At 34.6% G+C, this 72,089-nt stretch overlaps 2 protein-coding genes and 1 pseudogene across 5 annotated transcripts; 1 reads left to right on the top strand and 2 right to left on the bottom strand.

Moving 5' to 3' along the window:
- The first annotated feature begins 22,254 nt into the window (after window positions 1-22,254).
- Window positions 22,255-23,237, top strand: LOC139856910 (protein SRC2-like). Its single transcript, XM_071845624.1, has one exon. The coding sequence runs from the start codon at window positions 22,385-22,387 to the stop codon at window positions 23,039-23,041; it is 657 nt and encodes a 218-aa protein (XP_071701725.1). The 5' UTR covers window positions 22,255-22,384; the 3' UTR covers window positions 23,042-23,237.
- A 1,053-nt stretch (window positions 23,238-24,290) lies between these two features.
- On the bottom strand, window positions 24,291-27,318 carry LOC139858344 (protein trichome berefringence-like 7; annotated as a pseudogene).
- Window positions 27,319-36,688: 9,370 nt separating this feature from the next.
- On the bottom strand, window positions 36,689-39,879 carry LOC139857530 (uncharacterized). 4 transcript variants are annotated; one of them, XM_071846331.1, is made up of 4 exons: window positions 39,733-39,879; window positions 38,996-39,392; window positions 37,283-38,552; window positions 36,689-37,176 (listed from the first exon to the last, which is right to left on the bottom strand). In XM_071846331.1, the coding sequence occupies exons 2-4, from the start codon at window positions 39,298-39,300 to the stop codon at window positions 37,147-37,149; spliced, it is 1,605 nt and encodes a 534-aa protein (XP_071702432.1). In that variant the 5' UTR covers window positions 39,301-39,392; window positions 39,733-39,879; the 3' UTR covers window positions 36,689-37,146. The 4 variants fall into 4 exon arrangements, with proteins under 4 accessions (XP_071702432.1, XP_071702433.1, XP_071702434.1 ...); XM_071846332.1 differs by having other exon boundaries at window positions 38,996-39,387; XM_071846333.1 differs by having other exon boundaries at window positions 38,996-39,371.
- Window positions 39,880-72,089: the final 32,210 nt, after the last annotated feature.

Genomic DNA, 72,089 nt, shown 5'->3' with positions numbered 1-72,089 from the left:
TTGAATAAACAGACGAGCCTTGTAGTTGATCAAATAAGTCGTCGATTCTCGGTAGTGGGTAGCGATTCTTGATGGTAAGTTTGTTCAACTCTCGGTAGTCGATACACAACCTGAATGTACCATCTTTCTTCTTGACAAACAAAATAGGAGCTCCCCACGGTGATGTGCTTGGTCGAATGAAACCACGCTCTAAAAGTTCTTGTAATTGGCTTTGCAGTTCTTTCATCTCGCTGGGTGCGAGTCTGTAAGGAGCACGAGCTATTGGTGCAGCTCCTGGTACAAGATCTATTTGAAATTCAACGGATCGATGTGGGGGTAATCCCGGTAATTCTTTCAGAAATACATCGGGAAATTCTTTTGCAATGGGAACATCATTGATGCTCTTTTCTTCAGTTTGTACTTTCTCGACGTGTGCTAGAACAGCATAGCAACCTTTTCTTATTAGTTTTTGTGCCTTCAAATTACTAATAAGATGTAGCTTCGTGTTGCCCTTTTCTCCGTACACCATTAAGGGTTTTCCTTTTTCTCATATAATGCGAATTGCATTTTTGTAACAAACGATCTCCGCTTTCACTTCTTTCAACCAGTCCATACCGATTATCACATCAAAACTCCCTAACTCTACTGGTATCAAATCAATCTTAAATGTTTCGCTAACCAGTTTAATTTCTCGATTCCGACATATATTATCTGCTGAAATTAATTTACCATTTGCTAATTCGAGTAAAAATTTACTATCCAAAGGCGTCAATGGACAACTTAATTTAGCACAAAAATCTCTACTCATATAGCTTCTATCCGCACCCGAATCAAATAAAACGTAAGCAGATTTATTGTCAATAAGAAACGTACCCGTAACAAGCTCCGGGTCTTCCTGTGCCTCTACCGCATTAATATTGAAAACTCTTCCACGGCCTTGTCCATTCGTGTTCTCCTGGTTCGGGCAATTTCTAATAATGTGGCCTGGTTTTCCACATTTATAACAAACTACATTGGCATAACTTGCTCCGACACTACTTGCTCCGCCATTACTCGTTCCGACACCATTTGTTCCTTTCGTTCTATTAACCCCTGGTCCGTAGACCTCACACTTCGCCGCACTATGACCATTTCTTTTACACTTGTTGCAAAATTTGGTGCAGAACCCCGAGTGATTCTTTTCACACCTTTGGCATAGCTGCTTCTGATTGTTGTTGTTGTTGCGGTTATTATTGTTGTTGGGATGATTGTTGTAGTTGCTGTTGTTGTTGTTGTTGTTGTTGTTGTTGTTGGGCCGTTTGTTGTAGTTGCGATTGATGTTGCGATTGTTGGGATAATTGTTGCGATTATTGTTGTAATTGCTGTTGTTGTTGTATTGGTGATTCTTATCACCGTTTTCCTCCCACTTTCTTTTGACTTGCTTCACATTGGCCTCTTCAGCAGTCTGTTCTTTAATTCTTTCTTCAATCTGGTTCACTAGTTTGTGAGCCATTCTACATGCCTGTTGTATGGAGGCGGGCTCGTGTGAACTTATATCTTCTTGGATTCTTTCCGGTAATCCTTTCACAAACGCGTCGATCTTCTCTTCCTCATCTTCGAATGCTCCCGGACACAATAGGCACAATTCTGTAAATCGTCTTTCGTACGTGGTAATATCAAATCCTTGGGTTCGTAACCCTCTAAGTTCTGTCTTGAGCTTATTGACCTCGGTTCTGGGACGGTACTTCTCGTTCATCAAGTGCTTGAATGCTGACCACGGTAGTGCGTACGCATCATCTTGTCCCACTTGCTCTAGATAGGTATTCCACCATGTTAACGCAGAACCTGTGAAGGTATGCGTAGCGTACTTCACTTTGTCCTCTTCAGTACACTTACTTATGGCAAACACCGATTCAACCTTCTCGGTCCACCGTTTCAATCCGATCGGTCCTTCGGTTCCATCAAATTCCAAAGGTTTGCAGGCAGTGAATTCTTTGTAGGTGCATCCTACACGATTTCCTGTACTGCTAGATCCAAGGTTATTGTTGGTATGTAGCGCAGCCTGTACTGCGGCTATGTTTGAAGCTAGAAAAGTACGGAATTCCTCTTCATTCATATTCACGGTGTGTCGAGTAGTCGGTGCCATTTCCTTCAAAATAGTTAAATGGAACAAGTTAATCATACAGAATATTAAGAGTAGTTAATAGTATTTCGTAGCATAATATGAACTCATTTATAAAAGCTTTTTCTTCATATTAGCGTTTTATAAGTTTAAATTCGGGTAGTACCTACCCGTTAAGTTCATACTTAGTAGCTAATATACAATTCAACTACTACAATTCTATATGAAAAACTGATTATAATAATATTTCGCGTTCAAACTTTTATACAATATTTTACAAACTTACAATACCGCTTATTTTACATAAAGCATGAAATATAGCACACAATAACTTTGATACAAGATAGTTGTGAAGACAATTCTAGCTAGTACACAAGTCGTTCAGCAAAGGCAATAAAGACACGTAATTCATACGTCCAGAAACAAGTCATGCATTCTGGTTTTACTAGGACTACTTCCCATCCTTGGTCTTGTGCAACATAACCGTTATGGCCGTTGATAAGACAGCGTGTTGTAACGTCATCAAAGGGACGAGGGTTACGTAATGTCCAACAGTCCCGTAATAATCTAAAAACCTCATTTCTTACCCCAATTACCGACTCCGTCACTTGTGGAAACGTTTTGTTTAATAGTTGTAGCCCGATGTTCTTGTTCTCACTTTGGTGAGAAGCGAACATTACTAATCCGTAAGCATAACATGCTTCTTTATGTTGCATGTTAGCCGCTTTTTCTAAATCACGAAGTCCAATATTCGGATATATTGAGTCAAAATAATTTCTTAACCCGTTGCGTAAAATAGCATTTGGGTTCCCCGCAATATATGCGTCAAAGTAAACACATCGTAACTTATGGGTTTCCCAATGTGATATCCCCCATCTTTCAAACGAAAGTCTCTTATAAACCAAGACATTCTTGGAACGTTCTTCGAATTTCTTACAAACTGATCTCGCCTTAAATAGTTGTGCCGAAGAATTCTGGCCGACTCTAGACAAGATTTCATCAATCATGTCTCCGGGTAGGTCTCTTAAAATATTGGGTTGTCTATCCATTTTGTGTTTTTAAACTGTAAAATAGACAAGAGTTAGATTCATAAAAAAAATACTTATTAATACAAGCAATTTTTACATATATCATAAAGCATAAGAACACTATATTACATATATTACACCACACGAATACAACTATCTTATTCCGACTCGCTCGTTTCTTCTTCTTCGGTTTTGGTTCGTTTTGCCAAGTTTCTAGGGATATATGATGTTCCCCTAATACGAGCCGTCGTTGTCCACATTGGTTTAGAAAAACCTGGTGGTTTAGAGGTTCCCGGGTCATTGTTACAACTTAAGGACTTCGGGGGTTGACGATACATATAAAGTTCATCGGGGTTGGAATTAGATTTCTCTATTTTTATGCCCTTTCCCTTATTATTTTCTTTTGCCTTTTTAAATTCAGTTGGGGTAATTTCTATAACATCATCGGAATTCTCGTCGGAATCCGATTCATCGGAGAATTGGTAATCCTCCCAATATTTTGCTTCCTTGGCGGAAACACCATTGACCATAATTAACTTTGGTCGGTTGGTTGAGGATTTTCTTTTACTTAACCGTTTTATTATTTCCCCCACCGGTTCTATTTCTTCATCCGGTTCCGATTCTTCTTCCGGTTCCGATTCTTCTTCCGGTTCCGACTCTTCTTCCGGTTCCTCTTCGGAAACTTGTGAATCAGTCCACAAATCATTCCAATTTACATTTGACTCTTCATTATTATTAGGTGAGTCAATGAGACTTGTTCTAGAGGTAGACATCTAATACATAATATCAAACACGTTAAGAGATTAATATATCACATAATATTCATATGTTAAAAATATATAGTTTCCAACAAAAATGTTAAGCAATCATTTTTAAAGAAAACACGGTCGAAGTCCAGACTCACTAATGCATCCTAACAAACTCGATAAGACACACTAATGCAAATTTTCTGGTTCTCTAAGACCAACGCTCTGATACCAACTGAAATGTCCCGTTCTTATTGATTAAAAACGTTCCATATTAATTGATTTCGTTGCGAGGTTTTGACCTCTATATGAGACGTTTTTCAAAGACTGCATTCATTTTTAAAACAAACCATAACCTTTATTTCATAAATAAAGGTTTAAAAAGCTTTACGTAGATTATCAAATAATGATAATCTAAAATATCCTGTTTACACACGACCATTACATAATGGTTTACAATACAAATATGTTACATCGAAATCAGTTTCTTGAATGCAGTTTTTACACAATATCATACAAACATGGACTCCAAATCTTGTCCTTATTTTAGTATGCAACAGCGGAAGCTCTTAATATTCACCTGAGAATAAACATGCTTTAAACGTCAACAAAAATGTTGGTGAGTTATAGGTTTAACCTATATATATCAAATCGTAACAATAGACCACAAGATTTCATATTTCAATACACATCCCATACATAGAGATAAAAATCATTCATATGGTGAACACCTGGTAACCGACAATAACAAGATGCATATATAAGAATATCCCCATCATTCCGGGACACCCTTCGGATATGATATAAATTTCGAAGTACTAAAGCATCCGGTACTTTGGATGGGGTTTGTTAGGCCCAATAGATCTATCTTTAGGATTCGCGTCAATTAGGGTGTCTGTTCCCTAATTCTTAGATTACCAGACTTAATAAAAAGGGGCATATTCGATTTCGATAATTCAACCATAGAATGTAGTTTCACGTACTTGTGTCTATTTTGTAAATCATTTATAAAACCTGCATGTATTCTCATCCCAAAAATTTTAGATTTTAAAAGTGGGACTATAACTCACTTTCACAGATTTTTACTTCGTCGGGAAGTAAGACTTGGCCACTGTTGATTCACGAACCTATAACAATATATACATATATATTAAAGTATGTTCAAAATATATTTACAACACTTTTAATATATTTTGATGTTTTAAGTTTATTAAGTCAGCTGTCCTCGTTAGTAACCTATAACTAGTTGTCCACAGTTAGATGTACAGAAATAAATCGATAAATATTATCTTGAATCAATCCACGACCCAGTGTATACGTATCTCAGTATTGATCACAACTCAAACTATATATATTTTGGAATCAACCTCAACCCTGTATAGCTAACTCCAACATTCACATATAGAGTGTCTATGGTTGTTCCGAAATATATATAGATGTGTCGACATGATAGGTCGAAACATTGTATACGTGTCTATGGTATCTCAAGATTACATAATATACAATACAAGTTGATTAAGTTATGGTTGGAATAGATTTGTTACCAATTTTCACGTAGCTAAAATGAGAAAAATTATCCAATCTTGTTTTACCCATAACTTCTTCATTTTAAATCCGTTTTGAGTGAATCAAATTGCTATGGTTTCATATTGAACTCTATTTTATGAATCTAAACAGAAAAATTATAGGTTTATAGTCGGAAAAATAAGTTACAAGTCGTTTTTGTAAAGGTAGTCATTTCAGTCGAAAGAACGACGTCTAGATGACCATTTTAGAAAACATACTTCCACTTTGAGTTTAACCATAATTTTTGGATATAGTTTCATGTTCATAATAAAAATCATTTTCTCAGAATAACAACTTTTAAATCAAAGTTTATCATAGTTTTTAATTAACTAACCCAAAACAGCCCGCGGTGTTACTACGACGGCTTAAATCCGGTTTTACGGTGTTTTTCGTGTTTCCAGGTTTTAAATCATTAAGTTAGCATATCATATAGATATAGAACATGTGTTTAGTTGATTTTAAAAGTCAAGTTAAAAGGATTAACTTTTGTTTGCGAACAAGTTTAGAATTAACTAAACTATGTTCTAGTGATTACAAGTTTAAACCTTCGAATAAGATAGCTTTATATGTATGAATCGAATGATGTTATGAACATCATTACTACCTTAATTTCCTTGGATAAACCTACTGGAAAAGAGAAAAATGGATCTAGCTTCAATGGATCCTTGGATGGCTCGAAGTTCTTGAAGCAGAATCATGACACGAAAACAAGTTCAAGTAAGATCATCACTTGAAATAAGATTGTTATAGTTATAGAAATTGAACCAAAGTTTGAATATGATTATTACCTTGTATTAGAATGATAACCTACTGTAAGAAACAAAGATTTCTTGAGGTTGGATGATCACCTTACAAGATTGGAAGTGAGCTAGCAAACTTGAAAGTATTCTTGATTTTATGAAACTAGAACTTTTGGAATTTATGAAGAACACTTAGAACTTGAAGATAGAACTTGAGAGAGATCAATTAGATGAAGAAAATTGAAGAATGAAAGTGTTTGTAGGTGTTTTTGGTCGTTGGTGTATGGATTAGATATAAAGGATATGTAATTTTGTTTTCATGTAAATAAGTCATGAATGATTACTCATATTTTTGTAATTTTATGAGATATTTCATGCTAGTTGCCAAATGATGGTTCCCACATGTGTTAGGTGACTCACATGGGCTGCTAAGAGCTGATCATTGGAGTGTATATACCAATAGTACATACATCTAAAAGCTGTGTATTGTACGAGTACGAATACGGGTGCATACGAGTAGAATTGTTGATGAAACTGAAAGAGGATGTAATTGTAAGCATTTTTGTTAAGTAGAAGTATTTTGATAAGTGTATTGAAGTCTTTCAAAAGTGTACAAATACATATTAAAACACTACATGTATATACATTTTAACTGAGTCGTTAAGTCATCGTTAGTCGTTACATGTAAGTGTTGTTTTGAAACCTTTAGGTTAACGATCTTGTTAAATGTTGTTAACCCAATGTTTATAATATCAAATGAGATTTTAAATTATTATATTATCATGATATTATCATGTATGAATATCTCTTAATATGATATATATACATTAAATGTCTTTACAACGATAATCGTTACATATATGTCTCGTTTAAAAATCATTAAGTTAGTAGTCTTGTTTTTACATATGTAGTTCATTGTTAATATACTTTATGATATGTTTTCTTATCATAGTATCATGTTAACTATATATATATATCCATATATATGTCATCATATAGTTTTTACAAGTTTTAACGTTCGTGAATCACCGATCAACTTGGGTGGTCAATTGTCTATATGAAACATATTTCAATTAATCAAGTCTTAACAAGTTTGATTGCTTAACATGTTGGAAACATTTAATCATGTAAATATCAATCTCAATTAATATATATAAACATGGAAAAGTTCGGGTCACTACAGATTTGTATGATCTTCTCGGTGGTTTCGTGAATAAGTTCGGGTCCGGTGATTTGCACGTCGCCTACCTCGGCCCAACAAAGAGGTGAACGACATTTTCGGCCATATAGCGCTTCAAAAGGTGCGGCTTTAATACTCGCGTGATAACTATTGTTGTAAGAGAACTCGGCGAGAGGCAAGTGCTTATCCCAAGCTTTTCCAAAGTCAACAACGCAAGCTCGTAGCATGTCTTTCAAAGTTTGAATTGTGCGTTCGCTTTGTCCATCGGTTTGTGGATGATATGCGGTACTCATGTCTAAACGCGTTCCTAACGCTTCTTGTAAAGTATGCCAAAATCTAGAAACAAAACGGCCATCTCGGTCAGAGATAATCGATAAAGGTACACCGTGTCGGGCTACGATCTCCTTGATGTAAAGTTGCGTAAGTTTCTCCATTTTGTCGGTTTCTTTCATAGCGAGAAAGTGTGCGGATTTGGTAAGACGGTCAACAATAACCCAAATGGTATCATAGCCGCCCGTTGTCTTTGGTAACTTGGTGATGAAGTCCATCGTTATCCTTTCCCACTTCCATTGCGGGATTTCGGGTTGTTGAAGTAACCCGGACGGTCTTTGGTGTTCGTCTTTGACTTTGAAACATGTCAAACACTTGGCAACATAAGTAGCTACATCTCTTTTGATATTCGGCCACCAATATTGTTCTTTAAGGTCGTGGTACATCTTATTGGCACCGGGGTGAATCGAGTATCGTGACTTATGGGCTTCATCTAAAATAAGGCTTCGTAGGTCCCCATATCTAGGCACCCAAATCCTTCCGGCGAAATATCAGAGTCCGGTCTCCCTAATTTCGAATCGAGAGACGAGAATGTTCAAGAGCTCGTGTGAAACGTTTTCATCCTTGAGAGCCTCATCTTGGGCTACCCGATTTTAGCTATTAAGGTTGGTGTGGATGGTGATGTTTAAGGCTCGGACACGAAGAGGCACCGCTCTTTCTTTTTGACTTAAGGCATCGGCTACTACATTTGCCTTTCCGGGATGGCAACGAAGCTCGCAATTGTAATCGTTTAAGGTTTCAATCCACCTTCGTTGTCTCATGTTTAGTTGCTTTTGGTCGAAAATGTGTTGGAGACTTTTGTGATCGGTGAAGATGGTACTCTTGGTTCCATAAAGATAGTGTCTCCACATTTTAAGTGCAAAGACAACGGCTCCGAGTTCGAGATCACGTGTTGTGTAGTTTCGTTCATGAATTTTGAGTTGTCGAGAAGCATAAGAAATGACTTTCGTTCGTTGCATCAACACACACCCAAAACCATGTTTCGAGGCATCGCAATACAAAACAAAATCATCGTTGCTTTCGGGAAGTGACAAGATAGGAGCGGTGGTTAGCTTCGTTTTCAAGATTTGAAATGCGGATTCTTGTTCGGTCGCCCAAACGAATTTTCTTCCCTTATGAGTTAACGCGGTTAGAGGATGAGCGACCAAAGAGAAATCTTTGATGAATTTACGATAGTATCCGGCGAGACCCAAGAATTGACGAATGTGAGTAGGAGTAGTAGGAGTCTCCCATTTACTAATGGCTTCGATTTTTGATGGATCGACTTTAATACCTTGGTCACTTACAACATGACCAAGAAATTGAACTTCCTTCAACCAAAATTCACACTTGGAGAATTTGGCATAGAGTCGTTCTTGTCTTAAAAGTTCAAGCACAAGTCGGAGGTGTTCCTCGTGTTCTTCTTCGCTTTTAGAATAAACCAAAAATATCATCGATGAACACGATAACGAATTTGTCAAGATACGGTTTGCACACGCGGTTCATAAGATCCATGAACACCGCCGGTGCGTTAGTGAGACCAAATGGCATGATAAGGAATTTATAACTACCATAACGAGTTCGGAAAGCGGTTTTGGAGGCATCTTCCCCCTTAACCCTTAATTGATGATAACCCGAGCGGAGATCAATTTTCGAATATACACAAGACCCTTGTAGTTGATCAAAGAGGTCATCGATGCGAGGAAGAGGATATCGGTTTTTAAACGTCAATTTGTTTAGTTCACGGTAATTAATGCACATTCGTAGGGATCCGTCTTTCTTTTTAACAAACAAAATCGGAGCGCCCCAAGGTGAATGGATAGGTTGGATAAAACCACGATCAAGTAGTTCTTGGATTTGACTTTGCAATTCTTGCATTTTGGATGGAGCAAGTCTATATGGTGCACGTGCTACGGGTGCGGCTCCCAGAATAAGATCGATTTGGAATTCAACCGGTCGATGAGGTGGAAGACCCGGCAATTCGTCGGGAAATACATCAGAATAGTCACTAACAATTGGCACATCATCGATGTGCTTCTCATCGGACTCGACTTTCTTAACGTGAGCAAGGATCGCAAAACAACCCTTACAGAGTAGTTTTCTAACTTTAATGCATGAAACGAGGTTGAGTCCGGTGCAACTCTTATCGCCATAGACGATCAAAGGTTCGCCGTTCTCGATAGGAATCCGGATTACATTAAGATCACAAAGGATGTGAGATTTCGTTTTGGCTAGCCAATTCATACCGATTATTACATCGAAGCTTCCTAGTTCCATGGGTATCAAGTCAATTTCAAACTCATTACCCAAAATGTTTAACGTACACCCCCGGTAATATGTGTCGGCACTCAATAGTTTCCCGTTGGCCACTTCAATGGTATAAGTGGTATCTAGTGGAAGTGGTGGAGTGCTAAAAGAATGAGTCAAAGTCTTGGATACAAAACTCTTATCGGCACCCGAATCGAATAAACAAGTAACATAAGTGTTGTTGAGGAGAAACGTACCCGTGACTAATTCATTGTCATCTCGGGCTTCCTAGGTGTTGATGTTGAAAGCTCGGCCGCGTGTGTTGGGGTTGGCTTTCTTCTTCGGACATGTATTTCTAAAATGACCCGTTTGGCCACATTCATAACAAGTACCCGGTTTTGGTGCATTGGGTACTTTTTGAGTGACGGGGGCGGCAATTCTACAATCGTCGGCCACATGACCACCCTTTTGGCACCGGTGGCAAAATAGATTGCTACATTCACCATAGTGGTGTTTGTGGCATTTGTTGCAAAAGGGTTTATTTCCGCCATAACTTTTCTTGGCGTCGGAGGTGAATGGCTTTTTGATGAAGTTGTTGTTGTAGTTGTTGCTTGATTGGGGGGCTTCCCATTTTCTTTTGTTGCCGCCCGTTTTATCCTCGGCCTTAGGTGCCGGAACTACGATTTCGTCAGCCGTTTCGATCAATTGGCGGGCCATGTTTAAGGCTTGTTGTAGGTTAGCGGGTTTGGATGACATCACTCCTTGTTTGATGCTCTTTGGAAGACCATCCATATAGAGTTCAACCCTTTGAGATTCGGGGTTCACGAGGTTGGGACACATCAAGGATAGCTCGGTAAATCGTTGATTGTAGGCCTTGAGATCGTTTTCGACCGCCTTTAAAGTTCTTAGCTCTTGTTTGAGCTTTCGGGTTTCTTCACGAGGGAAAATTTCGACGATCAACCTTTCCCTTAAATCTGCCCAAGAGAGGGCGTGAGCTTCATCGGTACCCACCGATTGTACATACGTGTTCCACCACGTGAGGGCGATACCGGCAAAGGTGTGGGTGGAATATTTGACTTTATCTTGATCCCGGCAACCGCTTATGCTAAAAATGGCTTCCGTTTGTTCGAACCATCGAGTGAGTATAACCGGTCCCCCAGTCCCATTAAAAGTATGGGGTTTGCACCCCATGAAAGCTTTATAGGAGCACCCTTCGCTTGAGTTACCGGCCCCTTGATTGTTGTTGTTATTGTTGTTGTTGGAGGAGTGACCGGCCATGGCCGCATCCATGGCGGTGGCTATCATTCGTTGTAGAGCTTGTTCAGGAGTCTCATGGCGTGGCACACGACGAGGAGGCATTGTTCCTTCAAAACACAAGAATACCGTTGATTAGTATTTTTTTTAATAATACTAACCATGATATGGAATAAGGATAGAGAGAAATTTTCCTTGACTCGCCTTAAATTCTTTATGCCATAATGTCGGAACGTTCATATGAGTCACCGTAATATAATCCCGGAAATTATATTACCCTAATTCACATGTGCATTCCACATTATTTCACTAAGTCAAGGTGGTGCGTCAATTAAATCAAGTAACGTGAGATTAAGATTGAATAAGAATCAGATATGATAGAAGAGTTCGAGTATAATGCACAAGTAGTCAAGTAATTCCTACTTCAAGTCTATATGCCGGTTGTAGTCTAGACTCACTAATGTACCCTATGACTCGGGGTTGACACCAATGAACTCTAAATCCCTACAACCAACGCTCTGATACCATCTGTAGCGACCCGACCAAATCATGTTTGACGGCGCCGACTACTTAGGTCCCGTTACGTGGTTATAAGTCTTTAACATGACGTTTGACCAAAATATGTCTCATTCATTTCATAAGTAAAAGGATGTTTCAAGTTTACAAATGTAGTTCAAAAGACTAGTTACATTACAATGTTTAACGTACGAATGAAACCTATGCGACACAATTTAAAGTAGTCAAAAGACGCTCCAACTATGCATGTATACTCGACATCCAAGCAAGTATCAAAAAGAGTGCGGAAGCATGTATCAAGTAGCGCTCAAGGACCTGAGAAAACATATAGAAAACTGTCAACGAAAACGTTGGTGAAATCATAGGTGTTTTAGTAAACGTTGCATTTGAACCACAAGATTTAATATAATATGATTATCAAAATCATTTGCATTCTAAAGTTGTTATTTGTTTCGCGGACACCCAATTATCAAACTTAACTGTTTTGCACCCTTTGCGTAGTGTTAGAACATACACTAGCCCCAAAAATATATTTCATCCGCTAACGGTAGCGAACCGTCCGAATGAGGCTCGTCAAGCCCATGTGATCACATAATATAAGTTCACGTTTACACCCTGCAAGTGTAACTAATGATAATTGAATTGAGGATTTTTGTTCAAACCCGTACATGGAATGTTCGTTTTCGTACTTGTGTTCAAAGTGTAAAAGCATGATACGTATATGTTTCTCATCCCATAGTTTAAAGCATAAAAGTTGTTTGAAAGATGGGACTATGATCTCACCTTGTGTACACGAGTAATAAGTACTTCAACAAGTAACGTGTGCAAAGAACAATGCTAGTCTTGACCTAAACAAATAGGTCGTATCAATAACGGTAAACACGATAGGTCAAAGATGTTCAATTAGTCCTATGGCTCGTTACGACTCGATTATGTAGCATGTGAATCAAATTGTCCAAGTTTCATGCAAGATACAAGTATAGAAACAAGTTAGAAAGATTGCATAATCATTTGGTTAAGTTTGACAAAAAGTCAAACTTTGGTCGGTCAAAGTCAACGAAAAAGTCAACACGTTCAGGTCGGGTCCCGAACTATTTTTCTGAGGTTTTTATTCATATATAAGCATGTTAGAACAAGTCTCATGTGAAACGGAGGTCCATAGCGTGCCAAACATTTTTATATATTGGACAAGGTGGTCAGAAGCTGGACACGCCTTATGTCGCGCCGCGACAAAGGCTGGCCGCGCCGCGGCATTACACGCGAGCTGGTACCTGGCCAGTTTCAGTTTTCTAAGTCTCAAATAACCATTCAAACTAACACAAAACACCAACCGTAAACACTTAGAACTCGTATCTTATATCGTTGGAAAGGTAATTTGACAAGGAACACGACTAAGCACATTTCAACAACCAAAAACATCATTTTCAATAACCGACTTTTCAAATCAAATGATCAATCAATGCACACATTTAATGCTTCAAATTTTACAAGTGCACATTTATGATTCGGGCATTTAATGCATACATAAAACACGCCGTTTTGTAGATAATCAAGCATACAATACAACTAACTACTTACTAACAATAATTCATGGCATTCAATCATCAAATATTCATTTCAAGCTTATCAAACCCTAACTCAAATTCACCAAAATCACTAATCAAGTTTATGAAGTTTTCTAAAACAACCTACAAATCAAATTGAAGCTAGTGATGTTAGGAACACATTTAATACATGCATTTATAACATTTAACAACATTTAAGCAACCAAATCATCAATCAAACACACCAAACTTTCAAGTTCATGCTAGTTATCAAAAATAACAAGATCGAACATATAAATCATATATTCATGTTAGACTTGAGCCATAGACACTAATTAACAACTTTATAAGTTAAAAATATCAAGAACACAAAATCTAGTGATTTTAGAAAGTTACCCAAATGTAATGAAATCGGTATGGAATCGAAGAGGAAGTTGCAAGGATTTCAAATATGTAATTTGTTTTGCAGGACACCCGCTAGCTTGGATTTAGATGATGATTCTTGAAATGGGGAAATGAGAGAAAATTGGAAAGTATTGAAAGAAAAAGGAAAATGAAATGGAAAAGAAAGAGGAGGTGGGTTGACTAGTCAAATGCTAGTCACCTCTTTGGCATTTTGGCGAAACTAGTCCCTCTAGTTCGGTTGCGGGTGCGTGAATTACCTAAACGAGATATTTTTAAAACGCGCATTAACGGGAGATGTTATAAACGTATAACGGAATTTAAATAGTTAAACGGAAAAGTAAACGGAAAAATGCGGGATGTTACAATTCTGGACCAATACTTGCGAAAAGAAAACAAAAGCATGAAGCTCCGAAATAGAAAGGGGGTATAAATCGCAGCAAATAAGAGAGAGCATTAACTGTGAATGACAATGATTATAGGAGACAGAAGCAAGGACACCGAAATATAAGAGAAAATATAAAGCCCAATAACAACACGGAGATTACAAACCGTGGATATTAATACGAATAGCAATATAAAGACACGGTAGAATTAAGAATAATATCGTCCCAAGGTAATAGTAGAAGTAAACAGATTCTTCTGGTGGAAGATTAAAAAGAAGGATGACAGAAAGGATAATTAGGAAAATATCAATGATTAGAACTGGATGAAGCATTTTCAAAATCTTTTAGAAGTAAGAATTAAAAATGAAAGTATAGGAAATGAGAGTGGTGGAAAATAATGGAACGGAAAAAGTTTAATTTATAATGGAAATATCAGACAGAGTAATCGATGCTGATCACCGTATTTAATTATAGAGATCTTAATTTCCTTACTCGCCGAAGAGTCAAATCTTTTAGATTTCGAAGATTTTCTTTAAATCCCTTAAATTCCGGAAATTAACTGTGACTACGTCAAAAGTTAAGACGAACCTGCATTTCATTCATTTCACTATTTTGCGATAACTCCACTTGTACTCTTCGAATAATCGAATTATTTTTACCCATATTACTCAATGATGATAAAACTCAAATTATCAACTCATATTCGTCATGAAAACATTTTTATTGTTAGTCATGACCACCTCACTCAAATTTCGGGACGAAATTTCTTTAACGGGTAGGTACTGTGATGACCCGGGAATTTCTGACCAAATTTAAACTTAATCTTATATGAATTCGACACGATAAGCAAAGTCTATTAAACTGAGTCTCATAATGTTTGAACTATTTTCATGAATGCATTTACTTTGACCATCTCCGACGATTCACGAACCATAGTTTGCAAATAAATATGTATATATATATATATATATATATATATATATATATATATATATATATATATATATATATATATATATATATATATATATATATATATATATATATATATATGTATATATATATATATATATATATAATAATAATTTGAAATTATAAAATAGAATTTAAACGTTTGAATTAAATATATAAAATAAGATACAAAATAACTAAGTGTAATTTAAAAATGAGTATATATATATATATATATATATATATATACATGGTTTCTATACATAACTATCATTATATATATATTGTAATATACATATATATAAGAGATATAAATATTATGTGTTGAAACTTTTAATATATATTTCTATTACGAAATAATATAATATAGTAAATGGATATATAATGGTTATGTATATAAAACATTATTAATGTATTCATATTTACATGTAACTAATATACAAACACAATTACATACTGTTATAGGATTATGTAAATATTAAATATTCAGTATACGTTATTATGAAACTAAATATGATTTCTATTAAATACATATATAGAATATATAAATTTTAACTGTTCAGTAAATGTCATCATATAACATAATCTTACATAAATAATAAACGGTATTATATTATATTACAAGTTTGAATATAATCAATATATTAAAATTATTAATGCTTTCATTATTATTATTAATAACAGATTTGATACATGTAATATGCTATATTATTATTATTAGTATTATCATATTTATCATTATTGTTATTGATAAAATTATCATATTATCAAATTATCATTTTTTTTTCTTTCTTTCAATATTATTATTATTATTATTTATTAGTACTTTTATAATTAATAACAAGTTATGTGATATTATTAATAATTAAATTATATTTATATATCAGCATTTTTAAATCAAATAAAAATCAATTTTATTAATTATTATTATTATTAATTGTATTATTGTTATTAATATATTAATTATTAATATATATTAAATATAAAATATATTATTCAGATATATATAACTAATATATATACAGTGTAATACTTTGTTCCTTTCACTATGTGTGCAACCTCATTCCAATTAGAAAAATACAAATTCTGTTGAAGATTGCTATCTATCCTATTTGAATTGTCTGCTTGATTGGAAATCAGTAAACGAATTGGTTATATACTGGACAAAATCTATTAAAGATCCACACCCACTTTTAATTTCTTTTTATTTGTTACTGTCATCTGCAATTGCAAACGGAGACCCACAGTTTCTATATACACGAGTAAATCAGTTAATTTAATTCAGTCATTCAAATTTCCTTTCACTAACAAAATCAAATACCACAACCAAACAGCGTTTTAAATAAATTAAATTCATTAAAAGAATTAAAACAGCTCGACACACTCTGTATCTTCAACTTTTTGGTCAGATTTCGGATTTAAAACTATTTTCAAAATGTAATTATGCAGAGTTGTTAGGAATTGTCCATTAAAACTGTCTGTAAAGTTTCAATTTCGAATTCTTTAAAACAAGAGAGAATTTTGAAGTCAAACTTGAAATTTAAAAAGTCAATGGTTTTGTTCATGGTAAAATTCGAGCATGATATAGTATCTTACATTAAATTAATGATCCAGTTAGTTTATAAAGAAGATTTACTACCTTTTTCATGTTGTGATCGTGAGCTAAAACTTTCAAAATTCTTGGATTGATCTTTGAGTTCATAACCGATGTTAAAGGTCTGTTGCAGATCTTCTTTTAATTTTCTTTCTGTTTTAATTGATTCCAGTTACTTGCTAAACGTTTCTGTAACTAATTTAAATCCTAGAACTAAATTATTAATTCACTAGATTAAACGGGTGTTGGATGCTGTTGAATTAGATGAAAACGAAGATGAAACAGAAAGAAAATAGAGTAAAATAATTAGGATCCATTTTTATTCAGAAAAACGAGTACATTCAAATGGTTAAGAGTATTTCGGGTTTTCGAGAGGTCGGGGGTTCGAGCCCAAGGGACAGCAGTTTTTTTTTTTTTTTTGAAGCTTATTTTTTTAAAGGTAGCCTTTTGTTATTATTATTATTATCTTTATTATTGTTATTATTAGTGTTATTATTATTATTATTATCTTTATTATTGTTATTGGTATTGTTATTATTAGTTATTAATATTAATACAAGTATTATATGTTATTGAGATTAATGTTGATACAAGTAATATTATTATGATTATTATTATTATTATTATCATTAGTTATTGTTATGATGTTAATATAATTACCATAATTAATACTATTATATTTTTGTTATTTAGTAACATCATTAAGTATTGATAGTGTTATTATTGTATTATTAATATTGATATAAGTATTATTATTATCACTAGTAATAGGATTGTTATAATTATTAATATTATTATTAATAAGTATTAAGTGTTATTATCCAAATTATTAATTTTCATTACCATACTATTAAATTATTCACTTTATTAAAAATTACTATTATCATCATTATTATGAGATTTATTATAAAAACTATCATTAACATTATCAATTACAGAATTATTAATACTATTATCATTATTATTAATAATAGTACTATCATTACTATTATTACTATTGTTATCACTTAAAATATTATCTTAAAATACTACTTTAATATATAAATGGTATTTATATATAAATATGTTTAATACATATAACATATCAAAAATAATATTTTCACATACAAAAATGAATATATGAAACATACATATGTTATTAAGATAAAAATGATATAATTAATAAAGTAAATATATATATAAAATCATTCGATTACGATTATGTGTATTAATAAATATCCAAATGATATAGGTTCGTGAATCCGAGGCCAACCCTGCATTGTTCAAATGTTCAATATAGTCATATGTATTTTTACTACAAAATACATTAGGTGAGTTTCATTACTCCCTTTTTATATATATATATTTTTGGGACTGAGAATACATGCGTTGCTTTTATAAATGTTTTACGAAATAGACACAAGTACTTAAAATTACATTCTATGGTTGGATTATTAAACCGAATATCGCCCTTCAAGTCTGGTAACCTAAGAATTTAGGAAAATGGCCCCTGATTGACGCGAATCCTAAAGATAGATCTATGGACCTTGACAAGTCCCATTCGGGGTACGAATGCTTTAGTACTTCGAGATTATTATTATACAGACGAGAGGTTCTGTTTGGGGATATTCTATGCATTTAAGTTAACGTCGGTTACCAGGTGTTCAATCCATATGAATGATATTTTTGTCTCTATGCATGGGACGTATTTTTTATGAGAACTGAAAATGAAAATCTTGTGGTCTATTAAAATGATGAAAATGATTATTTATGTTAAACTAATGAACTCACCAACCTTTTGGTTGACACTTTAAAGTATGTTTATTCTCAGGTATGAAAGAAATCTTCCGCTGTGCATTTGCTCATTTTAGAGATATTACTTGGAGTCATTCATGACATATTTCAAAAGACGTTGCATTCGAGTCATTGAGTTCATCAAGATTATTATTAAGTCAATTATAGTTGGATATATTATGAAATGATATGCATGCCGTCAACTTTCGATGTAAAGCAAGTTTGTCTTTTAAAAACGAATGCAATGTTTGTAAAATGTATCATATAGAGGTCAAGTACCTCGCGATGTAATCAACTATTACGAATCGTCTATAATCAATATGGACTTCGTCCGGATGGATTAGGACGGGTCATTAGATTAATGAAACATATAATTTATTAAAATAACAATTAATAATGATATATAAATTTGTTCGAGTTCCATTATATGTGTTAATATATATAATTAATATAGGTTCGTGAATCCGAGGCCAACCCTGCACTTGTCAGTGCCGTCGTATGCATATTTTACTACAAATATCGTATTGTGAGTTTCATTACTCCCTTTTTTAAATGCTTTTGCAATATATATTTTTGGGACTGAGAATACATGCGCTTTTATAACTGTTTTACGAAATAGACACAAGTAATCGAAACTACATTATATGGTTGAATGATCGAAGCCGAATATGCCCCTTTTTACTTGGTAGCCTAAGAATTAGGGAACATCACTAATTTTGAGAATTAGTGCACGCCTAATTGACGCGAATCCTAAAGATAGATCTGTTGGGCCTAACGAACCCCATCCAAAGTACCGGATGCTTTAGTACTTCGATGTTGTTTTTATCATGTCCGAAGGATTTCCCGGAATGATAGGGGATATTCTTATATGCATCTTGTTAATGTCGGTTACCAGGTGTTCAATCCATATGAATGATTTTTGTCTCTATGCATGGGACGTATATTTATGAGAAATGAAAATCTTGTGGTCTATTAAAATGATGATAATGAATGTTTATGATAAACTAATGAGCTCACCAACCTTTTGGTTGACACTTGAAAGCATGTTTATTCTCAGGTATGAAAGAAATCTTCCGCTGTGCATTTGCTCATATTAGAGATATTACTTGGAGTCATTCATGGCATATTTCAAAAGACGTTGCATTCGAGTCGTTGAGTTCATCAAGATTATTATTAAGTCAATTATAGTTGGATATATTATGAAATGGTATGCATGCCGTCAACTTTCGATGTAATGAAAGTTTGTCTTTTAAAAACGAATGCAATGTTTGTAAAATGTATCATATAGAGGTCAAGTACCTCGCGATGTAACCAGATGTAACGTATTCGTCCAGATGGATTAGGACGGGTCGTTAGATTTAATTCTAGTTATAACTAGTCCGGACCGGCCCGCGCGTTGCGACGGGGGCTTTCGGCCTGCGTATTCATATTTAACGTAACGTTGTGTATTTACAGAGGGGAACACGTCCTATGTGTTAAGCGCCGTTTTAAATGTCGTTGTGTTAAGTGTTTTTTAAAAAGTATCCGTTTCGAACGTAGTTAGTTTTGTTTTGTTCATAAATTTTTTTCGAGTGTAACGGTGTTGTCGGAAAAATTTAACTCGCGGCGAACAGAAAAATACAGGCTGTCGTTGTGTTTAGCGTTTTTTAAAAAGTGTCCGTTTCGAACGTAGTTAGTTTCATTTTGTTCATAAAAATGTTTTGAGTTTAACGGTACTATCGGGAAAATTTAACTCGCGGCGAGGAGGAAAATACGGGATGTCAAAGTGTTTTGGTGGAGTTTTTATTTTAAATAAGAGAATTTATGTTTTACCCCCTAAATTTTGGTGTATTTTTTGTAAGTTGGTTATAGTTGTGGGGGGAGAATGAAAAATCAAGTGTGAAAAGGGCTGGGGACTATTGTCGTTTTTTCATTGAGGGAACGACCAGAAGCCTCACCTCAATTAGTATATAAAATAAAAAATAAATAAATAAATAAATAAATAAATAAATAAATAAATATTAAATATAAATATAAATATAAATATAAATATAAATATAAATAAATAAATAAATAAATAAATATAATATATAATTATTATAAAAGCTTCTCGAGCGACGAATTACATATTTACAACCTTTTTTCTTTTCTTTGAATCTATAGGTTTTTGTCTCCTTATACGTGTCATGTCTCAACACTTATGGGACCGATGCATTACTAATAAAATTAATACGTACATACATACATATATTAACAAGATTGCTAGCATTATATAATATGTGATGTACGTAAGTTATCTCACGGTCTTTAATCTAGCGGTTTAAAAAAGTATTCAAGATGAGATTCACCATAAAAAAAAAAAAAAAAAAATTAAGGTCGTTACTATTACACCTTATATGTAAGCTGAACGTACAAGGTTGTTAATGCCTCTTGGGATTTGATGAAGGTAGTATAGTATTTTTATCAATGTCTAGATGTGTTATGATTTTGCTAAATAAAGTATATATACTATATACTATGCCTATATTTAAGTGGACGTGTTTTTATTTTTTAAAGAGTACAAAATCATTGTTGATTTCATTCCGTCAACAAAAATTTAATAAGTGAAGATTTTGTTGCTTCTAACTGTCTCCAGAATTGTTTTTAATATACATCCACCGTTCAAAAAGATAAAAACAAATAAAAATTAAAAATGAGTATATTTAATAAGCGTTGGTACTTTTTATTTCATTTTTAAAAATAACAAATATTTAAATAAACAGTATCAAAACAGCTCAGTGATTAACAGTCTAAACTCATTGTGAGAGGTCGTAGACCGGCATGTTTAAAACTTAGAGTGACAAGAGAAAGTTCGGGTAACAATTAACCGGATAGGTAGGCCGTGTACATAAGAGTTAAAATATTTGCCCTTTGGGAATCTTGTAAACAAAGTAAATTTTTAAAGGATAGATTACACCAAAATAATTGTATTGTCTTTGAAATGTATTTTTTTTTCTTCACATAAGTGGCCGACCAGAATTATATCGTACATGTCAAATGGGTGAAAATGCCCATTGGTATTTACAGTATTGTTTTCTTTTTCAAATTCTACGCATCTAATCATGTGATTATTAAGGGTAGAAACTAAAAGAAGATTCCATGTGTAACGAAAAATTCAATATATTGTTGGAAGTGTGGAACCTTTTTACCTTTTCCAAATGTCTTAAAACACAGTTTACGAATTCCACACGACTGAAAACATTTAGTACTAGACGGAAGTCTGCTCTTTCAACTCGTTAAAAAAATGGATGCCTGGTATTATTCTTGTATACTTGTTGCTTTACTAGTGGTAAATTAAATGACAAGTTAATGGTCAATGGGCCGAGTTCTGTGGGTCGAATCAACAAATAAGATTAAGGATCACGTAGAAGGTTGCGCATAGTGTAAGTTGAATCTGAAATGAAACGTTCCTTATATTTTCGAAAAATCATTAGAATGGTACCTTTAAAGTTACAATTCTAAAGTTTTGATAGGAGACTTCCTCGCATATTAGGCCATGAAGCTGGAGAGTAATTAAAACTCATTTTGACTATATGATCTTGTAGTTAGTTGTTGACTTCATAAGCTGAAAAATGGTCAAAAATAATCATTAGTTAATAGGAGTAATATGATTAAACCGCCTAAAAAACTCGATAAAAGCTCCTAATTTTTTCATTTTTGTTTAATAATTAAAAGGAAAAGAGGGAATAATTAGAAAATTAATGGCAATCCTCTAATCTCTCCCTACCATCATTCATATAACCTCTTTTATACGTCCCTATGATTTTTGAGGTAATTTACAAGTCCTCCTTAATCTAGCCACTGTAGAACCACCATATCCACCATAGTTATTAACCGTAGGACCCTTTTACTAATCATATTTTTTTTTCAAATAAAAATTAACCCTCAACCCCCTCACCACATAAAAGAAAGGAAAGTAACACACTTAATTTCTTGATATTTTTTCCATGACTTGAACCCACATTTCATTTCAGGGTTCGAGTCTTATGAAAAAAATCAAGAAAAAGTAGACATAAATAGTATTCGATTTCGTATTCATTTCAACACAACATGGAATATCGCCCGTTGGACATCACGGTTATCTCGGCCAATGGCCTTGCAAACTTTTTGTTTTTCTTTAGGATGAGAGTATACGTGGTCGTTTCATTGTTAAATGGAAAATCAGTTATCGAAAAAAAGACCCATTCGTCACATGGCAAAAACCCTAAATGGAACCACCGTATGAAGTTTCCGGTTGAGGAGTCAGCTATAAATACAACTACCCTTTTATTTGTCCTTCGCCAACATCGTTTTTGGGGTGACAAAGATATCGGTGAGGTATCTATCCCGGTCCGTGAACTTGTAGACATGGATACCGGCTCAGGAACAAGTGAACACGTGGTCGACTACCAGGTGCAAACCATTAGAGGAAAATCGGTTGGCACATTTACATTTTCACACCAATTCATAGAGAAGCCATTTCCTGCACGAGAATCAACCGGGACGTCCGGTAGTAATCATCCGTCGGGCCCTACATACATGATGAATCAACAAGGAATGTCTGGTTACCAGTCACCGTACACTACACCACCCCCAGGGTATGTAAACTACTCTGGGGCAGGGTATGGTAACGGGTGGTACCCACATACAACACCACCTGGGGGGTATGCATACCCCCCACCCCAACAAATGGGTTATAATCAGCAAATGCATCAACATCCGAGATGAACCGAGCAGTAAAGTAGTGTTGAAGATGGGTAAGTTTGGCTAAGAATAGGGGTGGGTAAGGTCGAAGAACATGTTGTGGTGTAACGATTTAATTTGTCCAATCAGAAGGATCGTCTTGAAAAACTGAAGACCGTGATATTATTTATTCATGAAGCAATACCAATTTAAAGTTGATTTGTTTGCATTCTCCTGAACTTTGTGGGCATTTCAACATTAATGATTGATATGTAATTATGTATAATTTGTATTTTGATTGATATACAATATTTAGCAACCATTTTGTTTGTTTTAAAGGGATAATTTGATGGCAAATTAATAGTAGAAGGATTCATGTTGCTACTTGCTAGTAATATAATGTTTATTATCATTAAGTAATAGCTTAACACTTCATTATATCAACCTTAACAAATTGCCCTATGATCTTGGTCGATATCAAGCTTGAGAAGTTTTACTTTGTGCATTGATATCTTCGCTATCTGTTAGATGGGATGTACCTACACCTAATCCAAGCTTCTCATTCTTCACACTCTTCTTTTTCATGAACATGCAAATCTTCATCAATGGTAATAGCCACAGTTTTCATGCCGTTTGGACCTTGCAAGATGTTCTCGCGCACCTTCATATGCTCATCGATGTGCACCATTTCTTCCTTTTCAGTCGTCTTACTGCATTTCATCTTCTTCAAAAAACAAACGTTGCGAGTGCAAGGAAGAAAACACAACCAAACGAAATGAAAACTATGAACACTACGGAAGTCATTATTGAATTTCTGTGGTGAAACTGATTAATATTCAAGGATTTATGATGGGTTTGATGTAAAAATAAGAAGTTTGATCATTTGGTATTTGTAGTAGAGATAGAAGGCTTGTGACTATTTTGGTGGACTAGTACATAACTTCTAAGTTTTAAGAAACTTGCATTGATACCCATATGTTAAGCTAGTAAGTGTACTGAAAACATCTTTAATTTTTTTATTTTTTCTTTTATAAATCTATAAATTCTAAAAATTTTGGACAATTTGTATTCTATTGTCCATGTTTCATAACTTTTAACATATACACTGGATTGGTTGAAAAAATGAAGCAAAATAAAGATAAAATGAAATCTTGAGAAGTGTTTTACAATACAATCAACTTACTTGCTTTATATGAGAGTCAAGTTTCTTGATACTTGGAAGTCATGTACTATTTTTCAATATTCCAACACAATATATAATCACACCTTTCACTACTAAAAATAATCATCTTTCTAACTACATTTCACATATCAACCCCCATCTCAAAAATCCAAAATATTTCATCCATCTAATCTAAAAAGATCAAGATATTTCAGCAATGACAACTGTCATATATGTAGTTTTTGTGTCGTTTGGCTGTGTTTTCTTTCTTGCACTTGCCTTGTTTGCTTTGTGCTTCATCGTTAAGAAATTGAAATGCAAAGAGACAGTTAACAAAAATGAACTGGTGCATGTTGACGAGCATACAAAGGTGCAGAAGAATGTTGTTCAAGGTCCTAATGGCACGAAAGCTGTTTCGATTACAATTGATGAGGATTTGCATGCTGATGGAGTAGAAGAGTGCAGTAAGATTGAGAAGCTTGGGAAAAACATGCATCAAACACCTCGTGGTGAAAATTATGCACAAAGTACAACTTCTTGAGCTTAAATTTGAAATTGATGATGTAAATAAAGTTGGGCAGATTAACTTATGCTATACGGAGTAATATATATAAATATATAATGTGACTGTACTTACTTTATTGTACTTGCTACTATTTGTTGATGATGAAAATAATAAGATTTGGCAAAAATTTCAATTAAATTAGATGTTTTTTGCCGTATTTTAAATGACAAAACATATATTCTAAAAGGTGATCAAGTGATATTTATTACCATAAGCAGTTAATGCATACTCACACAGAAACTGAATTTTTTTTCTAAGTAAGCGGAACCATTCCGTTTTGGTTCTTCTCCACATTCTTACTTGGTTATCCAAATATTACCAGATCATTTTGTCGGCTTTAAGAGCCTTCGGCAACCGGCAAAAGAAAGACAGTTCTGAGTATCAGTAACGCTCATAGCAAGCAAGAAAGATGAGGTGTGTGGTAGTTTTGGAAACTATGTCAAATTTATCTAAAAAAATAACAAGCAAACCAATGTAAGTCGTTAAATGTTATATCACTAGATAGAAGAATCTTTTCTAGAGGGAAACTCGACGCCCTACACGAATTTTCCTACGGATATATACAAATGTCCACCCCTGGACTTGAACCCACAACCTCTTAGTTGTAGGGGTTACCTCGATACAGCTAGACCAATGACGATGGGTAAATCTTAGTGGTGTAAAAATTAGTGATCTTATGGTATGAACCATTAAGATATTTAAATTTGGTCGATTAAGGGACATACTCGAGTATTGATCCTAAATTCGCTTATGTCAATGCCCCTTTGGTACTAGATGGAAGGATTTGAGTGAAACAGATACCTATATTATAATGGCACATATTAATTAATTTTACTATTAAAATATGAAATGTAATATACTCCTAATTCATATATAAGTTCATAAATCTGTAAAATATCGTATCCAATATGCTTAAAAACTAATGAGGTTTGACCTCAACAGAGACAAATGGTCAACTTACAATGTTGTGCTGTAATTTCATAGATATGAGAAGAGGATTTCATTCCATGCATCAGGGACTCCAGGCAAACACCAATGGCTACAATCGGGAACAGTTGGATTATCACTCCACGTACCAACATGTGCATCACTACGAAATGAGCCAATGGGAGTCACGTGCATTGCCGTTACAGGAACCGACATATTCCTTACCACACTCTTTATAATATCCAAGAAGGGACTTATATATTCACTCTTAATTTTAGACATCGGGTCTTTTGTAACTTTGCACGTGTGACCATTTTGCCCGCTGGTATACATAATAAGTGTCATGAATCATTGAAATGGAGTCACATTTAGTACTTCAATTCATTAATAATTCGTAGTAAACTAGTAATAGTCTATTTTGCGGTCAAATTAACCAATTGATTCAATTTTGATAATGATATGACTTAAGAAGACTTACATTAACTGTTTGAATATAGTAACAAATTAACGCACCTCCAATGATTGCCCTCAAAAGTCTTAAAGAACACACGAGTCCTGTCTGTATCAACCATATTTTTGACCCATGAAGCCCAAGTGCGTAAAGCTGTTGTATAAGCAGCGAGGGTTGACATTCCAAGTTTTAGCCTTCCATCGACCTTAAAATAACAACCCCTGTCCAAACATAAGTTAATATATTATATATTAAAGGTAATAACATCGTTTGAAGTTCAGTTAATCAGTTTAACTAGGTTGCCATCTTTTAACAGCAAAAGTACAATCATGCATATTCAATTTAAGAGAGTAAAATCTACTAAAACTTACAAAAAGTTGTAGACTTGTAGTAACATGATTACCAAACAGGCAAGAAACACTTACATTTTAAATAGCTTCGCGTGATTCCACCAATGACCTGTATTAAAAACAAGAATATCCGAATCAATCCACTTTGAGCTAATACCATCCAACTCATCAAGTTTGATTGTTGACCGAACTCTCTTCGGTGCATGTTTCGGAACAGAACCAATTTGCATTAGAAACACCGACTGGTAAAACTCTACCGTGAAATTATAAGTACTAAACTGAACACCCAAATACCTAATCTGTTTACTTATCGTGTTCCCATTCATTTCATAAACGCTCCTTTTATCATCCACACCAGTCATAAGCAAACATATCATAGATTCCCATTGCGTCCTACTCAAAAAGAATCACCAACAAACACAACCCGTTTCCCGCAAAGCTTTTCCAAAACTACCCTTACATCAAACCTAGAAATGTCACAATTATTCGGTTCCCATCTCCATTTTTGATACCCTTTATCTTTTTACCATTACCTAAACAATTAAAACTTTTTTCAGCAAAAGGACATTGAGAAGCACTATACATAGGGTAACTCTCATCAAAAACCCATTTTCCATCGTAAAGATCACATACACCCTTTGACTTTTTGACATCTACATCACTAATTGTGTTTATTTCAAGATTTACAGATGAAACAACTCCATAAAAGTATACATAACCACAAAATAAAACTAATACAATAAATAAACAAGAACTAACTACATTGAATCTGTTAAATGACCTAACAATAAATCTTTTACTATACACCCAAGTCATGGTCAAAATCCTAAAGCGCAAAGATGAACTCCAATGTATTCTATGAATCATTTATATATTTTTTCAAAAAAATATCAAATTTTTTCAATTACCCATATTTGTATATCAAAGAAGAAACAAACTTGCAGCAAACCCATAACCAAAATCAAAGAATTAAGCAGTGATCCAGCACAAAAACTTGTAAATGATAATGCAAATCAATTAGTTATTTTCAACATTTTCTTCCACGTATTAGCACTGCCAGCTAAAGATTGAGGATTATACCCTACGGTTTAGCAAGAACCATGATGTTGTGTCAACTAGGGTTGAAGTAAATCATTGTTAGATTGAACCCGACGATTAGAAGGAAATAGACTTTGATAAGTGAAGGGCAGTTGGGTCATTTTAAAGGTCGTAACAATTGATGAAAAGAATTGAAGGTGATTGTTGTTATAATATATAAATAAATATATATAAATGGATAGTCAATTATTGATAAACAAAAGTAATATTATTGTATTACCTAAACTTGTGATATTTTTGCTATAAATAGCCATGAATGCAAGCATTAAACTTGCACCATTTCTCACACTTACAAAGTGTTTCTTTCTTTCTCTCCATTATCATCTTTGTTCTTACACTTCATTATTAGTATTCTTAATCAAGAATCAAATCACTAAAGGTAGTTATAAGCCTACTGAATTATAACATCAAGAATCAAACCACTAAAGGTAGTTATAAGCCTACTGAATTATAACACGTTATCAGCACGATAATCTTAATACTAATTATGGTTGGCTCTGCCACCTAAATGATATATGGTCGGTTATACCACCTGAATAATATATGGTCGACACTGTCGTCTAATTATCATTTATGTTACTAACATTTATATTTCAATTATCTAACATTTATATGGCCTACACTGTCGCCTAATTATCATTTATGTTTACTAATATTTATATTTATGTTATATAACATTTATTAATGATTGCTTACATATGGTCGACACTGTCACCTACTTATCATTTATGTTATATTAAATTTATGTTTAATGTTTATATACTTATGAATATAAAGTGACTATAATTTATCATGTTGTTTGTTTTAATAGTAAATGTCGAATCTGAAAAAGCTTAAATTTACTCCTTTAGAATCAACTGGAAACAACTACATGCCATGGGTTATAAAAGTAAAAATGCATCTTAAATCAATGGGCATTCTTGAAGTCATAAATGAAAACAACACTTGTTCTGAAAAAGAACAAGCAACGGCATGTTGCTTTATTCATCAACATATTGATAAATGCTTACAAAATAATTATGTGACTGTAGAAGATCCCCATGTTTTATGGGAAGGTCTCAAAAGCAGATTCAATAATCAAAGAGAAATTTTACTTCCAGCTGCTATGAAACAATGGAGAACATTAAGGTTCCAAGACTTTAAGAAAGTAAATGAATATAGCTCAGCTCTGTATAATACATGTTCACAACTTAAATTATGTGGACATGAAATAAGTGATGCAGACATGATGGAGAAAACTTTCTCCACAATGAATGCTGCAAACATCACAGTGCAAAGAAATTTGAGAATGCTAAAGTTCAAAACATATCCTGAACTTAATTCATATCTCTTAGTTGCAGAGCAAAATGATGAGCTATTAATGAAAAATCAGCAATCCCGTCCTACTAGTACACTTGCAATCCCTGAAGCAAATACTGCAAATAATTATAAACAGGGACAAGGACGTGGGCAAGGTCGTGGTTATAATAACCATCACCATCATCATGCCAAAAGCCATAACTATGGTAGAAACCATCCTTATGGTAATGGTAATGGTAATGGGCGAGGACGTGGTCGTGGTCGTGGCCGTGGTGGTCAAAGAAATAATAATTCACGAAAATATAAATATCAACCACAAAACAAGCCCACTAAACAAGATGTTGAAGAAAATTCTTCTAAAAATTCTGAAGAATCTTGCTACAGATGTGGTAGAATGGGCCACTGGGCTAATACTTGCCGAACATCTAAACATCTTGTTAAGATGTATCAGGATTTGCTGAAAGATAAAGAAAAGGAAGTAAACTTTGTGGATAACGTCGATCCAACAGTCACTGAGAAACCATCTGATTTATATGAAGATTTCTTGAATGTTTAAGTTGTGTGTCTTTCGAAAAATAAACGATTTAATATCGTCTGTCTTTGTCATTATGTTTGCTAAATGTTTCAGTACTATCTATTTGCGTGTAAAATATTGTGTAATATTAATGTACTCACTATTTATTTCTTATATATGAAGTTCAATATGAATTTTGCTGGAATACAACATCAATCAAGTGGTGGAGATCTCTGTATAGCAGACAGTGGAACTACACACACTATACTTAAATCCGAGAAATATTTTATTGATCTAAAACCAACGGAAGGAACTATACATACAATATCAGGACCTGCTAACTTGATAAAAGGGATAGGAAAGGCAAATTTCATACTACCAAATGGTACAAAAATTTTAATAAATGATGCCTTATTTTCTCCCAAGTCAAGCAGAAATTTATTGAGTTTCTCCGACATATACCTTAACGGGTATGATTATCAGTCAGTGACAACAGAAAATGAGAAATATTTAAGTATCACTGACAAGAGTCATGTGGTTGAAAAACTGCCAAGACTTAGTTCTGGATTACATTATACACATATAAATGTATCAGAAATACATATGGTAGTTAACGAAAAATATATTGATCCTGGTGTATTCAGTTTATGGCATAACAGATTAGGCCATCCAGGATCAACAATGATGAAAAGGATTATTGAATGTACTCATGGACATCCACTAAAGGATAGAAAAATCCATCATGATACAATGGTTCCATGTACATCTTGCTCTCTTGGAAAATTGATAACTTGACCCTCACCATTTAAGGTTGAGAAAGAATCACCAATGTTTCTTGAAAGAATTCAAGGTGATATATGTGGACCAATTCATCCACCATGTGGACCATTTAGATATTTCATGGTTCTAATAGACGCATCTAGCAGATGGTCTCATGTTTGTCTATTATCAAGCCGTAATGTGGCATTTACAAAATTTCTTGCCCAAATTATTAAATTGAGAGCTCATTTTCCTGATTACACCATTAAAAGGGTGAGACTTGATAATGCTGGTGAATTTACATCTCAAGCATTTAATGACTATTGCATGTCTATAGGAATTGTTGTTGAACATTCTGTTGCTCATGTGCATATACAAAATGGTTTAGCCGAGTCATTAATTAAACGTTTACAGTTAATCGCTAGACCATTGATAATGAGAACAAAACTCCCTGTATCTATATGGGGTCATGCAATTTTACATGCTGCTGCATTGATTCGCATCAGACCAAGTGCAAGTCATAAATATTCCCCCTACAACTTGCTTTTGGTCAAGAGCCAAATATTTTCCATCTTAGAACATTTGGTTGTGCAGTGTATGTTCCAATTGCGACACCACAACGTACAAAAATGGGTCCTCAAAGGAGGTTGGGAATATATGTTGGATATGAAACATCTTTAATATTAAGGTATATTGAACCTATGACAGGTGACGTTTTTACAGCACGTTTTGCTGATTGTCATTTTAATGAAACATTGTTCCCTAGATTAGGGGGAGAAATGAAAAATAAAGAAAATATGTTTCATGGTGTGAACCTCAATTAAAGTATCTTGATCCTCGCACAAAAGAATGCGAGACAGAAGTTCAAAAGATAATGCATATACAAGAACTTGCAAATCAATTGCCTGATGCATTTACAGATACAAAAACGGTGGCAAAATCATATATACCAGCAGTAAATACTCCAGCTCGAATTGAAATTCCAAAAGCTGGCAATAACGTCACTCATGAATCTTTGCCACGTCAGAAACGTGGAAGACCAATTGGTTCAAAGGATAAAAATCCTCGAAAAAGAAAATCAGCTGATAATGAAGTAAAAGAAAGTGTTCAAGAAGAACCACAAATCAGTACTCCTACTGCAGAGGAGATTGATGATGTCAATACAGAAATTGCAATCAATTATGCATATTCAAAAATATTATGGAACCGAAATGAAATGAAAAATCTTGATGAGAAATTTTCATTTAATGTTGCATATGACATCATGAATAATGATGATGATCCAGAACCAACATCTATGGTTGAATGTCAAAATAGACATGATTGGGCTCAATGGAAAGAAGCAATACGAGCTGAATTAGAATCACTCAATAAAAGAAAAGTTTTCAGATCCATCATTCTCACTCCTAAAGATGTGAAACCTGTAGGATACAGATGGATTTTTGTCCGAAAAAGAAATGAGAAAAATGAAGTTACAAGGTATAAAGCTAGACTTGTAGCTCAAGGTTTTTCTCAAAGACCGGGAATTGATTATGAAGAAACTTATTCCCCTGTTATGGATGCAATTACTTTTAGGTACTTAATCAGCCTGACAGTTTCTAAAAATTTAGAAATGCATCTCATGGATGTTGTGACTGCTTACCTATATGGATCACTTGATAGTGATATATATATGAAGATACCTGAAGGATTTAAGGTACCAGAAGCATCAAATGCAAAACCCAAAGAAATGTATTCGATTAAATTACAAATATCTTTATATGGGTTAAAACAATCGGGACGTATGTGGTATAACCGATTAAGTGATTACTTGATAAGAAAAGGGTATACAAATAACCTTACTTGCCCTTGTGTTTTCATTAAGAAAACAACATCCGGATATGTGATCATAGCTGTTTATGTTGATGATCTTAACATCATAGGTACAAATAAAGAGATCTATGAAGCCATTCAACTTCTAAAGAAAGAATTTGAAATGAAAGATCTCGGAAAAACCAAGTATTGCCTTGGTTTACAAATTGAGCATATGCCTAATGGTTTACTTGTACATCAAACAACATATACTGAAAAGATTTTGAAACGTTTCAATATGGACAAGGCAAAACCATTAAGTACTCCTATGGTTGTTAGATCACTCAATGTTGAAACTGATCCATTTCGTCCATGTGAAGATCATGAAGATATTCTTGGACCAGAAGTACCATATCTTAGTGCAATTGGAGCTCTTATGTATCTTACAAATTGTACAAGACCTGACATTTCTTTTGCAGTTAATTTGTTGGCAAGGTTCAGCTCTGCTCATACCAAAAGTCACTGGAATGGGATCAAACACGTATTTCGATACCTTCGAGGAACTACTGATTTAGGATTATTTTATTCTAACGAATCAAAACAAGATTTGGTTGGTTATGCTGATGCAGGTTATTTATCTGATCCACATAAAGCTAAATCTCAAACTGGATATGTATTCCTAAATGGAGGTACTGCAATATCATGGCGTTCTCAAAAACAAACACTTGTTGCTACATCATCAAATCATGCCGAAGTGATTGCATTACATGAAGCTACTCGGGAATGTTTTTGGTTGAGATCAATGACACAAATCATTACTGATTCTTGTGGACTAGAACGCGATAAAAGTCCAACAATTATCTATGAAGATAATGCAGCTTGCATAGCACAGATGAAAGAAGGGTATATCAAAAGTGACCGAACCAAACACATACCTCCTAGATTCTTCTCATACACTCAAAATCTCATTAAGGACAACGAGATTGAAATGAGATATGTTCAATCCAGCAAAAACTCTGCTGATCTTTTCACGAAAGCACTTCCAACTGCTATTTTCAGAACACACGTTCATAACATTGGTATGAGACATGTTCAAAAGATGTAACAACTGAAGCGATGTCTACTTGAGGGGGAGTCAACTCCATGCTGCACTCTTTTTCCCTTAGCTAAAGTTTTTTTCCCACTGGGTTTTCTTTAGCAAGGTTTTTAACGAGGCAGTAACTTACAGTTGATCTTCAACAAACAAAATTGCTATCCAAGGGGGAGTGTTATAATATATAAATATATATATATATATAAATGGATAGTCAATTATTGATACACAAAAGTAATATTATTGTATTACCTAAACTTGTGATATTTTTGCTATAAATAGCCATGAATGCAAGCATTAAACTTGCACCATTTCTCACACTTACAAAGTGTTTCTTTCTTTCTCTCCATTATCATCTTTGTTCTTACACTTCATTATTAGTATTCTTAATCAAGAATCAAATCACTAAAGGTAGTTATAAGCCTACTGAATTATAACATCAAGAATCAAACCACTAAAAGTAGTTATAAGCCTACTGAATTATAACAATTGTATATTATTTGGTGAATGATTTTTAGTCGGCATTTTTAGGGGAATATCAAAATTGATAGGAGGTGTAAATATTAGGAGTGATATCTGTGCGCAATCACTTGTTAGGAGTAACTAGAAAAAAATTTCGACAGCGAGTTGTTGAGTTGTTGCGCTTGTATTTAACGCGCGGTCGAATTTAGATATATCTTGTTTGGTACCTAATATATCTAATAGGTTGAATTGTTTGTTGTACGCGTATGTATATGTATGAAATATAGTCCGAAATATTTAGTGTTTTTTAATGATGTCCGTTTCGCGCGTAGTTAGTCCCGTTGCGTTCGTTAGATTTTTTCGAGTTGAACGGTGATTTCGGAAAAATTTAACTCGCACCGAGCGAGAAAATAAGGCCCGTTAAAAATTTGGGTGAAATTAGTTTATTATATTTTAATAAAATTATATATTTACGCTTTCTACCCCTGAAAAAGTGTAAAGCTGAGGGGCTGTTGTGTAAATTGAGCCGAATTTGAGGGGCCGTTTGTATTGTGAACGCAAACTCAAAACGACAATCCGAAATAACTGAAACGACGAAATTCGCCACGCATTTTAGTATATAGGTATAACTAGTTTTCGAACTCTCGCTTCGCGCGGGGGTTCGGTTTTCAATGTATTTTATTTCGTTTAGTTTGTAAAATTATTTCGTGGCTAACGATGATGACGTTGAAGCGCAACTCGAGTCGAACTAAAATGTATAATCCGTGAAAGATTTAAATGTTATTTTAAATTAACAATATATGTGCATCTCCGCTTTCGCTATAGAATTGTCGACTTTTAAAAATTTAACGCAAAATCAACGTGTATGAAAATTACCCAAAATATTTAGCGTTTTTTAAAAAGCGTCCGTTTTGCGTATAGCTAGTGACATTGTGTTTCTAAAATTATTTCGAGTTTAACTATGGTGTCGGAAAAATTTAACTCGTTGCGAGCGCGAAGATATGACCCGTTGAATATTTGGGTGGAGTTTATTTAAGATTTTTTACGAAAATAGTTATTTGACATTTTACCCCCTGGTTTGGCAGTCGATTTGAATATTTGAAAAAAGTGTGGGGGGCTTGGTAAAATGAAAGTTGGTTAAAATTAAAAAAAAAAAAAGGTGAAAGGTCGAAAATGCCCCTAATTACTATTCATGTTTTTTGTCTATTAGATAATATAGTAATATGCATAAGATAATGTAATGTGAAAACCACGAGCGAGGCTCGAGAACAAAAAAAACTAGGCATTACAAAGAGACCAACCTAACGCTAAAACACTTCAAAAATGACCCAAACACCGATACCAACCGCCTAAAAAACTTCAAAAACAAAGCCAATCAACCACCATTGTTGTTGTTGACACCACCATCCGCATTAGCCTTGAAAGTAAAAGTCGACTCGATTCCGATCTCTTCACTGTTGGAGCTTTCCGCCAAATGAGAGTTTAAATCTCCGTTCCTGTATTCGTAAAAAAAACCTCCTTCACATCCCGACGAAACTCCTATGTATCGCGAGTCCCACCTCATCATCGTCACTACAATTCTGCAAACAAAAGCACTATCATTTTCTTTCTTTTTCTTTACCTTACCTCTCAACTTGACCCCACCTTTAGACTCGAATTTCTTCAGCCCGGCGTTACGAAATTTACTAGTATGAACATGCCAACCGCTGCAAAAGCCTTTACAATTCGAATCCGCGCAAATACAAAATTTCCGACCCGCAAACATCCGTGGTTTTCTTGTGTATTCTTATTTCTTGTCTCTTTCCGAGATTAAGAATGGCTATAAAGTTATCATTTTTTGGCCAAAAAAAAAAGAAAAAAAAAAGATAATGAATGTGTAAAAACAAATAAAAAAATACTCCACCCAAAGATGTATATATATATATATATATATATATATATATATATATATATATATATATATATATATATATATATATATATATATATTTTAAAGTTAGTCACAAGGCGCTTCATATATCTTAGTTTGTTTTCACTCGGATTTTTTCAATCACATCAACATCTTTTACTTTTCTTTCACTAAATATTTAGTGTCATTTTACTAAAGAATACCTGCAAATATAAAAGGAATAAATTAGCAAACACAAATTTTTTTTTTTAAATGAAAACTTAAATAAATATTTTCGAAAAGAAAGCATCTTCAACAAAAGATACAAAAGAGAACATCGTACCTATAGAGCGGCAAACATACAAACTATCTATATCGAACATTAACTTGATTATACCGAAACAACTCTCTACAAACTAACAAGAGACAAACACAAGTTATAGAAAAAAAAAATGGCGTAATTTGTTTGACGCTGCTTTTAACATAAGGTTTTAAGGGGCATGTTTTCCACAAAGGAATAACAGTGACATATGCATCAAATAGCATATATGTTAGTAAAAAGTGTAATAGAAAGAAACATGAGTTTTTTTTACTTATCTTCTATTCTCTAGTTGAATAATTCATGTTACAAAAGAATACTCGTAGCGATCCACTGCCTTCCAAAAAAAAAAAAAAAAAAAAATGTAGTAACCCTCAAAAGAATACAGTTACAAAAGAATTCATGTTACAAATGCCATTGTCCTTGCTAACTTTTCTCATGCTATCAGTGACACGAGTTTGTCTGTCCATAATTCTCGATTCATCTAATTCTGTATTGATTAATCACTTTGGCGAATCAATTAGTATGATATTTTTCATACTTGATTATAGTTTTTTATGCGTTTTGTAGGATGAAATTGTTAGCTCAAAGTTTGTTCAAAGTAGCAGTTGTAGAAGTTTATATAATTTTTCAGTTTATAGATTACAATCTACTTTCAATGAGCCTGCCAAATGTTATGGAGTATAACTTTTTGTTAATTTCTACCCACCATTTTTCTTGAAAATCAGATTCATTTGTTGTAGAGTGCATCGATCCATCTTGTTGGTCAAAGGTTACCAATATAAGACCTCGATGATGTATTCATCCCCATTTGATTCAGTGTAGTCTATGAGGATTAAACAAATTGTCTCAACGTAAATAGTGTTGAACTAACTAGTAACTATTCATACACTTGGTCCTTAAACCAGCTGGCTACTATTTGTTAGATTGTTACCAAGGTGATACAATACTAGACCTCCAGAAGCCAATCAAATGATGTTTTAAATAGTACAAGGCTAATCAACAGTTTCTCAGTAAAAAGATAAAAAAATTAATAATTATTATAAAACATAACAAAAATACATCTCTTGCACCAACTATAAAATATCTTTCTCTAAGAAGTAAAGTTTCACCATTTGCTCTACAATCATTTATTTGGTCACTGCACTATATTCCAACCATTTTTGCCCTCTACTATTTCCCAGGGGAAAAAACAAGGTTGGCAATCTACCATTATTGTTTTATATAACTTCTTGTTCATGCCCAGCAAGGACAAATGTGTCATTATACGTTTACATGAAAGCAGGACTGAGCGGCAAAAGTTGATTTGAACTTCAATTTTCATGACCAAATAAATTGATTTAGTAGAGCGGCCGAAACATACTTATACAACATTCTATTCTATCTCAACTAATAACTCCACATATGCAATAATTTTAGAACCTCGTGAGAGTTTGGTAACGGAAGTGGAATGAGTGTGCCAAAAGTATTTACTAAGCCTTTTGATGCCTTCCCACATATGCCTGCAGATGAAAAAATGTTACAAGTAGATGGGTCAAAATTGACACATTTATTAGAAATATAGACATGAATCAAAATACTATCGGAACAACAAAATAGATTACTTACCTCGACAAGCTTAGTAATTTTGGATTTAGAGAAAGCAAGATATTGATCAATCTTTTCTTGTGTTCTTGGGATCTGTACTCCTTGTATGGTACTTGTAACCTTATCAACCACTTTCTTTACAATTGTTTTATAAACTTCTCTACTCATCTTACCTTCCTTCCATGTCGGCTTTAAAATCTCTTTAACAAATTCTACCAACGCAACCTTAAATTGTCTCATAGCCTTTTCATCATTGCCCATTTTACCCTCCTCTACTTTTTCCTGTGCCTCACATTTTCCAGGATTCATATTTTGTTCTTCAGCCTTAGACTTATCAACTATTTTGTTCTCGTTCACTTCCAGATGTTCAACTGGTTCCATTGAACTTTGACTTTTGGTGAGATTCAGGTTTGAAGATATCTGATGAACTGGGTCAGCTTCTGCTATGGTTTCATTTACTTGTGGCTTATTGTTCTTAAAAGACTCTAAAAGTTCCAAACTTTCTTTATTCTGAATCTCTGACTGATTCTGAAAGTCCATATGAAAAAGCATTTCGTTAGCAGAACCATTCAACTGAGAATCGGACCCATTCGTGTTAACATTTGAAGGTAATTGAGAAGAATTATGATGAACAACATCCTGATTGAAACGTTCTCCATAGGAATAATGGTTTGGGTTGGTCTCAACAGATACTATGTTTTGACCATCAGAGTTGTACAATTGAGAACTGTCACGAATGGGTTGGGATTCTTGATTACTACCAAGATCAAGATCAAGATCACGCGACGTTTTATTGAAACCTCCTGATTCCAGATTGTTCCAAAACGGGTCATTCCAAGATTTGTTCTTGTCATCAGAGTCGGGTTTAGGATTTGGAAAATCAGAAAACCCCGAGTTACGGTCACGGATGTTATCATGTAATCTTCCATCGCCCTCTGATATTGGAAGATCGTGAGAAAACTTGCAACTGCTACGGTTGCATTTACCCATCATAAAAAACCTGCATGGCGGTTTTTTACTTTGGGTTGATTTTCTCCTATGATCTAGATAATCATAACCACTCCTGTCGCTTCTATGATAATCCCCTGACTCGTGATCAATACGGTTTTCACCACCTCTAGATGGGTTCCTAGCCATGCCCTGGTCCCTGACCCTGGTGCTACCTCGGTTAAGGTCTCGGTCCCGGTCCCTATCCCTGCCCTTGTTTCGGTGTGGACTCAAACTCCTGCTCCTACTTCGGTCTCTAGCCCTGCTTGAATTTTCAAGGCTACCTACTCCTCGATCAACATCCCTACATGTAGCATCAAAAAGCAGGCATAATGACACAAAAAGGACATGGCTATTTCATCCCATTTACTTACAAATGGGTTGATTTGAATTACCTTTTTATCTACAACGAGTAAAGTTAAGCTTCAAAGGAAACATATTGAAAGGGTTAAAAAGGTCGTTCAAAGTGTGTTTTTATGCATAAAACTCTAATTCACCTTATTCATAAAACTATGTTTGATGAAAACAACGTAGTAATATAACATGTGTAATCATATTTGACAGGCTAACTAAAAGAGATTGACCCGTGAATAATTACAAAGTTTTTAGCAGCAGTAAGTTCACCAAGACACTAGAATCTAATAATTTGGATGATTACTTTGGAAATTTCCTCTAACAAAAGATAAGGAACGGATCATTTATGGATTTGGTTTAATGATGATTAAATAAAAGTAAAAATTTGCAAACCTGTAGGGTTGAACATTGTCTTCTGCGCGGGAGCTATATTGACTATCCCATCCATCAAAAGCAGGATCCATCTTCATTCTACGTCTGTCATTATCCATTGACATGTTTTCATTTACGTGCATAGATTCTCGTGATGGTTCTATAAAGAAATCATCAGACATCAATTCATCATTAGCTTCTACATTCAACCATTTTGGTGAACCATCTCCATGAAAGCTCGAATCAAAATCTTTGGTCTCATTTTGAAGAACTTCGTCTTCTTTTCTGTCCCATAAAGATTCAGATTTCCTCCGTCTGCCACTCATACTCCCACCTTTCAATCACAACTCTGCAGCTTTTACCTTCTACAGCAACGGTAGTAAGGTACAAGCATAATCTGGGGTTGCAAAAAACTACACTACAATCATAAAATGATATGCTCCATAAATGAACATTAAACAACAGTTAACTTTTATGAATATATACTACAGCTGACTTGCTTTTAATTAATTTCCCAATTTTGAATATACAAAACTCCAGTTCCATATAAATGAATATAAAGCACACTAGGTACTTCAGTTTACACATAGCTAGTGACAGAAGCCAAGTATAATTACAAGATCTCATGTAAGTTAAATTAACATTCGTGCCCAAAATTACACGTATAATCAATAACAATCAATAACAACTATACCCAATCCCACAAATACGAATTAAAAATAATGGAGCTAGAAACCCTAATTCAAATCGAGAAATACCTGTAAACGAAGATAAAACCCTAAAATTGTGTGCGTAATATCACACAATTGTTGTTGTTGAGCTGCAGCTATATGAATTACGAAGTATGAAGAATGAGGAACGAAAGGATCTATGAGAATTGAGAATGTAGATGTTAGGTCGTTAAATTTGTTACCAATCAACCTGTGATTTGGAGATTATATGAAATTTGGGGGTTAAACTGAAAAATGTAGAATTAACTTCCAAGTTCGAAGTTCCCTAATATAACTACCAATTTAGTCCCTAAAGGTTAAGAAACTTAACAACTGTTACACTATTTTGAGTTAATAGAATTGTGCTTGAAATTTATTTTATATGGAGCATGTAAATAGACACTTAGGACCGTAGATAAGGGGGCGGTTCTCCCCCAAATGCTCATGAGGTGTCACCACAAACGCCCCACCAATGATAGGAATGGGGGCATTTGTGGCATTTGTCTATAGGCGTTTGTCAATCAAATGTGCCCAAGAGGAAGGAGAATGACCATGACGTGTTAAGTGCTGATTGGTTAGTGTTATTTATCTCTCTACCTTTTTAGTATTTTATCATTCAAATACCAATCAAATTTTACCACATCACCCACAAATTCAAGCCCCTATTACAACTTCCCCCTTTTCATGCCATGGTCCAGTCATCCTCTTGCCCCAAAAAGTACACCTTACCCGCTCTACGTCACAATCACTGTTATCTATGGTCTAAGACCATAGATAACACTACGTTTGTGGCCCCTATGCCGCCTACATGGCGTGAGAAACGCCCCATAAACGCCCGAAATGGGGCGTTTGTCGGCAAAACACGCCGAGGAGAGAGGGCGTGACAATGAGGTGACAGTCCATGATTGGTTCTAGATATTTTATCTCTCCAGCCTCAATTTATTTACACCTCTGTAAGTAACTAGAGGGGGGTGAATAGTTACTTAATACGTTTTTACCAATTTTTCGATTGATCACCAAATTCGATTTTACTTTGATCAACCAACTCAACTCAAACTTTATGTGTGTAGTGTATATGTTCAAATGATAAATGAAGTAATGTAAAGAACATAGACACAAGGATTTATAGTGGTTCGGGTGGATGTTAACTAATCCACCTTAATCCACTCCCCAATTACACTAATCGGGATTTGTTGCTTCACTAAGCACTTTTCTCCAAACCCGGTGGAGATTCGATTTACAAGTCTTCAATCTTCTTTAGTAGACAACAAACCTAATCTTTCTATCCCTTTGAAAGATCAACTCCAACCTAGATCAACTTGTCTTCACCTTGGACAAGTATTAATCTCCAAATAAGATTAATCAACTTTCTAAGTCCCTTTAAGAAAGTAGATCACTAAGCTAGCCTATGCTTATACTAATTGAAGTTACAAGACTTATACACTCTGCAATGAGTCCTAACACAATAATAGGACACACATTACATTAAGTAAACTCACAAGATAAATGATTTTGATTAGTAAGTTTACAACAACCCAATTATATATCTATAAGATCATAGAATCTTCTCTTGCTTGATCACATTTGAGTAGTAGTTGATGCACTTGTGATTACTAGAGATAAGCCTTTGAAAGATGCAAGAGGATCTCCTTCAAATGCTCTTAAATGTTTGCCTTTTATAGTGGGATTCAAAAAATAGCCGTTGACACACGGTTGCCTGCACGGTCGACCGTGGTGCGACCGTGCGTGCTCCAGTCCAAAATTGGTATACGTTGTATAGCCGTTTGACTCAGATTTGAACACCACATTTTGGTACCTTTACTCCTTCTAGCACCTGCAAAAGAAATCAAACATCCTATACAAGTACTATATGCATTAAGTGTGTGAGATTTGGTCTTATTGCATGAAAGTGACTAATCATTCCAAAAGTGGCAAACCCAACATTCATGGAGAAGTGTCTTGATAGATATTTAGGGAAACTTCAGTTTGGTCAAGACTTAGTTAGTCACATTAATGCTCTTGGTTCAATTCTAAAGGCTAGTCACTATATCATTAACTTCCCAGTTCCAATTAATCACAAGTCATGTTTCATTTGAGTTTAGTTAGGGATTAATTGAATAATGTCTCTATAAGATAATCATGAAGTATGTAGAGACATTAAGGTTAAGTTATTCTTAAACAAGCAATCACACTTAGTTACTTAGACTAGACCAAATAGACAATTGACTATAGTTTCATTGTGAACCATTTTACACTTAATCTATTGGAGTATGTTAGTTTTGAATCCTAACTAATGAGCACATGACAAACATATTAATCAAGTTGACAAGTTTATGAGTATTAAGCATTATTAGCAAGTAGCAAGTAATACTCACATAGCAAGAGATAGTTATTCTAGGATGAATCATATAGATACTTGCACAACTTATAATTCAAGCACTTAATAAGTTTAATGTGCAATATAACACATTACATGATTAATGTGTAAGCACACATTAATGTCCAACACATGCACAAGGGAAGAGCAATTTCTAGTTGGGACTTGGTGACCATCCTAAATGTATCTAAGTGTGTTTTAGGATTACAAGTCATTTCTAGTTTAATCTTGAGAGAATGGTTCTTCATTTAGCCTTAATTAATTACTAAGTCATTTATAATAGCAATTATTGTTCTAGTGATATTGGCTTAAGTGTGTTGGTACTTGATGATCATACTAAGGATATCTAGATAAGAATTAAGATCACAAGTTGTTGATTAACACTTATGTGTTATGCTTAATCTTGATTAATTTGTCATTAAGATGTCATTAGGCGTTATTAATCATAATTAGTGTTTTTATGACCAAAACTCAATTGAGTATGGAGAAGGCATATATTCTAAGCATGTTGAGAAAGGTTTCATAAATTATAGATGTCGGGAACTAGTCAAACTTTATTTGGTCAAAAATGGTGACAGAAGAAACTGCGGTCGCACTGCGGTTGACCGTGGTGGCGACCGTGCAACTTGTTTTCACAAAACTGCGTTGCAATTCAGTTTGGGGTTTCACGGTTGACTATGCGGTCGACCGTACCTCGACCGTGTGTTTTCCTGAACTTTTAATTTCATTCTTAATCCTATGTTTGACTTGGTCGTTTGCAAGATAAAGTATAGATTAGTGACCTTGCGTGTTTTATGTTAAGATGTCAGTCATCACTTATGCATATGTATGTGTCATCATCAAAACATATTCATTGGTTAATTACACTTTGGTTAATCATACTTAAGTTTATTGTTTAGTGTATTAACCCACATTCAACCAATATTCTCCCCCTTTTTGATGATGACAAACATACAAGTGATGATGGACATTTTACTATAAATACGCAAGTGTTAACAATCACTTGTGTGACGACCCGGAAATTTCCGACCAAATTTAAACTTGATCAATATATGATTTCGACACGATAAGTAAAGTCTATAATATTGAGTCTCGAAAATTTTAGAACTGTGTTCATGTATAGTGTTACCATTTGACTATTCCCGACGATTCACGAAAAATTGTGTGTGACTAAATAAGTAAATAAATATATATATGTAAATATAAATATAAGTGTATATATTAATTTGTATTAATATAATACAATTTAATTAGTTGAATTGAAAATATAAAGTAATATACAAAATAATTAAGCTATTATTAAAATGAATATATATGTATATATATATTAATTCTATCCACAAGTAATACTATATATTTTAATATATATATATATATATATATATATATATATATATATATATATATATATATAATTAATGAATATTACCGATTCAAAATATTATAAGATTGATAAATGGAATATAATTAATAAATTGTGTTATATTAAAATATAATTACAAGTTTGAATATAATTGTTATATTAATATTATTATCATTGCCCTCATTATTATTAATATTAATATTTGTATTATTAATATTTGAATTACTAATATTATTATTTTCAATATGAAATTTGATATGTATAAGATGTTATAATATTGTTATTACTAATATTATTATTATCATTATTAATAATATAACTAATATTATTATTTGTATCATTAATATTATTATTATTATTATTATAATTAATAATGTTATTATTATAAATTTAACTAGAAGATTTTATTTTAGTGACTTATTATTATTACTACTCTTATTATTATTATTTAGATTATTATTACTAATATAATTATAATTATTAATATTAGTTATTAATAAATTGGATAGAATCACGCGTACAAATTTGAGAATCAAAATCAGCTTTAGGTCATTATCAGACTTTTTGCATTTTATTTCTTGTCTACAAATTCTCATCTGTCGACTTCAGGTTCATTTACAAAACAGAAGAGTCCAACAATCTGTTACACATCGTTATCTGCCTTTGATTTATATTTTGTTATTTAGTTTTCTTCTTCCCTGATTTGATTCTTCTTATCTTTGATCTTGTTAGATTTTGAAATCAAATTCACTAATACGAACAAATTCAGTTGAGTGTCCCTGTCTAATTTCTATTTCTTTTCTATCTTCTATATTTCTGGCTCGAATATATCTATCGAACTCTTCACTGGCATAAAACAACTCATCCCACCTGTAAAACCAACAACAAGAAACACAAACCACCCTCACACCATGAAATCATTTTTCTCTCTCTATATATAAATACATATACATACGTACTAGATATAAACATTTACGTATCTTCTGTTTTCTTCTTGATGAACCGACACCACCACCTATCACAACGAAACCCCAAACCACCAATTGATTGCTTACATTGAACACCTCAAAAATTATTGCCACTCCTCTGATTAATCATAAACCACCACCTCTCCAACAAAACACACGAGAACTATCACTCTACCACATTACTGCTTTATACTTTCTGGATCTAACAAACCCCAAAACTGAAACAGTTTCTTTTACTACTCGAACAACTCTAACAACCACCACTTAAAAATTAATGTACCTTTTTGTTTTCTTGTTTTTGAATCGATGAACAACCATCATCAAGACCATCATGAACCATAATCTTTGCTACCGCCTTTTCATTGTTTTTGCTTCCTGTTCTAGTCACTATCAATCCCCATCATCAACGGTGAACTGCTACTGCTATGATCTTGATTTTTTTTTATATAGTTCCGGTATCCGTTTTCTTGTCTCTACTTAAACATGGAATATATAAATACAGGAGTAATAATAATGAATACCGATGGTAAGGGGTTTATATACTAACATATTGATTAAAGAGAATTGCTAAGTGGAGCCTTGTTAGTGTTACTACACGATTCCATTTTCTTTTGTTCCTCTTTTTGTCAAACTTGCAACCCCACATAATGTGTAACTTTCCAGCCATCTGAAGCTTAATATTTATAAAATAAGACTTGGTTGCTTCATTTTCATTTGGGATGATTTAAGAATAAGGTGGCCGACCCAAAATGGGTCCCTATGTGACACGTTCTTTTTATGATGATGAAGATATAGTGGGAGATAATGATAAGTCATGATGTTACAGTTCGATCCCACTGCCTTTTTGTTCAATCAACAACCGAGTCTTTTGAATTGAATAATGGGATCCAGCTGATAAATCTGATCGATATACATTTTTTTTGTTAACGGGCTATGGTAATTGGTTGTGTTGAAACCGAGTTTTGTTGTTGGGCCACAAGATACTAGTGACTAATTGGGCTCCCAATAACAAACCAGAACCTGCTGCAATGCTTAATGATTCTTGTGTAAACCATCACCCCAAATCTCCATTGAAACTCCCACTGTCACTCTATTATTTTGATACTTCAGCTGTAGGTATCTACCATCTATTTTCTACACAGTCCACCGCTGCAATTATCTGTTTAGTACCACTTTTTGCTTCGGGTTCCTTTACGTTATCAACCCAAAAACCACCCTCACTCCTGTTCCTTGAAGGACTACGCATGATGATGAAACTCGAATGGGATGTCGACTGTAATAACGAGGTGCATGATATAAAGATGATCACCCGATTAAATAATCCTTCTATTCCTTGTTTCACCCACTTAATCAAATAATTGTGCTACTTTTTATGTGGTGGGTCGAGAGTATCAATCATACGTTCCACTTGTGAATATAAAAGTTAATGATGGTGATATCACATAAAATAATGATAATGATCTCTATAAAATGGTAATCGACGATATGATTATGATCATGATTGATGATAATAAGAATGATGATGATCTGGGTTTCTAGTTTAGAAAGAAGAAGAAGTCAGACATGGGTGGTTTGGAGTGAGGGTCTTGAACAAGAGGTCTCAGGTTCGAGCCCGAGATACGACATTATTTTTAGCTATTTCCTTAAGGTAGTATACCTTTTATTATTATTATTATTATTATTATTATTATTATTATTATTATTATTATTATTATTATTATTATTATTATTATTATTATTATTATTATTATTATTATTATTATTATTATTATTATTATTATTATCATCATTATTATTATTATTATTATTATTATTATTATTATTATTATTATTATTATTATTATTATTATTATTATTATTATTATTATTATTATTATTATTATTATTATTATTATTATTATCATTATAATAAGTATTATTAATACTAATATCAATATTATTATCATTATCATTATTTTTTTTTCTACTAATATCATTATTATTATTATTATTAACATTACTAACTATAACTTTAGTTTTAAATGTATTTTGTATATAAAATATAACTATATTTTTATGATCTTAAACTAAAAAAAAAAGGATAGATATTATAAGTTAGATACAAACATTAGATATATAAAAGTATATATAATAAGTATACTACTTTTTCTAATAAAATACTTTTTGTTTATTTACATTTTAATATAACTCGAAATTACTAAAAAATGTTATCATATTAAAAATTATGAGTATTTAAAAATATTAATACTAAGTACTTATCCAAAATATTTTAATAAAGTATATAATAGATTATTATGATAATTTGTTAGAATATATATAAAATAAATATATTTAAGTAATTATTAATATTAAATTAATATCACAAGTATATTACTAATATCAAAATATATATTTATTTGAATATTATTATATGTGTTAATATACCTACTTGATATAGGTTCGTGAATCCGAGACCAACCTTGTACTTGTTCAATGTCGTCATATGTATTTTTACTACAAAATACAGTATGGTGAGTTCATTTGATTCCCTTTTACTCTTTAGATTTTTGGGACTGAGAATACGTGCGCTACTTTTACAACTGCTTTATTAAATGCTTTTCGAAATACATTTTGAACTGCGAATACATGAAATGCTTTTATAAATGTTTGACGAGATAGACACAAGCAAAACATTCCTCGAATGAATTATGTGGACGTGATAATTGCCACCATTGAATTATGTGGATGTGATAATTGCCACAATTGATATGAATATTTTTTCCCTGATTATTATTGCTTGGTAGCCTAAGAATTAGGGAACATCACTAATTTTGAGAATTAGTGCACGCCTAATTGACGCGAATCCTAAAGGTAGCTACCGAGTTTAACACCCCCACCCAGAATGTTCACTAGACGGAAGGGCTAGTGGGCGTGGTGTTTAGTACTTTGAAGTTTATATGATTATTATACAGACGAGATGTTCTGTTTTGGGGATATTATTGATGCGCATTATATGTTAAGGTCGGTTACCAAGCCAAGTTATGAAAGCAAAGTGAATGTTATATATCGAGAGAATGATTTTATACACAGGTTATGTGTATGTTATTTTTGTGCACGAGATATGTGTACGGCTACTAAGATTTATGAAAAATGGATTTCGTACACGAGAAAGGTGTAATGTATTTAAAAGATATCGCATGTACATTACATGTGGGTATAGGATTCGGGCCCATTTGTACCATGCAGCATTTAAATCTTGTGGTCTATCAAAATGATAAATTTTATTGTTTTATGATAAACCTATGAACTCACCAACCTTTTGGTTGACACTTGAAAGCATGTTTATTCTCAGGTATGAAAGAAATCTTCCGCTGTGCATTTGCTCATATTACATGGAGTCGTTCATGGCATATAGAGGTCCGTTCATCGCAATGGTACCAGATGTTATTGTATTCGTTCAGGAAAATTTGGACGGGGTATGACATGTGGCATCAGAGCTGGTATAATGCCGTCCATGTGTGGCGGGTTAGTTGTAAAGGAGGTTCTCACAATGTTACCTGTGACGAAGCATTGGCTCTTACTCCTTGCGATCCCTTACGAGGGTTGGCAGTAGCCGAGAGGCAGGCCTTAAAATCAGTATCTGAGGTACACTCAGTGGTCACCAGGCGGTTAGCTGGGAAGGCACTGGGTGGAACATTGGTTGTCCCCAACTGTCCTTTCAGTGTGGTATCAGAGCTTTGGTCTTAGCGAACCAGGTCTTGCATTAGTGTGTCTAACTGATAGTTGCTTAGATGCATTAGTGAGTCTGGACTTCGACCGTGTCTGCATGTCAAAAGTTTTGCTTATCATATCGTGTCAAAAATTACCTACTTATCATCCTTAGGAAATTACCTGCTCATTGTTCTTAGTCTAGACACATCTTACTGCATTGACTGCATGATTAGTGTATAGACAAAACTCATATCTTAGCGTATCTGCTAATTTATATCTTAGCGTATCTGTTACTGTAAAACTTTTCCTGACATATTCTGTAAATCCCTCCGTAATCTACGAAATCCTTTGTTCTATATATATAGATATTCTATGTAATTAGAATACCATCCGATAGCCGGAACTCATTTCATATCAAAAATCGTTTATTCAATCGTACAAAAGGGAACTCGTCACTAGTTCAAGTTCCTCGGATTCCGATATGGATTTCCACTCGAACTCTGAAAGAAGTGCAACCGGAATGGGTCAACCAATTAGTCATCATAAATTCAGGATAAATTGAGAATGGGTACGAAGTAAACTTAATTAATGGAGATGCGAAGAAGTGATCCCTCCCACCAACCATATTGCCCTATTGGCAAAGAACCTGAAACACTTACCGGCAAACCTGTTCGAACCACCATTTCACTCTCATTTTCCAGATAACTCTCAACAATTACGTAATATCTACTATTTTAAACCTTATTCATCCGCTCGTTTCAACTGCCAATCATCCCGGAGTAATAGAAGAAGTCAACGAGCTTCGCGCCCGAGTTGTAGCCTTGGAAAATATGGTGCAAAACGTACCAGCTTCAGCAACATCACTAGCACCAACAGTACCACCATCAGTAACATTAACAGTGCCATCACCACCGCCAACAGTAACATCCGTATCACACGTCTCGGCATCACAATCTATATCTCGAACATCAACATCATACGCACCATAGATACCAAGGAGTACCAACAACAATGAACGATGAAGTATTGATCCATAACTTCATTGAAGAAATATTCTGCGAAGAATATGTGGTTCCTAAAGTTTTAGAGATTACTTATTCTTACTCAAACCAAAAATCATATGAGTTTAATATCATATTAACTCATTAAATCCATGATTACATCTGAAGAAATATATATGTATATGTGTTTTCATAAAGATTGTAATTAAAAATTCTTTTGTAGAAACTGTTAATGGTGAAAATATTTTAACTGGTAGGTAATACCCGAGGAATATTTAGATTTCACATTAATAAGTTACACTATACATTCTTCAAATTCGATTCAACAATCATTTACTATCCTACTTACAATCACAGATATACGTATCCGTTCACCAAAGAATAACCATTTTCATTCAAATTTAATTTCACATTCGGATTTTGACCGATCAAAATCCAAGTCAAGATTTAACAGAAGACATCACTTTTAGATTCCTACATCTTTCAAAGCCATACTTTGAATTCAAAACTGTGCCAGATCCATTGGCGTGATATTACTGAAAATAGCTTTACAATACCTTTCCAAAATTAGCCAATTTTGTCACAGCTCCAGCAAATCAACTTCGACTTTCATTCGGATTAGCCTTATTATAACTTTGATCTATAAGTTTGCCACTTGATTTCATCCTAAACAATCATTCGTATCTTGACGATTACCATCAGCGTCTAATCATCTAAAAACACAATTCTCTTGAAACCACCTCAGATTGATAACCGATGATTCAGATATGGTAGTATTAAATGCAGAGGAAACAACAAAATTGTAGATGGTCTAAATGGCCAAGAGTTTGATGATAAAGAATGGAGTGTTAGGAACGCTCGATAGAAAGTTGGTACTGAAAAACGGATTGAGCTAACCATGAAGGAAATCAAGGACAAATACAAGGACCAAGCCATAGAATCCAGGTAATTCTGGATCCGATGAAATCTTTAGAGAATATCTTGCTTCGAAGTCATGTTAAAATCTTGCGGAAAATTTTTCTTCATCAACCTTCGAACTTAGAAATTCCAAAATATCATCATAAATATCTTCGATATTTTTGAGGATATTTTCTTAAATGTTCTCATCCGAAATTATATACCTCTTCGTGCTATCTGTATTACATTATATTGGAAACTTCTATAAAACCTAAGTATAAATTATGAATGTTTTTGAAGTAGTGTTGGGAACTGATGCATGAGTTAGTATAATATAATGACGCTTGGCTAACATGATTATATTACAGTAAGTCATGCTGAGTTTCTAATGGAACGTGATAAAGGTTCACAGATCTTACCCTCATCATGTGCAATGTTACATAACTCTGTTATTCTACTTAACCTCCGAACATATCAAGAAAATATATTCTTGATAGTTCCATCTTACGTGATTCTAGTAATTTGAAAATCAAATCTTGCTATTACATCTCCTTTCTGCTTAGAATCTTAGTTATGTTCTTTCGAACTTCATACCTACAAACCGAGACATCTTGATCGCTTTACTTAAGGTTAAGAACCAAAACTGGATTAAACATTTTCACAATCTCTAAAAGTATGAATTGAGAAAGAAAGTATTGGAGTGGTGAAAATAGTGGAACGGAAAAGGTAAATTTATAGCGAAATATCAGACAGAGTAATCGAGGCAGATCATCGCATTTAATTAAAGAGATCTTAATTTCTTTATTCACCAAAGAATCAAATCTTATAAATTTCGAAGATTTTCTTTAAATTCCTTGAATTCCGGAATTCAACCATGACTAGTCAAAAGTTATGATGAAACTTGTCTTTCTTCATCTCACTCTTTTGTGATAACTTCATTCGTGCTCCTCACAAAAATAGAATTGTTTTGTCTATATTACTCGATGATGATAAAACTCTATCTTACAACTCATATTCATCATGAAAACATTTTTATTGTTAGCCATGACCACCTCACTCAAATTTCGGGACGAAATTTCTTTAACGGGTAGGTACTGTGACGACCCGGAAATTTCTGACCAAATTTAAACTTGATCAATATATGATTTCGACACGATAAGTAAAGTCTGTAATATTGAGTCTCGAAAATTTTAGAACTGTGTTCATGTATAGTGTTACCATTTGACTATTCCCGACGATTCACGAAAAATTGTGTGTGACTAAATAAGTAAATAAATGTACATACGTGAATATAAATATAAGTGTATATATTAATTTGTATTAATATAATACAATTTAATCAGTTGAATTGAAAATATAAAGTAATATACAAAATAATTAAGCTATTATTAAAATGAATATATATGTATATATATATTAATTCTATCCACAAGTAATACTATATATTTTAATATATATATATAATTAATGAATATTACCGGTTCAAAATATTATAAGATTGATAAATGGAATATAATTAATAAATTGTGATGAAACAACCCAACCCGTATTCCATACGATAATTTTTTTTTTAAAATAATACACATTTACGCGCCAATTAAATATGTAAACCATTCCAAAAGTTCTATTTAAACATACAACAATTTAAATGTTTACAGAAGGCACGAAGTCCATTAATTAATGTTTAATACAAGTTTGACCCACTACAATGATAGTTTATAATCCAAACGACACTCGAGCATGGTTTGGGACTAAACTACCCAAAACGTTAGGCCAACTTCCAAGCTTCAACAAAACATCGTCAAGGGCCACCTAATGCCCGATAACCCCTTTGCCCTTATCCGCACCTGCGACTAAAAACATAAACAACGAGAGGGGTAAGCTAATGCTTAGTGAGTGTAATAATTATACATGTTCATATATAACCTACTCATTTGCAAACACTTACACAACACCGCATACAAGCTAGCAATACGACCACCATGCAAGCCTTATGCATAAACTACTATCCACAATTTATAAGAAGCTAGCAACACCAATAGCATATAGTTCAATATTAAATATGCTAACACCAAATTCACACAACCATGGTTAACCAATAGCAAAAAGGAATGGTACTCAAACTTCCCATCGGTGTTCATAACAACCGTTAGTGCACAACACATATATCACCAACCCTTGGACAACACATATCCGCTCATAAGATCATTAGTGTACAACACATATATCACCAACTTGGACAACACATATCCATTTAATAAACCGTTAGCGTACAACACATATGTTGCTAAATTAGACAATACATATCCGTTTGTAAATCGTTAGTGCACAACACATATAGCACTAACTAGGACAACGCATATCCTTACGTATAAATAAGCACATCATATACGTACAAGTATACTTATTCCACTCACCTTAACACCTCGGTGGTGATTTAATGCTTCCGAAGACTTCAAAGCAAAGTACCTATTTACATAAGTACACATTCAATTAAACACTAGTGGAATCAACCACATTACACAATACTTGAGCATTTAATGACTCAATTCGCATTAAATGACTCAACCACACCAAAACCGCCCTTAAATGGCCAAGACCCTACTTTAACCACTAAAGCTAGTGAATTAAAGTCTTCTATCCTCAACTAACACAAACTTAGGGTAATTCATACCCATTTCACCCAAACTAGGTCAACTAGTACATTTTGACCCATTTTAATTACTTAGCCTCGCAATCAACTCAAACTTACCCATTAACACTTCTTTCATAAATCCAAAAGTGTATTAGTGACTAGCAATACCATTTGACACTTACAACCTCAAATCACAAGACCAAAACCCTAGTTTGTGGCCCTTAGGGTTTCATTACAACAACATAACCCAAATTCACCCATTTTACCCTCAAATGGGTCATACAAGTCTCTAGTAACCAAAATCCTAGCCATTAACCAATTAAAACTTAAAACATAAAGTTAGAACTTACCGAGACTATCAACGTGTAGCTAGAGACACAAGGAACAACTTTAATTCTTGCTCCAAAGATCAACCCTCAATCCTTCACTCTCAAATCTCACTTTTAATTCAAATGGGTTTTAAGTTTTGAGAGAGAAAATGAAAGAAAATAGAAAAAGGAAATGAATTAAATGAACAAGTGGTGCAGATTTAATGCTCCAATCTGATCTAGACGTCAAATTACCAAATTGCCCCTCAAAATCTCTTAAAAAGAGCTAAGTCCGGATCCTGTCCAGCAGTACTGCCGCGGCGCGGCACATTTCGTCGCGGCGCGACCTACAAAGGGAAAATTAACCCTTTTTAACCCACGTTCTGATCCTGGTTTGCTTGATATGTCGCGTCGCGGCCCCTTTCCTCGCAGCGCGGCGTTAGCCGTCACCTGGCCACTTCGACCACACTCAAACCCAAAAATCGTTTTACACACTCTCAATTCGTTCATGCTTCCAATACACGCCTAAACCTCATATTTAAGTCTCACAAGACTTAATGCTAACCGAACTCATTTATAAACTTATGTACGCACACATTAACAAGTGTATATATATATACACAATTATGCATAATCTAATGAGTTACAAATGTACAATTGATTAAGTATGTACCTTTCAATACGTACGGGAAAAACGGGATGTTACAACTCTCCCCCACTTGAATCGGAGTGCGTCCTCGCGATCCAAGCCGCATGACAAGCTGGAAGATAAACCAACACGAACTCTTCGGGCTCCCAAGTAAATTCGGAACCTTTACTACGACGCCATTGGACTTTAAATGTCCTTACCTCTTTATGTCTCAACCTCTTGACCTTCTCATCGAGTATAGCGATCGGCTCCTCAATATACTCTAACTTATTGTTTAGCTCAATCTTGTCTAAAGGCACCCAAGATGAATCATCCGCAAGATACTTACGGAGATGGGAAACATGAAATGTATTATGGATCCCTGCAAGCTCTTCGGGTAATTCCAAACGATACGCGACTTCACCAACACGGGCTAAAACCTTAAACGGTCCAATAAACCGAGGAGCTAACTTTCTCCATTTTTGAAATCGAATAATACCTTTCCATGGCGAAACCTTAAACATCACCATGTCACCTTCTTGAAATTTGATCGTTCATCTACGTTTGTCGGCATACGACTTTTGCCTATCTTGAGCCTTTTTCAAATGCTCTCGAATTGTATCGATCTTGCTATTCGTCTCTAAAACCAAATCGGTACTCCCGATCTTCTTTTGTCCCACTTCACCCCAACAAATCGGGGTTCGACACCTGCGCCCATAAAGCATCTCATATGGCGACATCCCGATACTAGTATGATAACTGTTATTGTACGAGAATTCCACCAAAGGCAAATGCTCATCCCAACTACCACCGAAATCAATGATGCATGCTCGTAACATATCTTCCAAAGTTTGATTCGTACGCTCGGTTTGACCGTCCATTTGGGAATGGTACGCCGTGCTCAGTTTCAATTGTGTACCCATATCTTCGTGAAACTTTTCCCAAAACCGAGATGTAAAACGGGTATCTTGATTCGAAATAATAGATATAGGAACCCCGTGTCGAGAGATGACTTCCTTGATAAACAACTTAGCCAACGTCTCCGACGATATCGCTTCCTTAATGGGAATAAACAAAGCACTTTTCGTCAATCGATCAACTATAACCCAAATCGAATCAAATTGGGTTCTCGCCGTTTTAGGTAACTTTGTGATGAAATCCATGGTAATGTGCTCCCATTTCCATTTTGGGATTTCTAACGGTTGCAACTTACCATACGGCTTTTGGTGCTCGGCTTTGACTTGCAAACATGTAACACATTGTTCAACATATTTTACGACATCGCGTTTCATGCCCGGCCACCAATAATCCTTCCTCAAGTCAAGATACATTTTCGTCGCGCCCGAATGAATGGAATACTTTGACTTATGTGCTTCATCAAGTAGCACTTGTCGATAATCACCCATCTTAGGCACCCACACTCTTCCTTGAAAAGACAACAACCCACGCGAACCCATAGTAATGAATTTCGATTGTCCCACAATTCGTTCCGCATGCTTGTTGTGAACATAAGCCTCTATTTGAATCACACCAAGTTTTTCAAGAAAATCGTTAGTAATAATCATACGTAACAATCCCAATCGTAACGCCGGGTGATGACTCTTTCGACTTAACGCATTCGCGATCACATTCGCCTTGCCCGGATGATAAAGTATCTCACAATCATAGTCTTTTACCACATCCATCCACCTACGTTGACGATAATTCAAATCTCGTTGATTAAAGAGATATTTCAAACTCTTATGATCCGAATAAATCATACTTTTGACACCATACAAGTAATGGCGCCAAATTTTCAACGCATATACAACCGTCGCCAACTCAAGATCATGAGTCGGATATCTTGTCTCGTGTTCCTTTAATTTTCGAGAGGCATAAGCGATGACTTTAACCCTTTGCATAAGAACACACCCGAGCCCATTTAGAGAAGCATCACAATAAACCGTCATATCTTCCACACCTTCTGGCAACACCAACACCGGAGCTTGACACAACTTCTCCTTTAACAATTGAAAAGCAATTTCTTGTTCGTTCTCCCAAACAAACCTCGCGTTCTTCCTCGTCAATTTCGTCAATGAAGAAGCGATCTTAGAAAAGTCTTGGATAAACCGACGATAATAACCGACCAATCCGATAAAACTTCGGATTTCCGTAGGCGTATTCGGTTGTCTCCAACTCTTCACCGTCTCTATCTTCCCCGGATATACTTGAATACCGTCTTTGTTCACAATGTGACCAAGGAATCGAACCTCCCTTAGCCAAAATTCACATTTGGAGAAATTAGCATACAACTTCTCCTTTCGTAACTTCTTCAATACTTCACGCAAATGACGTTCATGTTCGTTCATGCTTTTCGAGTAGACTAATATGTCATCAATGAACACAATTACCGACTTGTCCAACATAGATTGGCACACTCGGTTCATAAGATCCATGAATGCCGCCGGTGCATTCGTAAGACCAAAAGGCATAACTACAAACTCAAAATGCCCATAACGCGTTCGAAAAGCCGTTTTCTCGATATCTTCCTCACGGACCCGCACTTGATGATAGCCGGACCGTAAGTCAATCTTAGAAAAATACGTCGCACCTTGGAGTTGGTCAAACAAATCGTCAATCTGAGGCAATGGATAGCGATTCTTGATCATCACTTTATTCAACTCCCTATAGTCGATGCACATCCGCATACTTCCATCTTTCTTTTTCACGAACAAAACCGGAGCACCCCACGGCGAGGAACTCGGTCGAATGAAACCCTTTTCAAGCAACTCTTGGGTTTGATTTAACAACTCTTGCATTTCCGTTGGCGCTAAACGATAAAGAGTTTTAGCAATGGGAGTAGCTCCCGGAACCAACGCAATGCGAAATTCAACTTGTCTTTCCGCCAGAACACCCGGTAACTCATCCGAAAAAATGTCTTCAAATTCACTAACCACCGGAATTTCACAAATGGGTGGTGACTCATCACGAGTATCAACAACATAGGCAAGAAAGGCCATGCCACCACTAACAAGGAAACGACGTGCCCGTGCAAAAGAACATATCGGCACAAGTCTTCTTCGCTTATCGCCATGAATAATTAACTCTCCCCCACTTGGGGTCTTCACACGAATAAATTTTTCATGGCATGCAATATCGGCTCTATTATGATCGAGCCAATCCATACCCACAACAATATCGAAATCGCCCAAGGTCATCGGAATGAGATCTATCTTAAAGTTTTCGGCACCAAACACAACATCACAATTTTTACACGCGTCGACCACTAGCACCGTCTTGCCGTCCGCTATTTCGACTTCTACCGGACGACTTAACTTAGCTAACGGTCTATTAAGTTTAGGCACAAATTTAGGAGACACAAACGACAAATTTGCACCGCTATCGAAAAGAATCCTTGCCGGATTAGAATTGACCATGAAAGTACCTGAGACAACTTCGTTCGATTGTTTGGCTTCATCATTGGTCATCAAATAGTTGCGACCCCTCACCGTACTCGCCGCCTTCTCTAACCGCTTAACATTATCATTACGCAAATCGGGACACTCGGGCCTTTTGTGCCCTTCTTTACCACAATTGAAACAAGTAAATTTGGGTGTGGAAGGTGAGTTGGGGCAATCACGAGAGATGTGACCTTTTTGCCCACAAGTATAGCAATTGGGTACATGACCACCGGAGCCACCTTTCTTCACACTATTAACACTTTCGGAGCCCTTCTTGTTCTTTTTGTTGGAAAAGCTCGATTAACTCGAATTCTCGAACTTCCTCTTTCCAAAAGTAAAACTACTCTCTCTCAACACCAGCGCTTCAAAACCCTTCGCTATATTGAACAATTCATCAAAGCTCTTCACCACGTTCACACTAATTTTCTCTTGATAGTTATCATTCAAGATTCGATAGAAATCTTCTTTCAACATTTTATCATTCCCGACATACTCCGGGCAAAATTGGGTCTTGGACAAAAATACGGATTTGAGAGTGTTCAAATCCATCGACCCTTGCCTCAAGGAACGTAGTTCATCCTTAAGCCTAGTAAGATCAGCCGAAGTTCGGTACTCATCGAAAAATTCCGCTATGAATTCATCCCATGTGAAAATATAAAGCCCGAAAACAACCCCGAAATTACAAACCGTGTATATCAATGCGTATAGCAATATAAAGACACGGGAGAATGGAAAACAATATAACCCCAAGGTAATAGTAGAAGAAAATAACCTCCTCTGGTGGCAGATGAAAAAGAAGAATGAATGATATGATAACCAAGAAAATATCAAGAATTAGAACTGGATGAAGCATTTTCACAAATCTTTTGTAAGTATAAAATAAGAAAGAAGATTATAGGAGTGGTAAAAATAAATGAAACGGAAGAGGTTAATTTATAGCAAAATATCAGACATAGCAATCGAGGCAGATTACGCATTTAATCAAAGGAAATCTTAATTTCCTTAAATTCCGAAGAATCAAATCTTATTTAAATTATGAAGATTTTATATTCCTTAAATTCCGGAAATCAATCGTTACTACATCAAGAGATAAGACGAATCTTTATTCTCCATTTCACTCTATTACGATAACTTCTCTCATACGCTTCGAGTAATCAGATTGTTTTATCCGTATTATTCAATGGTGATAAAATTCTATTTACCAACTCATATTCGTCATGAAAACATTTTTATTGTCAGCCATGACGACCTCACTCAAATTTCGGGACGAAATTTCTTTAACGGGTAGGTACTGTGATGACCCGGAAATTTCTGACCAAATTTAAACTTAATCTTTAACGTTTCCGACACGATAAGCAAAGTCTGTAAAGTTGAATCTCAAAATTTTGAACTATTCAATTACCTTTCGATTGTTCTCAACGATTCGCGAACAATTTTATGTAAATAGATACATATATATACCATAACTTGAAAACGTAACAAAGTGTTGAGTATATGATACTGTGCATTAAACTTATTGGTTTGATTATCTGATTGATATATTTAGATACAGAGTTAAAAGATTATGCCAAACGATTGAATTAAAAGATAATTATTGAGTCCCTTAAGGATTATGATATTATTACTGGTCTCTGTTGTAAGGTCCACGTTGATTTGGGAAATCAATCATTATTAACGGTATTCAGAATAAATGGTAAAGTGTTTGTTTAAATAACGTAATTTGGACACATACAATAATAAGGAATATCAACTGTTGGAATTAGATATATGAATAACTTGCGATATGTATTTTAAAACGTGTTTATTAATATTGAAAATATATATTTAACAATACGATAAAATATAATATTAACTTGGTCATAAAAACGAATTGTTATTATATATATATTAACAAATAGCGAGACGATGATTTATAGAAGTAAATGATCAAAATACTCGAAAGTTTAAGTTATACTTTGAGTGGTATAGTTTAGGGATAATTTAAGGCTATATTTTGACAAAGGTACGTGACACGAAATGTAAAATACAAGTTTTCTCAACGTACGAAAGGACATTTGAAAAACCGGAACCGGGACATAAGTCGAGTGATGACGTACGACTTATCGGAACAAAAATTACAAGTCAACTATGCATGTGAATTTAATATAATATATAATTAATTATATAAATTAAATATATTATATATATTATATAAAATTATGTCGACAAACAAAAAGTTAAAAGTTTGTGAGCTGTATCAGAGGGCCATGCGATCGCATGGTCTTGAAGCACAAATCCCATGCGATCGCATGGGGAACTTTTTCAGAAAAAGTTCTATAAATTGCACGATTTCAGTTCTGTTTTCTCACACTATTAATATTACTCCGTAAGTATTTATTATTATTATTTATATTATTATTATTATTATTATTATTATTATTATTATTATTAAGATTAATATTATTTTTAATCTTATTATTATTAATATTATTAATTAGTATTATACATAAAATACTACGACGAGGTCTTGAGCGTGTCACTTTCAAAATGGTTTTCAAGCGGGATAGAGCTAAGAAAATTATGGGTAATGTTCGGGGGTATATTTATGAATCAAACCTAGTGTTTATCATCTCCGTTACGTCTACGTACTTTCCTACAATATTGAATCTCAATATTGATACTTTGAGATCTACGGTTATTTGGTAATCCGAGTTTCGGTCACATTTTGGTGAATGACTTTATATGCTGCTAAGGTGAGTTTCATATGATCCCTTTTACTCAATATATTTTTGGGCTGAGAATACATGCTGTTTATAAATACTGAAAATACTAGATTTATATGCGTGAGTTTCATTGCTCCCTTTTTAATTGCTTTTGCAATCTATATTTTTGGGCTGAGAATACATGCACTTTATTTTAAACGCAATGGATACAAGTACAAACTAAATTCTACGCTGAGTTTAAACCAAAAATCCCTTAGCTTTGGTAACTAGTAACTGCCAGTACATAGGATATGGACTGGTGGACGCGAATAACAGTATATGGATCCATAGGGCTTGACATCCCCGTCCGAGCTAGAGCGCTAGCCTTTTAACGGACGTGTGTTATTTGAGTTTAGGACACATTGGTTTGCGTGTATTAAAACGAATGGGGTATTTATCATTATAACGTTAAAGCTTAGTTACCAGGGTGCTCTGTTATGTAGAATCTATTGATAAATGTTTCTGGATGAAACAACTGAAATCTTGTGATCCACTTTTATATACAGATTATGCGAAATACTAAAACTATGAACTCACCAACCTTTGTGTTGACACTTGTTAGCATGTTTATTCTCAGGTTCCCTAGAAGTCTTCTGCTGTTTACTTACATGTTATACAAGCTATGTGCATGGAGTCTTGCATGCTTTATTCAAGAAAATGTTGCATTCACAAAATCATCACCATGTATCTTATTTTGACTGCATTGTCAACGGAAGTACTATTGTAAACTATTAATTACGGTGATTGTGTATATGTAGAAATCATCAGATGTCGAAAACCTTTGATTTAAATATTCATTGATGGTGTGCCTTTTCAAAAGAATGCAATGTTTACAAAACGTATCATATAGAGGTCAAATACCTCGCAATGAAATCGATGAATGATGTGTTCGTCCATATGGATTTGGAGCGATCGTCACAGTTTTAGCAATGGGGGTAGCCCCCGGAACTAACTCAATGCGAAATTCAACTTGTCTTTCCGCCGGAACACCCGGTAACTCATCCGGAAAAACATCTTCGAATTCACTAACCACCGAAATTTCACGAATGGGTGGTGGCTCATCACGAGTATTAACAACATGGGCAAGAAAAGCCATGCCACCACTAACAAGGAAATGATGTGCCCGTGCAAAAGTGCATATCGGCACAAGTCTTCTACGCTTATCACCGTGAATGATTAATTCTCCCCCACTTGGGGTCTTCACACGAATAAATTTCTCATGGCATGCAATATCGGCTCTATTATGATCGAGCCAATCCATACCAACAACGATATCGAAATCGCCCAAAGTCATCGGGATGAGGTCGATTTTAAAGTTTTCGACACCAAACACAACATCACAATTCTTACACACATCAACCACTAGCACCGTCTTGCCGTCCGCTATTTCGACTTCTACCGGACGACTCAACTTAGCTAACGGTCTATTAAGTTTAGGAACGAATTTTGGAGACACAAACGACAAATTGGCACCACTATCAAAAAGTATCCGTGCCGGATTAGAGTTAACCATAAAAGCACCTGAGACAACTTCGTTGGATTTTTTGGCTTCATCATTGGTCATCAAATAGTTGCGACCCCTAGCCGTACCCGTCGCCTTATCTAGACGCTTAACATTATCATTTTGCAAGTCGAGATACTCCGGCTTCTTATGCCCTTCTTTACCGCAATTAAAACAAGTGAGCTTGTTTCCGGAAGATGGTTTCGGACAATCATGAGCCATATGACCCGGTTGCCCACAATTATAGCACGAAAAAGAAAAACCACCGGAAGCGCCGTTTTTCACGCTATTGACACTTTCAGAACCCTTCTTGTTCTTGTTCTTCTTGTTTGAAAAGTTAGAATAACTAGAACCTTCAAACTTTCTCTTAGAAAAAGTGAAATCACTTCTCCTTGGAACCTCCGGCTCAAAACCCCGAGCCAATTCAAATAACTCTTCGAAAGACTTAGCCGCTCCTCGACTAATCTTTCCCTTATACTCATCATTCATTTTACGGTAGAAATCTTTCATTAGCTTGTGATCGTCACCAACATATTCCGGACAAAAACGAGTCTTTGCCAAGAAGGTAGACTTGAGAGTAACCAAGTCCATTGAACCTTGTTGCAAATTGTGCAACTCGTCCCGGATTCTATCTAGATCGGAAGAAGTTCGGTATTCTTTGAAAAATTCCTTCTTAAACTCTTCCCACGTCAAACTCATACATTGCTCCTCACCGTACAAGTTGATTTTATCATCCCACCACAACTTAGCTTCTTCCCTCAACATACTAGAACCATACCTCGCCTTTTTCTCGGGAGAACATTCCGCGGTACGAAAAGCTCCCTCGATATCGGAAATCCAACATGTACTTTTTAACGGATCTCGCACCCCATTAAACATCGGGGGTTGAGCATCCTTAAAATTTTTGAAATGGAAGTCCCGCCTTCCATTCCCACCATTACCATCACCCCCTTCACCACGAGAACGAATGTTTCTAGCTTCTAATGCCTCCTCGATCGCGGCATTCATTCGCTCATTTATCATTTCGGTCAATTGCCCATCAACCGACTCTTGGAAAACCTTTCGAACATCGTCGAGAAAATCCTTCTTTAGCCTCTTAAAGATGGCCTCAACCTTGGCCGTGAGTTCAATGTGCTCACTCGTACTTCCGTCATTGGTGTCATGTCCATTTCTCATCTTCATTCTATAAAACGAAGTAAGTTAAACAACGAAACGAAAGGACTTAACTCATATGCATATACATATATACTACACTATCCCATCTTGCTCAACAATTGTCGTACATCGCTCGTTTGACACAATTTGAACCCGTAACAATGGTAGCTAATCATTGTTACGCGAGCACGTCGCATTAACTTGCTAGTACAATGCCTATCTCGCTTGATGATTGCTAAAACAACACAAAACAATTAGTGCAAGGTTAATTTACATAAACCCTAGCATTAACAATTCCCGTTCCGACCCAAAGTCCTACAAGTCCCGCATAAAGCGCACACACATTAAAGTCTAAGTCTAGGCACCTATCTCAAGTCGCCTAAATCCCTTAGACCATGCTCTGATACTACTTGTAACATCCCGACTTCAATTCACCAAAAACACACCCAAAAAAAATTTCTGCTGTAGCACAACTGGACGGCGTCCAGCACTTAAGACCAGTATGGCGTCCAGCATATCTGGATGGTGTCCAGATTGTCTGGAAGCTGCTGTCCCCCGGGTCCAACTCACATGAGCGAAAATCCCGCTTCCCAACACTTTTAAACGAAAACCTTTTTACAACGTATTACAATATAATAAAATAAGAGGTTTCCATCATCAAAACAAGTTTTACAACATCGGGCCCACATCGACCCGTTTTACACATTTCAATCATAAATACAAGTTTCGACCAATACAAGTTTAATTTCCAAACGACACTAGAGCATGGTGTTTGGGGATTAAACTACCCAAATCTTGGCCGAACTTCCAAAAGCTACCCAAAAAGCATCCCCTATCAAAATAAGCGGGAGACCACTAATCCAACCGAATACCTTTGCCTTTGTCCACGCCGGAGCCTAAAAAGGTAAACAACGAGAGGGTAAGCTAACGCTTAGTGAATGCAATAGTTATACACGTACATATATAAAATACCTACTTGCACACTTAGACAAATACCGCATACATGCTAGCAACACAAAGGGCTTATCATCTCAAGTACGAGGCTATTAACCTCCTATATCACAAGCTAGCATAACAAGGCATATATATGTATATAACTCGAACCATATAATATGCTTACAACTCAACACAATAACCATGGTTAACCAATCATACAAGGGAATGGCGCCCGCGAAAGGCCATCGGAGTTCACAACATCCATTAGTATACTTAGCACCTCGTATAACTAACCCACGAGTGGTATCTTAACACCTCGATACTTCACCCTTGGGTGGCGTCTTAACAGCTCAACACTTTACCCTTTATTATGGAGTGGCGTCTTAACACCTCGACACTTCACTCCTAGGTGGCATCTTAACACCTCGATGCTTCACCTCGAGTGGCATCTTAACACCTCGATACTTCACTCGTCACGTGAAACATGGTGTCTTAACACCTCAACACTTCACATCTCACGCTACAATAAATAAATACCTTATATACCTACGCATATAATTATTCCACTCACCTAGAGTCTTTTGCGAAAGATACCCGAGCTTGCAACTTCAATGTAATGTACCTATTACATTTAGTACGTAATCAATCATAACTCAAGTCGGTCAACCGACTCATTCAACATTCTAGAGTCTTTTGACCCAAGGTGCAATTCCGACCCATTTTGCACCCTTAACCCCAATAATGGGTCAACTTCACCAAAAACCCTAACTCTAGCCATTTATGGTCTTAATACACTTTTAATCACAAAGTTAACTCATTTTCACACTTGCAAGACAACTTAGGTCATCATAGACCCATTTGACCCATTTCAAGGTCAACACACCCATTCGGGTCACCCACAACCCAAATGATACCCACTTACATTAACTACAAGTGTACTAAGTGATTTACTTAACCTTTAAGACCCATTTACACAATTTAACCTTTTAAAACCCTAGGTTAATCATCATTTGGGTCTTCATGACCCAAACTTACCCCAAACCCCCAAATCACTAACAAAAGGGTTTTATGTGCAACACTAACCCAAACCCTAACCCTTAAACTAATTAAAGTAGAGAAATCAAGGTTAAGACTTGCCAACATAATCAAAACGTAGCTAGTGAGGAGATGAACAACTTTAATGCTCGAGCTCTAACCCAAAACAAGCTTCTTCTTCCTTAAATGGAGCTTTCTTACACAAGAATCTTACTCTCTCTCTCTAGATTTTAATGGAAGAAGATAAGTGTGATGACCCAGAAATTTCTGATAAAATTTAAACTTTATCTTTAAATGATTTAACGTTTTCGACACGATAAGCAAAGTCTGTAAAACCGAATCTCAAAATTTTTGAACTATTCAAGTACCCTTCGGTTGTTCTCAACAATTCGCGAACCATTATATGTAAATAGATACATATATATACTATAACTTGAAAACGTAACAAAGTTTTAATTGCATGATACCGTACATTAAACTTATTGGTTTATATATCCATTTGAATATATATGATTTTAAGTTATTTAGTAAACGATAGTAACATTCGATTATTGATTCGATTGATATTTAGATAAGTTAACTAAAACGTTTAAGATGAACCAGTAAAACACTAATTTGCTACAGTATTTTCGAATTACTACAGTACCCGAAATGCTACAGTGTTTTCGAAAATCACTATTTGCTACAGTAAAACACTATTTCAAAATGAAAATGTATATATGTATATGTATATACTACGAGACGATGATTTATAGAAGTAAATGACCAAAACACTCAAATGTATAGGTTATATTTCGAGTAATATAGTTTAGGGATAATTTAAGGCTATATTTTGACAAAGGTACGTATCCCAAGATGTAAAATACAAGTTTTCTCAGCGTACAAATGAACATTTGAAAAACCGGAACCGGGACATAAGTCGCGTGATGACGTACGACTTATTAGAACAAAAATTACAAGTCAACTATGCACGTGAATTTAATATAATATATAATTAATTATATAAATTATATATTATAAATATATATTATAATAATATGTCGACAAACAACGAGACAAAGGTTTATGAGCTGGATCCTCCAGCCATGCGATCGCATGGCCAAGGAGGCTAAACCCCATGCGATCGCATGGGGTGCTTTTTCAGCTGAAGTCCTATAAATTGATCGAATTTCAGTTCAGTTGTTACACCATCATTACTTCGTATATTATTTATGTTATTTATATTATTATTATTTATATTATTATTATTATTATTATTATTATTATTATTATTATTATTATTATTATTATTATTATTATTATTATTATTATTATTATTATTATTATTATTATTATTAGTAAAATTATTATTAATCCTATTATTATTAGTAGTATTAGTACATAAAATACTACGACGAGGTCATGAGCGTGTCACTTTTAAAATGGGTTTCGAGCGGAATAGAGCTAAGGAAATTATGGGTTATTACCAAGGAGGTTATGGGTAATGTTCGGGGGTATATTTGTGAATCAAACCTAGTATTTATCATCTCCGTTGCATCTACATACTTTCCTACAATATTGAATCTCAATGTTGATACGTAAGCACTCATATTTTATCTTTTATATATTAATTGTGTATCCATGTCTAGTGCTCGAGTATATATATTTAAACATGCTCGTATGCTAAATTTTGTCGTTAAATAGTTTATGATGAATCACGAATTAAATACATATATTACTGGTAAAAGGTATATGATATGCATGTTTTTGGAAAGCTGGCGAAAAATCAATGACTTTTCATTTAGATATCGAATAGTTTCGATGAACGGATTAAGAGATATGATCAACTGAATTATGATTGACGTTAATTGAAATTGCTTTTGAATCTGCAATTAAGATTTAAACAACTTGTTTACGAGATTGATAAAATGGATTTTTGAATATTACCAACCGAGTAAATGACTCCTTATATAAGGTATGTCTCATTTTGTTGAACTATTGTCAAAATTGACTTTTTGAAACGACTTTGGATAACTTTTGTATGTCGATCTCGAGCATTAGGATTGTGATACACTATGACCTAACCTAGATTGATAGACATTTATTGACCAACATATGTTCTCTAGGTTGAGGACTACGGTTATTTGATATTCCGAGTTTCGATCACATTTTGGTGAACGACTTTATATGCTGCTAAGGTGAGTTTCATTTGCTTCCTTTTTAAATGCTTTTGCAATATATATTTTTGGGCTGAGAATACATGCACTTTATTTTAAACACAATAGATACAAGTACATACTAAATTCTACACCGAGTTTGAACCGAAAATCCCTTAGCTTTGGTAACTAGTAACTGTCGGTTATAAGAATCGATGGGCGCAAATAGAGGTATATGGATCCATAGGGCTTGACATCCCCGTCTGTTCCAGGTATAGAAACCCTAGCCCGAACTATAGAACAGATGTATTCTATTTGAGTTTAGTACACGTTGGTTTGCGTGTATTGTACATTTTGGTTGCATGTATGTTAAAACAGGGGTACTTATTATATAAACGTTAAATTTTAGTTACCAGGGTGCTCAATCTTGTAGAATATTTTGATAAACGTTTCTGGATGAAACAACTGAAATCTTGTGATCCACTTTTATATACAGATTATGCGAAACAATAAAACTATGAACTCACCAACCTTTGTGTTGACACTTGTTAGCATGTTTATTCTCAGGTTCCCTAGAAGTCTTCCGCTGTTTACTTATATGTTAGACAAGCTATGTGCATAGAGTCTTACATGGCATATATATCAAGGAAACATTGCATTCACCAAATCATCACCATGTATCTTATTTTGACTGCATTGTCAACGGAATTACTATTGTAAACTATTATTTACGGTGATTGTCTATATGTAAAATCATCAGATGTCGAAAACCTTTGATTTAAACATTCATTTATGGTGTGCCTTTTCAAAAGAATGCAATGTTTACAATACGTATCATATAGAGGTCAAATACCTCGCAATGAAATCGATGAATGACGTGTTCGTCCATATGGATTTGGAGCGATCGTCATAATAAGGTAGTTGAAAGTGGAGTGAATGAGGCTCCACCAACTGATCTTGGGCTTTTAAGTCGTTCCCCAAGTGAAATTACCAAAATACCCACTTTAAAATATCTAAAAACACAAAATCAGGTCTGCCAGCTATTCTGGACGGCGTCCAGAATATTGGACGGCGTCCAGCCCTTCAATATGGGACGGCGTCCCGCCCTTTTGGACGGCGTCCCACTCTGCTGAGAAAACAGGATCTTACACCGTAAGGTAGTTTCAAAAAGGGTTCTTGAGTTGCCTGTTGCATTCTAGATGCCATTAGAAATGCAATGTTTACCTTAAGTGAGTGTATGAGACACCACAAAAAAGTAACCTCATTTGCATTAATTCTCCAAAGTAATTCACCCTTTCCATATACGTTTATGGAGATGATCTATTGCCATAGATCATATGTTGAAGCAAGGTGATGCACTAAGAAACCCTCTTTGTTGACGGATTCAAATTTGAGTGGTCCTTCACTCGGTGTTTCAAGAACACATTCTTTTTCCAACCATTCGGGAAACTCATCAAATGAGTTTGGGTTAAGGAAAAATTTGATCCCGTTACTTGGAACATCCATGATATTTCCAAATTCTTCAAGTGTCAAGGAATAGCTTTTGCCATAGAGAGTGAATGATATCTTCATATCATCATGGAATTAGAAGTTTGCATAGAACTCATTCACATGAAGAGGATATAGAGGTCCTCGAAGATTGAGAAAGACATTCCAATTCACACTAGAGAAGTTGGCCAGCGAATAGGTTGAGAGTTGATGGGTTGACACTTATCTTCCTTCGGCAATTTGTCTCATGATTTGGTTGTGGGTTTTTAGGGATTGTGAAGGTGGGTATGAGTTTTGGTTGAGTGTGCTAGTATTTATAGAGACCTACTAGAAACTACTTTTACTTTTTCACAAGAGAGGTAGGTTAAGTGAGAAAAGTCTTTTGGTTGAGAAGTCAATTTTCACTTGAGAGAAGTTATTGAGCCTAATAAGACAAAATGATTTGTTAGTTTATGCAAGGTTTATTTTGCAGTTGAGCTTCGGTCGTCCGTGATGTGAGCCGTGGATTAATTGTTTTGGAAAAATTTAAACTCGCTGTTGGTACAGAACACACAAGGTTGGGCTCACGGTTGACCGTAGTTCAGCCGTATATAAATCTGACATGCTTGGTATTTTTGATTAAAGGCATGTAATAAGCACACACAAATACTTCATTAAACGCACATAATAAAGTTCTTCAAACATTTTGTTTTAAACATTCAACCATTCAACCATAGAAAGTTTTCACGAGAGTTTGTTAGAATTCTTCACTTGATTCATCATCCTCCTCATTTCCTGGCCTACAGGTCAAGCTTCTAATCACTCCTTTAAGTAACTTCTTCATTTTTGATTCCTTTTTCAGACTTTTGATTTGAGTCTGATAGATCTTATCCATCTTGGCATTGACCCCAAGATCCCTCACGGGTTCATTTTCTTCTTCGTTTTCACTGTCTGATATCTCAATAGCTCCTCTGCTCGTTCCTGCCTCATTGGTAGTTCTTCTTCGTTTGGAGGTTGATCCTCCTGTTGTTTTTGGTGGTAGGATTGGTTTATGAGTGAGTGGAAGAGAGTCATCACTTGTGATTTTAAGGTGCCTAAAAAGTGTGTTTAGATGTATTCCATAAGGCAATCCTCGAGTTGTTTCGGTGATGCGTCCACTCATCCTGGTTGCCATCAGATAGGCAATATTTACTTTGATTCCGCTTTCCAAACACCACAAGAGAGCAACTTGAGTAGCATGAATGTTTGAGTGATTTCCTGATCTGCAGTAGATGTTGTAGTTAATGACTTTGTTACAAACTTCATACTCAGAGGAGAGATGTCTATCAGTACTCCAGATCTCTCAATTTCAGAGCGAGGAACATTGTCTTTGCACAGTGCATCTATTACTGCCATTTTGTTGGAGATAAAACTTGGAAGATATGCCAGTCCATGATGTGAACTAAAGAATTCTTCACCATCTGTTGGAACTTGGAGAATGCGTCTGAAATCCTCAAGTGAGTAGTGGTAATCGGTGCCTTGAAGACTGAAGGAGACTTCATTGTTCACGAAATTGAAATTTGCATAAAATTCGCGAATGAGAGATGGATAAATGGGACCATCAAGAGTGAGAAATACTTCCTATTTAAGAGTTTTGAATTGTCTCACAAGTTCTGGCATTTGATCGTGGGCAACTTTTCTTCCTTCGGTGATAGGACGTCTAGAGAGAAACTAAGCATTGTACCTAATTCTCTCTGTAGGATCCGAAGGTGGGTTGTATGAGTCCTTTCTTTTTGGTTCATCTCCTCTTGCCATTTTCTACACAATGATACTTCAGATTAGTTCAAGGTGTATAATTTCAATTGTAGGCAACACATTTTGCAAACTTTAATTATCATAAATACTTAGACGTTTTGATGTTAATGTTCTTCACATTTTCACTCTTCATTAGTGTCAATGAGTTTGCAACTAGATTAAGATTTTCACAAAGTTCATATGTGTTCTAGACTTTTGAAATCATCATCAACACATGTTTTGATATTTAATATTATTACACTCAATTAGCAACAATGTCATTTATATCATATGAACAATGCTTCTATGAAAATCTAACCTAGATGTATAATGAACCCTAGAATTATCCAAAGTTAAATCAATGCATACAATAATCATTACTACAATCGTTTCTAAATTGTTCTTCAAGAACAATTTCAATTGTTTGCATCAATTTAGGTTTTGATTCATTCTAGTTAGGGTTTTTTCAAAACCCTAATTCATCATACAAACACAATTGAATGTTAGAAAAGCAAGGATTAATCATACCGAAAGTAGGAATTGAAATTGAGGGAATGAGCGTTCTTCTCCGTGCGGTCAATCTCCTCAGCCGTGTGTAGGTGTATATGTTTTGAAGTGGGTTAAAAGAAATAAAAGTGAGGGTTTAATTTAATTTAAAACAGAATCAGACCACGCACGGTCGAAGCACGATCGACCGTGGTGTTAGCCATGTAGATATTTTTCCACGCACAGGACAGGAGTCTGCGGTCGAGTATACGGTCAGCCGTGGTGCTGCCGTGGATCCTTTTGATCACTCGTTTCTTTACTTCTTCTTTCTTCGAATGCGTTTTGACGACTCTTAGGTTCTATAGAATACTTGAGGACAAGTTTTCTTTTCCTAACATTGAATGATTACATCCTCCCGATGTTTAATCATCAATGACATGTAATAGACTATATCTATATGTATATTTATATTCAATCACATATAGTATACACACAACGCATCAATCTAGTATTTAGCATGCAATACATGTTTTCACATAAACACACAATCCTAAGGCAAGTAAGCTTCCTACACTTGATCTTTTAAAATCATTTTTCAAAAACAATTTGCATTTGTAAGAAAAACCTTTCATTTATACAAAGTCTTGTGACAAGGTTATTTTCATTAGTATTTTGATCATTGATTTTGATTGATTTTAAGATTACCCAATCCTTGACTTATCCCTATCATGGAATTGCTAGCTTGATCCATTTTTCCCATGTTTTCAATTTTCCTAATAATAGACAATGGACTTTGATTACAGGATTTGTGTTTGCTAGAGTCGTGACATACATTCATTTTATGTTTACCTCTTGATGAATCACAAATAGTTATCCTTTCAAGTTTTCTTTTCAAAGAGTTATTTTCATCAATTAAAACTTTGTTAAGTTGTCTAACTTTGTGTAATTCTTTCTCTAAAAGTTTTACTTTGTCACGACTACTATCATACACAAATTTAATGGACTTGTAATCATCTAACAATTCTTCATAATTAGAATCATAGAGTATATGTACCTCATTGCAATCCATGCTTGAGACATCATCTTCTTCGAATGGAGATTCAACCTCTTCTTTACTTTGACCATCTTGATCCACATCATTCCAAGAACTCATGAGGCAAAAGTCTTCATCTTCATTCAACCATTTTGCTTGAAAATCACCAACCTTTTTTAAACCCTTCTCTATTCCTCTACCCTTTAAACTCCTAGAGTTTAAATCGTCTTGAGAACATAGTGAGTCCCAACATTCTTTTGCACTTTCACATGAGATTATCTTTAATCTTTCTTCACTATGAAGAATTCCATGAAGTAGTGAAATTGCATCAAATTGCTTCAAAACATCATTGTTTTGAAAAGTTGACTTCACTAGTCTTGAACTAGCTTGTGATACAAAGTCTCCTACTTTGATTATTCTCCACAAGTAGTAATCCTTGGATTTGAGATAAGACTCAAATCTTGATTTCCACACATCAATATTCATCTTATCAAAGATTGGTGCTTCTTTCACCAATTCTTCCAAATATCCCATAGTTTGAGTTGATTCGAGAATCGTTGACTCAAGTTTTTGCACAAAACGAATTTTGACGCTTTCGCGATCGTTTGTAGCGCAATGATTTGAGTAACCGCTCTGATACCAATTGTAAGTAACTAGAGGGGGTGAATAGTTAGTTAATACGTTTTTACCAATTTTTCGATTGATCACCAAATTCGATTTTACTTTGATCAACCAACTCAACTCAAACTTGATGTGTGTAGTGTATATGTTCAAATGATAAATGAAGTAATGTAAAGAGCATAGAAACAAGGATTTATAGTGGTTCGGGTGGATGC

The sequence above is a fragment of the Rutidosis leptorrhynchoides genome, chromosome 7 (assembly GCF_046630445.1).
Source record: "Rutidosis leptorrhynchoides isolate AG116_Rl617_1_P2 chromosome 7, CSIRO_AGI_Rlap_v1, whole genome shotgun sequence".
Lineage (NCBI taxonomy): Eukaryota > Viridiplantae > Streptophyta > Magnoliopsida > Asterales > Asteraceae > Rutidosis > Rutidosis leptorrhynchoides.
Note: the sequence above shows the minus strand (reverse complement) of the source record. Positions and strands in the feature narration are given on the sequence as shown.

Excerpts from the sequence above, each read along its gene's own strand:
- LOC139856910 (XM_071845624.1), top strand. The coding sequence starts at position 22,385 with ATGGAATATCGCCCGTTGGACATCACGGTTATCTCGGCCAATGGCCTT.
- LOC139857530 (XM_071846331.1), bottom strand. The coding sequence starts at position 39,300 with ATGAGTGGCAGACGGAGGAAATCTGAATCTTTATGGGACAGAAAAGAA. Across the intron at positions 38,553-38,995 it reads GACAATGTTCAACCCTACAG|GGATGTTGATCGAGGAGTAG; the intron begins GTTTGCAAATTT and ends TGCTACATGTAG. Across the intron at positions 37,177-37,282 it reads AAATTACTAAGCTTGTCGAG|GCATATGTGGGAAGGCATCA; the intron begins GTAAGTAATCTA and ends TTTCATCTGCAG.